This window comes from Beta vulgaris, chromosome 9 (assembly GCF_026745355.1).
Source record: "Beta vulgaris subsp. vulgaris cultivar EL10 chromosome 9, EL10.2, whole genome shotgun sequence".
Lineage (NCBI taxonomy): Eukaryota > Viridiplantae > Streptophyta > Magnoliopsida > Caryophyllales > Amaranthaceae > Beta > Beta vulgaris.
Window position 1 is genome coordinate 4,400,909 of NC_079210.1, and position 61,149 is coordinate 4,462,057.

Here is a 61,149-nt window from a genome sequence, read left to right on the forward strand (position 1 = left end):
TGTCTCATGCCTGCAAATAGACAACTTTAATCATTAATATAAATGAGACAACTTTAACCATTAATATAATTCATTCTCTTCCATATAGATTATAAAAAGTTGGTATTATGAAAAACATACATTATTAATATTAATCCATCATCATATTGCATATTAGTACCAACAGTACTTGGTCTAGACGTCTAGTGGTAAGGAGCACCCTTCCAACCTCAAGGTTGGGGGTTCGATCTCCCACTAGAGGCACTTTGAGGGTAGGGATTCCCCTTACTTTTCCCCCTTACTCTCAAGTGTCTGGCCCATTAGGACCCAAGCGGGATCCGGACCACTTCTTCTTACCAAAAATTAAAAAGAAATATTACATATTAGTATTTGTATTTTGTACTCCCTCCATTTCTTTTTAATGGTTACACTTTGAGGACATATATCTTTAGTTTTGTATTTGTAAAAATTATAAAAAGTATATATAATAAAATACATGTTATGATGAATCTAACAAGATCCTCCATGACTATATTTTGATCCGCTTATAAGTCACAAATGATGGTCAAAGTGAAATTTGTGAATAGTGTAAAATATCAAAGTGTAACAATTAAAATGAAACGGAGGGAGTATTAAGTAAAATATAGGATTTTTTGTCCATAACTGCCTTTATTTGGGACTTTTTTGTGAAAAACTGCCTTATGAATTTTTTTTTGCACACAACTGCCACTAAAGGGACTTCCTGTTGTTGACTACTGCCAAAAAAAGTTTTTAGGTGTTGACTTGTGATTTCCGGCAACTTAAAATCACGTGCTTGGCACGTGTTTCATTTTTTACGTTTTATGGACCCAAGACTCAAGTTCTTCACTCTTTGTCTGCTCTCTTCTCTTACTCTCTCTGCTCTCTTCTCTCACTCTCTTTATTCCCTCTCCTCCAATTTGGCAGTAGAATTGAAGCCTCCCAACATCGAATTCTCCTCTGATTCCTCGTATAATCTTTCGATCTTAGGTGTCTGTACCTTGTTTACTCATCCATTTTGTGGGGTTTTATATTTTGTTGCTGTTTTGCATAATTCCATCTATTTTGGTGGTTAATTCTAAAGAATTGGTCTTTGATGGATGTTTTTTTTTTAATTTGGTGCAAACAATGTCTACTGGGAGTGATATTGGTGAAGTAATTGAACCACGAACTGGAATGTGCTATTGTGGAATCAAAGTTGGTGAATTTGTATCTTGGACTGAGAAGAACCCTAAAAGGAGGTTCAAGAGGTGCAAATTATATTCTGGAAGAAGGGGGGATGGTTTGGGATGGAGGTATTGGAGATGGATTCATGAAGGAACTATTGATTTGCAAAGGAATGTGGCCAATCAACTCATTGCTGAGAATAAGGCGTTGAAGACAGAGCTTAGGGCATTGAAGGGCAAATTGGAAGAAGGGGATATTAGAGCAAAATCAACATCCCGAGTTGAGGAATTAAATGAGCTCAAAATCAAGTTGAAGAGAGTATTGGTTATTTACTAATATGTTCAACTTATTAGGTTTAGTTATTGGAGGAGAGAGAAGAAAGAGAGTGAGAGAAGAGAGAGAAAGAGTGAAGAACTTGAGTTTTGGGTCCAAAAAATGTAAAAAATGAAACACGTGCCAAGCACGTGATTTTAAGTTTCCGGAAATCACAAGTCAACGCCTGAAAACGTTTTTTGGCAGTAGTCAACAACCGGAAGTCCCTTTAGTGGCAGTTGTGTGCAAAAAAAATTTCATGAGGTAGTTTTTCACAAAAAAGTCCCAAATAAAGGCAGTTATGGACAAAAAATCCTAAAATATATTATCAAAGTTAATATTTAAGTAGCGCAAAAGTCAAAGTGTTACAAGTATTGAAAAACAAGAAAATTATTTTAATAGAAAATACTTCATATTAATATGCATATACATTACCATACTACGTAGTTAAAGCCTCAGGAGTCTGCGATGGGGTAATATATAGACTATAGTATCATGTGTGGTAGATCCCAGGGCGAAATAGGTGACTTAATTCACTTTCATTCGTCCCTAAGTTTGACTGTATGACTACAAATTGTTGAGATTAGATTTAGGAGACAGAAATGAAGAGGTAGAAGTAGGAATTCTAGGAACATGAATAATCCCGTGGTTACCCTAAAGAGAGACTGCACAAAGCACATTAGCACAAACCTCCAAACAGAGAATGATGGTAAGCTTTGTAAACACAAACAACACTACTTTAGCCTAATTCAGATCCAAATCAACCCTAACATATATAAGTAAGATAAGTTTTTGCAATTAACCATAGCTCTATAATTTAAATATAATTCTTTAAATAATATCAAGAAGATAATTATTAAAAAATAAATAATAACACCAAGTCGAGAATTATAAAAAAATAAATAATAATAATATCAAGTCGAGAATTTATAAATATTTAACTATTTTTCAATGTTCAGGGAGAATGGTAAATGGTAATAGTTCAAGGTTGCTAATCGAGTTAGTCTAGTGAAAATTAATATGTGCTTGACTCAACTCATATATAATTTGGATTCAATCTCTACTTGTTACTTGTCACTCGTTAGTTCTTTGAAGAGGAGTGAGCTAGAGTAAATGATTGTTATGCGGAAGCGTTTATTTAACAAGAACAAGAATGCACAACAACCAAGCACACACACAAGAAAACAAGAAAGCGAATAAAGAACACACAGATTAAACGAGGTTCAAAATCAATGCGATAGCTACGTCCTCAAGGCAGGGAAAAAGATTATTTCACTATTAACGATACGATTACAATTACAATAGGCAAGATTCAATTGAATGCAATTGAATCTCAAATACTCTCTATGATCTTCTCTATTGTGTTTAAGCTAATCTCTCTCTGATATTTGTGGTTATTCAATCTAGAAAATGAATTAACGTATTTATAGGAAGTCTAAAATACAAGCCCTAAAGTGTCGAGAAAACCTAACAAGGAAATCACCCTCACGCTCGCGAAAAACAGGCCTTGCTCGCGACTCGCGACAAGCTCGCGACACCCTCGCGACCCACGTCGCGACTCGCGACAAGTAGTCTGCCTCGAAGCTTAGAAACGCGTCTGTCGCGACTCGCGACCTCACCAGCATCGCGACCCGCGATGGTGGTCGCGACTCGCGACCCTCCCTCGTTGCCTTCCTTCGCGCAAGTCATTACTCACAAATCTCCACCTTGACTTGCATTTACCACATAACTCCATCTCGAAACGATCAACACAACATGTACCTCTTCAGCAGTATATGAGATACTCTTTTCCCCTCCTGCTCATGCATCTTTAACCCGATGCCGGGCTTGCCCTCATATGAGTCTCACCCAATCTCGCCAAGATCGTTGACCAATCATCATGACCGACCCGGTCTCATAGCCTATGAGACCCATGTTGCGCATTCACTTGAAGCCCAATTTATTACCCGTCGGGAATCAAATCGCCTTCACTGAACCGTAAACACACTAGCTCCACCTTAATCAAGACGAGCCAGTACCCTGCCAGTTGCTCCAACTAGAGCCATTTGTACTTATGTCTAAGTACCCAAAACAAATCACCCCTGGTGCAGGGAACTTCTGTCGGTGTTCTTCTATGCTCGCGCTGGAGCACTCCACTCCGTTTTCACTGGAACGCAGGCAACTCCTCCTGGAGTTCCAATCTAGCTACCTCTTGGTGACTTCTCGCATAACCACCTCTCAACCCAACACTCCCTGGCAAAGCCATGTCGCTTGAGACCCCATAGCTATAAGCTGGCGCACAAGTATCGATAGAACCGAACCTTATCATACCAGACCGCTGCTGAAAGACCCTTGGTTGTTCTTCTTGATGACTCGTAGTTTCAACCAGTTGTATAGTATGTAGTTCCCACAAACTCTACCTCAATGTTGACACTCTCATCCTCAACCCAAGTAGTACCCTTCAACCCGGTTGTTGAACTCATTCCCGTTGACTTTGACCCCTCAACCTGTGTAGAAGCTCCCATAAGCTCCACCTGACACTCAAGACCATCACTTTTCAACCCAGAATGCAGCTTCAACTCAGAATCATCTCTAGCCAGTGACGTACCCTGCAAATCATACAAGTTACCCATACCTGACTTCACGCCACGAAGTAACTCCCAAGAACCCTTCACCACAGCCAAACTCCACCCCTCCTTGGAATCGAAAACCCTTACGGTCTAACATCCCAAGAGATATAAGATTTCTTTAAGTGTGAACATGCCTCAGCCTCTAAGATCCTAACTCTCCCATCATGCATTCTAAACCTCACGAGCCACTCCAACCACCTCACACACCGTATTGTCACCCAAAGTAAACTACTCTTGCATAAGCTAAAGTCAAAAACATCTCCTTGTCAGAACACATATATGAAGAACATCCAATATCAAGAACCCATTTATCTTCTAAGCGTTTCTCCTCATGGACAATTAGAGCTAAATCCTCCTCAGAATCGTATTCAACTTTATTTTGTTTTGCAAAAGAAGCCGACCATCCTTCTTAGGACTTCACTCTTCCAATGACCCGGTTCTTTACAATAATGGCAAAGATCACTACTTTTAGGGCCCTTCGACCTAGGTTTTCTCCTATCCCTACTCGAATCTCCCTTATTTTTCTAGCATTTGCTACCAAACCTGCAGAATAATCACGATCCTCACCATATCACCAGTTGCTTTATGACGAATTCCCTAGTGTAAAGTGCCGACTTTACCTCCTCTAGGGACACAGTTCTTTTCCAACCACAAAAGACTCTACAAAATGTTCATAGCTACTTGACAATGAAACCAACAATATCAACGCAGCATCCTCATCCTCAATCTTAACATCTAAATTACGCAAGTCCAGTAAAATAGAATTCAAACGATCGAGATGTTTAGGGACATACCTTATCTCATGCTTAGGCCAAACAACCTTTGTTTCAATAGCAATTTGTTTGTGAGCGATTTGGTCATGTATAGACTCTCCAGTTTTAACCACAAACATGTAGTTGTGATTTCATCTGCAACCTCTGTGATGACATGTCCGCCAAGCATAGCAAGATAGTGGAGTGTGCTCTTTCCTCCATAGATTCCAACTCGACCTTAGTCAGACCAGTCAGATTCCCTTTTTGTTGTCGTTGTGAAACCCTTAATCAATGGTTTCCAGATACCTTGTTGTTTCAATAAATCTCTCATCTTTATTTGCCATAGACCAAAACTATTCCTTCCCGTAAACTTGTCGATCTTTAAGGTTGTTGTTGCCATGTCCCAGAAGCGATTAACCCCGGCTGGTGTTAATCTGTAGCTCTTGATACCACTTGTTATGCGGAAGCATTTATTTAACAAGAACAAGAATGCACAACAACCAAGTACACACAAAGGAAAACAAGAAAGCAAATAAAGAACACACAGATTTAACGAGGTTCAATATCAATGCGATAGCTACGTCCTCAAGGCGGGGAAAAAGATTGTTTCACTATGAACGAGACGATTACAATTACAATAGGCAAGATTCAATTGAATGCAATCGAATCTCAAAGACTCTCTCTAATCTTCTCTATTGTGTTTAAGCTAATCTCTCTCTGATATTTTGTGGTTATTCACTCTAGAAAATGAATTAACGTATTTATATGAAGTCTAAAATACAAGCCCTAAAGTGTCGAGAAAACCTAACAAGGAAATCGCCCTCGCGCTCGCGAAAAACAGGCCCAGCTCGCGACACCCTCGCGACCCACGTCGCGATTCGCGACAAGTAGTCTGCCTCGAAGCTCAGAAAAGCGCCTGTCGCACCTCGCGCCACAGGTCGCGACTCGCGACCTCACCAACATCACCACCCGCGATGGTGGTCGCGACTCGCGACCCTCCCTCGTTGCCTTCTTTCGCGCAAGTCACTACTCACAATGATTGTAATTGGAAACTAGATTGATAACAAGGTTTGGGGTCTTCTCGTATTCCCTTTGAAATATTCTTTTGGCCTTTTTTAGTTTTTTCTAATATTTAATTTTAGTAAGGTCCTCAAAATATGTAAACTTGGAATATAAATATTAAAAATCAAAATTTATCGAGTTGGTCATGAACCTATTTGGTCGAGTTATGGATTGCTCAACCTGACTTACTAGAAGGTCTTTACTCGAGTCAATTGGTATAGTATTTTGACAGACACGAGTTCTCGTTGCTTGTGAGCACACATACTCAATTAACACCACTAATTGCAATTGTAATATATTTACATCGATTATAAGATAAAGATTCATTCATGGTAATTGAACTTTCAACTCCGAATATATATTTTTATAAATCTGAAACCTGTATTGAGTGATAATAATGAAATTTTATACAAATATGTGATACAATCAATTAGTCAAATTAGTTAATACAAATATGCAATTAGCTACTTATTAATTAATACAATCAACTTTCCACTTTATCACCATATATTTGTGATATTACACTAAAAACTGTTATCACCTCCTAAACAGAACATTGGATTTAAATTAAACATTTTCCTACTCCATAAATGAACCTTGTGACATATTACGGTTATTTTTTTGACATACTCAAACTAGTAGCAGACATGCTAATTCTACCTGAAATTTTGTGCTAGCAATGCATTAAATCCCAAGATTATTCTCGTAAGCCCCCTAGACAACCTTCTATTGTGCTTTTGGTCCCACCTAACTCAACTTTCTAGATGCACTTCACCACTATAAATACTCTCTCCCATTGATCAATTTCCCATCACCTTTTGCAGCTTACTTCACTTACTTGCTTTCTTTTACCGCCCTTTTCCTTATTATCTCTCTTTCTCTAGTACCTTACTATTCCTTCAATATCCATGGCCACTGTTGAGGTAACAGAATTCAATCTCTTTATTATTCATTGTATTATCAACAAAAGCAGTGAATTAAGCAACAGAAGTTAGAGCAGTTGTTACTTCTATGTACCTCTTTTATCTGATTATCAAATTATGAGATTTTACATTTGAAAACACTTTTTAGAGTAAGGTTACATTTATCTTGATCTTATTATCATCTGTGGCAGGGGTTTACAGTTCTAGTCCTTTTATAATTGAATATTTTTAAGTTAACTCGTGCACAGGGAAGATTTAGAGAAAGTAACAGATGATCAGGGTTATTTGTGAATAGTGCATATTCACATATCATCTTTGATTATTTAGGACATGCTGGTTCATTTGACCCCAGTTGAAATTTGTTTTTTTTTTTTTTGAAAAGTTGATCATTTACTCACTAACGATATATAAAATTTTATCACGCACCCACTAATATATTGTTCTGGATCCGAATCTGCTCATGCTGCAGGTTGTGTCAGCTCAGAATGCACTGCAAGAGGAGAGAAGAGTGGAGGAAGTAGTGGTTCCTTCACTACCACAAGTGGAAGAGAAGGCACCAGTAGTAGCGGAGAAAGAGCAGCCTAAGGTGGAAGCTGTGGATGAGCAACCACCAGCGCCACCTGTAGCAGTAGAAGCTGAAAGCGCCCCAGTACAAGAGGAGGCCAAGGCTGTAGAAGAGCAAAAACCGGCAGCACCAGCAGCAGTCGAAGCTGAAAATACCCCAGTACAAGAGGAGGCAAAGGCTGAGGAAAAGGAAGAAGCAGCACCAGCAGCCGAAAATACCCCAGCACAAGAAGAGCCTAAAACTGATGAAGATCAGCAACCAACAGCAGAAGAACCTGCAGCAGAACACTCAGCAGCACCTGCAGAAGAACACTCAGCAGCACCTGCAGAAGAACACCAAGTTGCAGAACAACCAGCAGCACCTGTAGCAGAACACCCAGCAGCAGAACAACCAGCAGCACCTGCAGCAATTGATGGCGAAGATGCAGCCGTACTAAAGCAGGCTGAAACTAAGGATGACGACGATCAATCTGGAACCAAAGAGCTAGAGTTGGAGAACAAGAGTTCAGGTACTCCTGTGGAGGAGTCCTCGAAAGTCGCACCGGAGCCTGTGGTGGAGGAGACTGGAAAGGAAAGCAAGGAAGCAGAAGTCATCAAGGAGCCAAAGGAGGAAGTGATCGAAGAGGCTGAGGCTGGCAAAGTGAAAGTTGTCCCTACTGCTGCTGCTGCTGGACCTGCAGAACCAAAAGCAGAGGCTCAGGTTGCTGTTGTTGAGGCTGATGCTGCATGAGTGTGAAACTAATTTCCTAAGATCAAGCAATGCGTTATCTCTTTTGTTTACTTTGTCTGTTTATGTTGTGGAAGAATATGTTTAATTGGTCAGCTACATAGATCGGAGGCTGTGTTTTCAATGTGGTGTACTATCAGCTCATTTTGGTAGAATAAGGATGTAATGAATTACAACAGTATTAAGGCTTTTGTATGTTCGTCCAAGATGGGCAATGCTGGCTGCTAATAATAAGATATTTTATGTACTCTTATTGGTAATGGTGGGATCTTAAAATATTCGTATTAACATAAAAACTTTTATCAAAACGTAATTAGATAATTTGTGGTCAAAGACCATCTAAACTAGAGTTGGTAAATGGGTCATACCGTCGTCAACAAGTCGGCTCATTTAGAGTCGATAGGAAAATATTCCGATCAACTTTGTGTTTGGGTTGGGTTGGGTCGGGTCCATTTAGATTCCGATGTGTCCCGATTCCATGGAATTTCGGGTCGGGTACGGGTTTGATGACTCGGGTCAATATCGAGTTTGGTTAAAACATATCGGGTCAATTCAGGTGATATCGGCTTACTTTCGGTAACAAATAAATATAACACATACTAACTAGTATAAAGTAAGTCAAGTAACTAGTATAGTTCCATTTTCTTCAAAAAGTACCATTTTAAGTTCTTTTTACCTACGTTACTATTATGGATTGATGGCCTCACACAGACATGTGATATTTAGGCTTTGCTCTAAATAAAAAAGCTTTGAGGTTTCTCTATTTATTTCTATTTGGTTGTTTGAACTTAATTGTCAAGAAAGTTTAAGTTGAGTTTGTTAACGTCCGTGAACGATATTGCGTTGTTATTTTCGAGTTGGCTTTGGTCATATTTTCAGGTCACTTTGGGTCAGCTAGGTTTACTTTAGGTTTTTACGGATACAAGTTATATTCGGGTATATACTCATTTTCGTCAGGTTATTTAGGGTTTATGTTCAATATTGTTTTGTTGTTTTCGGGGGAAATATGAGTCTCGGGTCGGGTATGTTAAAGTCGAGTATCAATTGCGGGTCAATTTTGCCAATAAAGGTGGCAAACGGGTCGTACGGGTTGGGTGCGGGTATGATCATTTCGAGTCAAGTCATATTCTGGTCAACTTTGCGTCCGTGTTACGTTTGGTTTGGGTTGGGTCTGACTCGATCGATTCCATGAAATTTTGGGTCAGACACGGGTTTTTGCAGGTCAGCTTAAAAACAGGTTGGGTTGATTCGGTATGGTCAATTCGGGTAAAGTCGACTTACTTTTCATAACAAATAAACAACACACATACTAACCCGTATAAAGTAAGTTAAGTAACTAGAATTGTTCTAGTTTCTTTAAAAAAAAAAACCAAATTCAAGTTCTTTTATCTAAGTTAATATTTTGGAATGATGACATCAAATAGTTCTGTGATACTTAAACTTTGCTATAATCAAAAGCTTTTATGTTTTCTTCATTTATTTCTATTATTTGACTGTTGAACTTAATTGCGAGAAAGTTTAAGTTCAGTTTTTTAAATTTCCGCAAACAATATTTCATTGTTATTTTCGGGTCACTTCGAGTCGGGTAAATTTTGTTTGAGTTACTTTCATATACAGGTATTATTCGGTTCTAGATTATTGCAGGAGAAAATCAGGTAGCTCGATAGAGATGGGGCTTAGATCCCAAGTTTGGTGTTATTCGGTTCTAGATTATTGCAGGAGAAAATCAGGTAACTCTATAGAGATGGGGCTTAGATCCCAAGTTTGGTTAGACCATAGGTCACAAAGCCTAAGAGCATGTACAATGGGTTGGCTTTATGTTGGTCTAGCAAATAGTTTAACTAGTTTTACTTAGTTTTATCATTGGGGCACTTGACCATTTGGGTTAGTTGGTCTTGATTTCAGTTATCTCACTATCTCAACATTGAAAAATAATACTCCTCTACTTGCAACATAAATATAGGATACCAAAAGGAATAATAATATACAACAAACAATTGGTTACAATATTGACTAAAACGGTTAAGATGTGTTTTTTTTATCTATACGAGCCACGAAGGCATTACAAAGTACAAAGAAGGGGAGGGGTATTCGAACCTGTAACCTATCATTCACAACAAATCAATCTTAACCAATAAACCAAGACATCATTGGTAACAATTAAGATATGTAACTAGCTTACAAATGAAGTTTTACCCCTCTACTTCAATTCACAAACAAAAATGATTATGCAGACTGTAGAGCAACACGACTCACCAAAATTCATATACTTGAACATATCCTATATGTTTGACAACTGCAACGATAACATCAAAAATCTTTAAAATAAGATTAGAAAAAAAAGATAATCTTATTATCTTATATATGAACTTATTGATTTTTTTTTTTTGACAAGCGTGGAAAAAGTCTTAGTTGCTCTTTCTGGCTTTAGTAGCCATATCGTGCGCTTTAGAGACTTCATTTCTTTAACCATACGTACAACAAACAAAACCAAAACTATTAGCTATTGTTATGATGCTATCTGTAATATATTTAATCTCGAGGTCAGCTTTTCATCCATTCTTCAAGAACTTTAACTAGTTCTTGGCAGTCTGTTTTCATCGCAATTGATTTGGCTTTGTTTTCCCAGCTGTCAAGGCAATAAAGGATGGCATGAGCTTCAGTTTGGATGGGAGAAGTTGCAAGAGTTTTCATTGACTTGTGAACATTGGAGTTTCCTTCTTCAACCCAAGCTATCGCTACTCCCCAATCATTTTTATCTTTTGTCTTCTTCCAAGCTCCATCCACCTATACATAAATAAGTCTAGAATCTGTTACTGTGCCTTTGCTCCATGCTAAATCTTGTTCCGTTACAATTGTGTTCGTTTTCTTTCGATCAAAACTTCTGGCCTCCGCTCATCGAGAAAAACCTTCAAATCTTCACAACAGTACTCATAACTCTTTTTCGAAATGAATTTGATTTTTCTTTTTCCAAAATAAATATATAATCCATAACTGTAATCTTATATGCTTGATAGATAGGTAAAGATTGAGTGGAAATGTATTAAGGGGAAAATGATTAGCCAGTAATAGCTTATTAAATTGAGGAGAAATTGAAGCTAATTTTGCTATTGGTAGCTTCTTTTTTTTTTGACATCGAGAAAACGTGCATTGATGATAAAACAAAGTACAACCTATGACTAATACAACCACACAAAAAACAAAAGAAACCCTAAGGAGCTGTATGAGCACGTACACGTCCTAAAAAACATAAATAAGCAAAGCTGAAAATGAGTCGCCAATGAAGTAGTGCGCCGTTGGTCGATGAATGTGCTGGTGGAAGAAACACTCGGATGACTGATGGATGTGGTAGGAGAAGTAAATGTCGATCACGATATGGAAAATGAACCAATGGCAAGATTTGCATCTTGCCGCATGAGCTATCCCAACGAATTTCTAACACGTGGGATTCTGGGCTCATGAACTGTGGAAGAGTCACATTGCTAGGTGACTCATGACTCTCTCGCGAGAGTACGTCATGTTTCTCCTTAAAGTAGGAGAAACGGGGTGAGCTGAAAGCCACCAGAGGAAACAGGAGGGCCGCCTGCAGATTTTGATTTTTCAAGGCAAAGACCATGAAGATCATTGCCAAGCGAAAAGGAGAGCTAAACATGAAGAGCTCTCGAACACACCACCGGTTTGGAAAACCGAAAAAGTTAACGTGCAACCATGAATAACGAACATCGCCTCAACCATACTCACATTGCTCATCCATGTGATGTACTCAATCCTTCAAAAAACATTTCAAAGAAACTACATATGTAACTACTACAACCTTACACCACCATTCCTAATGCAACTGGCAAATAATTTTTAGAAGTCAGACCCAACAACAAACTAAATGCTGATCAAGACCTGACTAACACCAACTAAACTACTAAACATACAGACCGAGAAAAAAACCTCAAAAATTAAAACTAACACAACTAGGGGGGAAGGGGAAAGGGAAGCCCAACTACTGGGGGTAAGGGAAGGGGATTCCCGAACAAAACCAAACCACAACTAGGGAAGGGGGAGTCGACCGAAAACTTGAACAGGGGATGGGGTTACAGCGTGACTGAACCACGCGATCAGAAGGGGGGAAAGGGGAGGGGAAGCCCGACTAACTAAAATAGGGAAAGGGGAGGGGAGAACCGACGAAGGAGCAAGGCAGGGAGAAGAAACGACCGGCAAGGGAACAGCGGGAGGGCAACGCATACCTGATTGACGCGACTGGGGAGGGGGGAGGTGGAAGACCCTAACTGGCGGTGACATAGACCTACACACGGTGGCAACGAACCGATTATGCGAACGAAGGAAGCAAAAAACACGAGTGGGAAGAAGAAAAACCGGCGAGAAGGAAATTTGACGACGCTACTGACCTACGAAGATGAAGGCAACAAGCAGCAGGCTCACCGGCGACTTACAACCACCAGCGAGCCTGCTGCGGCGGATTTTGTGGAGGGAAAAGTTTCGTGGTTGGGGCAGAGAGAAGAGAGAGAGTTTTTAGGGTTTCGTGACAAGTTAGTTGTTTTATTCTTAAATGGGCGCCCAGTGGTAGCTTCTTAAGGATTGAGGAAAATTTATTTACAATGGCTATTAATTCAGAGAGGAAGGTGTGAAGGTGAACTAGAAACTTTGATTATTAGAGAAAATTAATTAGAAAATAAGATAATCAAGAATGAATATGAAAAGTTCCATTAATTTTATGGATTTCTAAGATAGCAATGGTAATTAGGATAATGGAAGATCAAAATTTCTAACTATGCAGCGTGAAAAACTTAACTGAAAAACAAGGAAAGTACAATAAATTTATTAAGAAAGAAAAAGAAAAAACAAGGGAGTTAATGAACAAGCCAATAGCAGGGCCCAAAAAAATTTGAATCCCTGTACTATGGGTCTATTTACACAGGTCCATAACCGGTCCTGAGAAGCATCATAAATAATAAAACTAAAATCTAGAAGTTTCAACCATCATAAAATAACAAATGCTAAAGTGACAATTTGACAAATATCATATCGTAATTATTTTATAGTCTTGAATTTCAAATGCAAAACAGACGATCAACATCCTGCTACTGGTTTTCGCCCCGTATTGAAACCAGGCTTTCCATGTAAGCGTAAACCCCCCGACAACAATGGTGCCTTGCAAATGAAAGATCCTTTAGTTCTGCTGCTTCAGGATCACATAACAGAAGTTTACCATCTGCACATTCTAATATAATCTTATTGTGCTTCCAATGACCAATTGCAATTCGAACATCTATATGAGTTTCGATAGTGAATTTCGCAGTCCAAAATCTTTCCTCGTTATTTAAAGTCCATACATCAAATGTTTTCGTTACATCATGAATTGTGAAAAATGCTAGGGAGTCATCATAAATCCCAAGGCTTACAGAGGCAGGATGTTCAAAGTTTGGTACACATAATTCTTGAAATGTATCAGTAGCCATGTCAAAAGATATGATTATGTAACTCTCATCGACATATGATCCCAACCAATAGTAGCATCCATTCACATATACATAACATGTATTCCATATAAGCTTGATATTTGGACCCAAATCACCACAAAATTTCCAAGAATCAGTCGCCAATGAGTAGACAAGGACTGATAAAGGATGTGGCATAATGTTACTATCCTCATCAGTTTCAACTATATTTTCTGGAAAACTTTTGATAACAATCGCCTTGAAATCATTTGTCACAGGATCTAATCCGAAACCATAAGCTGCATCGCGTTTAATGTAAGATGGGAAATTAGGTTTGGTTAATAGACAAGGTAAGACTTTGAGCTCATTAAGTGCAGGGTTCCACAGAGCACGTTCATCATTGTCATAATGATATAGGTAGTATATTCCATCACAAGGACCACATATATATGATCCATACATAGGCATCAAATAAAGTACTTCAGATGCCAAAACTTTTGGTGTAGTTTCATTTTCATCTAAAAACAACTCAAACAACTGAAGTTCGGCATGACTAACGTAATATTGAGTAAGAAGACAATGACGATGTTGATCACTGTTGTTTATATAGACGTAGTTTTTAAGATGCTTGGATATGAAAGCACGACTTAAAATAATAGCATACCAAGCTTTGCATACACACTTGTAATGCAACAAATCTGTCACTGGGAGCCAAGATAATATCTCAAATATCACACACTGAGGCAACTCGTGTCCATTCTCTACCGGAAACAATGACTTCTGTTTTGCTTTTATTTCTTCGGCTCTGGCGAATATAGGGAAAAAAATAACACAAGAATGCACACATAAGGTCACTTGATAGATGATCGTAAATGGCGGTAATGATCACGTAAACATAATTTTATGTAATTTGCAAAGAAACTTCCTTACTCATTATTATAGTAATGGAGTCAAACATGTGATTATTGGATAATATTATATGTAAAGGGATACTATTATAGTGTAAAGGGTAGAAGGGTACTTTCATAGTAATATGTCTGTATTATAAACGCTATATATATTGAATGTCAGGTTAACCTCAATTATTCCCACACTTGTACAGTGATCTTCTTCACAAATTTTCGATCACACTCAATACAACTAATTCTCATTACTATGAATAATGCCATGAGAGTTTTCTACAAAACTACGTAACATTCATTATATATCATCCCCGCAATTTATAATGACTTAACAATCTAGTCAAATGTTTTAAATTTGCAACTTTCACTATCTATATAAATTTGTCCATATTATAATATTAACATTAGGAATTAACAACTATCTAATTATTGAAAAAAAATCCCTCCATTCATTTGAAACTATATATGACACTTCCGTCTCGAATAAATTTTTATTTCAATAAATTTAATTATAAAATTAATATCAAATTGCACAAAAAATAACAACTTAAGTTTTAAATTCTGTTATGAGATCTACGTCATATCCTTAGCAATCACCAAATAAATGACTTCTTTTTATAGTGCTTGAGATAATCCATCCCAAACTTAGACTATGAAATTATTTTTTAAATTTTGTTGCCATGCAACATGCAAGTTTGGGTCGTAAATTTTTAAGCACACAAAATTTAAGAACATCAAGCCAAGGAAAAGAAATTACCTCTCTTCGTAAAGCCGACGGAAAGCCTGATTTGGGAAGTCCTTGTAACGTTGCAAGGAGAGGGCCATTGATGATTTGATATTATTGCGATGAAATAAAATTGCTTATTCAAAGTAAATAGAAATATAATTTTTATAACATCATGAAGGAAGAGTTGGAAAATATCGGCAGGAAAGCAGAACAAAGGTTGTGACTTGTGAGCAGAGGAAAGCACAAAAGCTGTGAGATTGAGATACCGAATCTTTATATTCTACATAGTTAATTCTATTTCATGTGCAATTCTACGTCAACCAAATGACTATCTAATAGTTTTAAATCTTATCTAAATCACATAATATAATCTAAATCTAAATTGATAAAAATACATCGATATAGTTTAGGATAAGAAGAAATATAGTCTGATTTACGATGAAAAACTTAAATATAGTAAATTGATTATAATTTTTAATATATATTTCGAAGTATAATTTTTGTACCATTAAAAAGTACTCTATATTAAAGTAATGCATAGAAGGAACATTAAATATGATATAACTTATTAAAGTAACTATTACAATTACAATCATGGATGTTTTCAACTCCAACTTTTCTACAAATCATGCTAGAATCAGAAAATATATGAGAAGTACCCATTTATAATAGATATGGGTAGCTATGCAAAACCAAATTTTAATCATGATCTTAGAAAATGTATGAGAAGTTGTCCAAACAAAAAAAGGAAGATGTATAAGAAGAAGTAAAAAACTTATATAGACCTGGTCACACTAAATTAGTGTGGACCAAATGCTAGTACATGTGATTTATGAAAAAAGTCATTATATATAAAAAAAATAGATATAAAAAAAGAGTAGATACAAATTGTAAAGGGTGATTATGTGAGAAAAAGGTTACTATGTCATAAAATGAGAATTTCATCATGGTAAACTAATGAAAAAAAGGGTGACTATATCCCAAAAAAATATTATCACTATGTTAGACAATAATAGATTACTAAACTTAAGATTTTAAAAGGTCACTATATAATAAAAGAGTCACTATGTTTTAAAGATGACTTTTGGTCTGCGATAAGATTAATGTGTAAAAAGTCCATGCAAGACTAACTCTAAGAAGGAATATCAACTATATATACTAATAAACTTAGAAAAGTTTGTGTACTTGTGAAACAGCTCGTATGAATACATGTGGTTATTTTTGTGAATAATTGGGATTACTCATATGATTAAATGAGGTTAAATGAGATTATCGGAATTAATAAATGAAGATTTATTTTTTATTTTTTGATCCATTTGAGTCACGAAGTTTTATTTATGATTAAATGGGATTACTCATAAGATTAAACTACGTAATGACACATATGATTATACGAGTTTACTCATAGGATTGACAAGGTTACTCTAAAAACTAAATAAGGTTACTCCAAATAATAAATGGGATTACTCATAAAATATTTTAAGGTTATGCATAACATTAAAAAGGGTTACACTTATAAACAAAATGGGTTACTTTTATAAACAAAGTGAAAATCTAATCAATTCACTCTTTTTTTTTTTTTTAAAGAAAATCAATTCACTCTTTATGAATGAACGACGATAATCATACGAATACAACAGTCACTTTTGTGAACAATTGAGAATACTCGTATGTTTAAATTATGTTACTAATATTAACAAATTAAATGAGGTTTTAAAGAATTTCTCAAAGACTCAAACTTGGTTTTCTGTGACAACCAATCAGTGTCACTATTTCTCTCTATTTATGTGTATATGTTTACAAGGTTTATCAACCTACCTTTCTTGATGCGGCATTGCACTATTAATTACATTAATATATATATATATATATATATATATATATATATATATATATATATATATATATATATATATATATATCGTAGGACACAAGAAATACCCTAGGATTATGTGTACAAAACTCACAAAATAAGGGACACCTATACAAATCAACCTAGGGACTATAAAACAGCTGTATAAAGCTGACTAGGCTATATATTAGAATGCTCGATATCCCCCTCTCAAGGTGGAGCAGTGGTCACAATGCCAACTTGAAGGCTAGGTGATTATGTTGTTGAGCACTTAGAGATTTAGTCATAAAGTCAGCAAGTTAGAGGAAGGACTTGATGTGCAGCACCTTTAACAAACCATCCTGAATGTGATCCCTGTCATAGTGACAGTCAACATTCAAGTGCTTATATAATTCGTTTATGAAAAATAGGATTATAGGCCACATGATTTGCAGACTTGTTGTCACAAAATAAATCGATGGGACTTGCTGTGTCAGAAGAAGAATAGCTATAATAATGATTCGGTATACTCTAAAGAAACCTTTGGTACTATATGGGTAATCCTAATCTTCAAGTATCCCATGGATCCAGACAATCTCACTTGTAGTTTGTGACATGCATCTATATTATGCTTCAGTAGATGACTTTGACACAATATTTTGCTTCTTTATTTTCCAAGAAACAAGAGAGTTTCCTAAAAGAATGCAATATCCTGTAAGTGATCTTGCACTAAATGCACAACTTCCCTAATTTGAATCACAAAAAGCTGTGAGAGTGAGAGAATCAGCAGGGTAATATAACCCTCAATCAAGGGTGCCAGCAAGGTATTTTACCACATGAATTGTTGCTTGCAAATGTGGCTTTCTAGGTGCATTCATGTATTGACTAAGCTGTCGGACACTATAAGGGATATCGAGCCTAGTAAGGTTTAAATAGAGAAGCTTTCCCACAATTCTTCTGTATATTTTTGGGTCTTCTAACAACTCTCCTTTCTCAATACAAAGCTTAATCCTTGGTAAAGAGAAATTTTGTGTGCTTGCATTCTTCCATACCAGTGGACTAAAGAATGTCCAAAATGAACTTTCTTTGATTGAGTAGGATCCCTGTCATACTCCTTGCACTTAGATCCCCAATAAATATAAGATCTCCCCAAGGTATTTCACACAAAATGCTTCATCTAGATCCCCAATAAATATAGTGTTATATACTGTTGGGGCTATATGATGTCAAATTCAACTAACGAAAGCTTCTTGATAAAGTATGTTATTCATCCCATTTAGATTATGTTTGATTTACTTGGTAAATAGTAGGGTCATGGTGAATGCAAATATCTAATTAGTTAGCCATCAATTATTGAAATAAGGTCATTAGGTACAATTTGTCAAAGTTGAAAGTCACTTTGTATAATATATTTTTTATCCTGCTACCATATAGAAAAATTGAGAGTTAGAGTCCACCATGTAAAATTTCCCAAAAATTTATATTTTTACACGCATCACGTGATAACTTTCTCATAATTTAATCTTGAAGATAAGCATCGATACTTAGGTGTTGTTTGGTTGGAAGCTATTTCCCTTGGAAATACAAATTCCTAGGAAATACATTATGGGTGTTGTGTTTGGTTGGAGGGAAATGGGAGAAGCATAGGAAATACAAATTCCAAGGAAAATAGAATTTACCATGAAACATGGGAAATCACTCACCAAGCCCCCCCTTGGTGAGTAATTTCCTAGGAAATGCAATTTCCTATGGTGTCAACCAAACAATTTTGTCTAATTCCTAGGAAATTAACAAGGGAAAGAATTTCCCATGAAATGAAAATTCCCATGGGAAATTACTTCCCATGTGAACCAAACGAGGCCTTTGGCTATGTTTAGTTCACCTGAAATTTTCTGATTTGAACTTATCTGATCTGATCTGAACTTATTTTTTCTGATCTGATCTGATCTGAACTTATTTTTTCTGAACTGATCTGATTACAAGATCTTATCTTTTTGATTTCTCTCAATATATAAGAAAAAATATAGTCATGTGGGGTCTTGTTTGATTCCTCTCAATGAGTACTTTATTAATATTCAATTATTATAATTTTTACTAATATATAATGAAATATATCTAATAGTAAAAATGAGTTTTAAAAACTGACTGATCTGATCTGATCTGATCTGAACTTATTTTTTCTGATCTGATCTGATCTGATCAGATTAGATCTGAAATAAGCAAAAATAAGGTGAACTGAACATAGCCTTATACTACTATATATTTTTTTTAGTTGGACTCATTTCTTATTGTTTGCCCCATTTTGCCTTCTCGGAGTCAAACTTTCGCAACTTTGGCCCTAAATTCACATAACATCATAACGCCATTAACCACGTAGCACCTGAACCTCAAATTCAGTCTATTCCACAAATCCACACCATGCCTGAGCTCAGACTCAGAGAGTGAATCCCGCAAAACCCTATTTCATTCACTAATTCCATTATTTTTGCCGATTCCGATTCCGATTTCATTTTTTTGTCTTCTTTACAAAGCTTCCCAAATTCTTCTGTGATTTCAGGTTTTACTTCTCATTCTGTAAATTTGATTTTTCTATTCAATTCTATCAGTTTCTTGTAATTACCACGTCTACTTGTTTGTATCAAGTAAATTCAATTGTGTTTTAATATCAATTAAACTCGTTGATTATTGCGTCACAGCTTGTAATTTTGAGAGGGTTTAATTGTTCATTTGAAATTTGGAGTTAGATTATACATTAATTAAATTACTTAGAATTAATAGTTGATGTTCTGAATGGGTGTCTCTTTGATGTCCGTTTATTTTACCCGTTTATTGTACTTTGTTTGCTTCTAGGGTTTAAGGAAAGGAACTTGTGTATACCATTAGGTTTCGACAACGGTGTCGTATCATAATTCCCAGAAATTATATGTTGTTCAATTAGTGTTTGGATTGATATCGTGACAAACTTCGTCATGTTAATATTAGATTGATATAATTTTTACGTGCCCGGAAAGTTGTTTTAGATTGACTAATGTTTGGGCTTAGTTTGGCGTAAAATCTTTGTTTCCAAATGCTTAGGTTCGGGTGTCTCTGTAATAAACCTCCCTTTCCCAGGGAAATGCTTAGGTTCGGGTGTCTCTGTAATAAACCGAGAGAGTTGTTGGCTGATTAGTGGCGGGAGATTGGAGAGCTATAATAATTTCAATTATTACTCCTTTTGGCCCTTAATCGAATTGTCGAGTTGGAAAAGAAAATTAGATGAGGAACTCTCTCGGTAGTAGTGTCTTTGTCGCTCCTCTTTTACGGACTTGTTGATTTCAGCTTGTTGTGTAACAATATTTTGATAGTTAACATGTCAAGAATGGGAACTTAGATATATGTTGCTGTCTCTGTCTATTATTATCCGGCTTGCATTTATACTATATGACTGGTTGAAGAAGATAATGTGGCATCCTCATAAAGTTGCTGGACCTAATGTGCCCCTAATGGATGATCACGGGAGACAACCTCTATGCTGATTGGAAAATTTGCTTAAGTCTCCTGTTTTTGTGGCAGATAGGAGCTGGTTGCTCTTTTAGAGGAACAAGTTTGATGTTTTGTTGTCATTCCATTTTTGCACTAGAATTGTCTTTTGGTATGTCTTTAGCTTATGTAACTATATTTGCAATTCTGTTTTCTGGTGGTGGTGGTGAATGGTGATGGTGCTGTGCCTTGAGAATTTATTGTTCATCAGAACAGCTAAGCATTAGTTCCTATAAATTTGGACTGGTTTAATTAGCAGAATGAAATTTTATTTTTTTTGTTGTTATAAAAAGTTGGTCTTTATGTCAGATTAGTTCTGAGTCTAAAAGTTTGATAGCACAGGAAAAATGCCGACTGAGAGAAGTCCCAACAGGCTTAATTCAGACAGTGGAGATAAGAAGGGAGATAAAAAGCATAGACAGCGACTTCAAGATGCTTTACCTCTTGAACTTCCACCAGCTTCTGATACTAAGCTAGAGATTAAAGATGCAAGCTACATGTTGGATGGCAAGACTAATGGCCAAGGTGAAACAATCAATCAATCTGATCCAACGGCAGTCCCTCATTCTGAAAATTTCTTTCAGGTTTTTTTGGTTACTTTTATTTTTTCTATTATCTACTTTTTGTTTGCTGTCGTTCATTTCTGCTATGATTTTATATGTATGAGTTTTATCTATATGGTCTATGCTTGGTTATCTCAAGCTTTCAGTTATTTACTTTCCAGTTTCCACTTGTCTACTGCCTTTATAGCTCTAAAGGCTAGACACCCATGTGTTTTATGATTAAAAAGTCATATGTCCATTCATCATGAAAAGGTTGAAATGCTTTCTTCCAAATCTCTATTATGTAAGGGAAAAGGAGAAGACTTGCTCACTCTAAATTACAAGTATATCCTGAAATAAAAAACAATCAAACTCATCTTTACCAATTTTTAACAAAACAAAAAAAAAAAAAAAACAAGGCCAAATTACACGATAGTTCTATTAAATCTCAAGACATTTTCTCAACTTCATAAACTTTTTTTTTTTTTTTGTCAAAAACAAGGATTTGGATAGATGTAATTATGCAGTTTGACTTTCTATTTGTATTTGCACGTAGCACGTGCATGTAAGACTAGTTATTATGATATTGAAAGAATGGTATCTGATTTCTTCATTGGACCATCAATAAGAATCTTCCTTCCTTATTCTTCTCCCTTCTGAAAAATTCTTACAATTATTTTTCTTTGATGTTAGCATTACCATGTTGGCATGTAATCAGGAATGGAACACTTTTCCTGCTGCTGAGGTCTAGAATGAGTCACCTTTCGTTTTAGTGAGATACTATGCTTGCAATCTTAGGGGTTCCTCGGGACTGAACTCTATGACTTGATGGTTTACAATAATAGTGGAGCTAACTTTTGGCCTCTTCCTTATGCCTCCTTTTACCTTCCTTTTATCTTTTGTGGTGAATGCCTTGGTTATAAGGTAAAGTTGGATGTATTTGTTGGTTTGCCAACTTAGTTTCTGTTTCGGTTAAGAAGGCTGTCACGTTCAGGGTGTGCCTGCCTCCAGGAAGGGAATGGATGTTTATTAGCATGATTGAGGAAGCAACTAGGCGGTACATATAAATTTTTGCAAGGGCTAATGAGTGGCAGAAATGGGGAGAATATATAAAGGTATGATGATTGTATATGAGCTTACTCCACTTTATGCTGGTTCTAGGTTGTTATAACGGACGTGAGAGAGAAACAAATATTGAATGCAAAAATAAAGAAAACAGACAACATATTTACGTAGTTCACCAATTTGGCTACGTCCACGGCAGAGAGAGAGAATATTTTATTGATATGAGGAAAAACAGATTACAGAGATAATAGAGTATTTTTCGTAGTCTAAAAACTAGGTAAAAATAACCTATTTATACTCAGCGGTCAAAACCGCGTTTTTCGCAAAAAACGCCGACCCGCCCGACCGGGCGGAATTGCGTTCCTCCAGATTGCTTATGCCCCCGACCGGGCGAGGTCCGCCCGACCTGCTCGGGCGATGCGCAACTCTTGCGTCTCTTACGCATTTTGTCGAACACCTTTCAAGCATAACTCGTTCAAGGCATATATTCTTACAAATATCCACCTTGACTTGAATCCTCTCACAATAACCAGAAAACCAGATGCATTGATCACAACTCCCAGAATCTTCCAACACCAGATTTGTCCCAAAAGACAACCAGAATAAATTAGTCCCAAAGGACCCCAGAATTGCCCGAGAGGGCAACTAACAATCACGAACATTGAGTAAGTCTAGACAATGCTGAAACTTACTCTGCGGAACCGGCTTGGTGAACATATCAGTAGGATTGTCAGCCGTTCCTACTTTCTTCACCTTAATCCTAGTCTCACTCCTCATAAAATGATATCTCACATCAATATGTTTAGTCCTCTCACGATAGACTTGATCCTTAGCTAAGCATATTGCACTCAGATTGTCACAATACACAGTAGCCTGATCGTGATGTAACCGGAGATCACTAAGTAGTTCCTTTAGCCATATTCCCTCGTTAGCAGCGGCTGTCAACGTCATGTACTCTGCTTCGGTAGTAGACAAAGTAACTGTAGCCTGTAAAGTTGCCTTCCAACTAACGACAGATCCACCAAGAGTAAAAACGTAATCAGTCATTGACCTCCTACTGTCAACATCTCCAACATAATTAGAATCAGAATAACCAGTGACTAAACACTGAGTATCATTCCCATAGATGAGATTAACGTCAGATGTACCTCTTAGGTACTGGAAAATCCTCTTGACTGCCTGCCAGTGCTCCTTACCAGGGTCATCCGTGAACCTACTAACATCACTAATTGCATGTGCAAGATCCGGCCTAGTGCAAACCATAACGTACATCAAACTTCCTACTGCACTAGCATAAGGAACCAGACTCATGTACTCCTTCTCCTCAGCAGTTTTGGGTGCAAAAGCAACAGACAAGTGATTATTGAAGCACTTGGAGTGTCTATAGGATTAGCTGTTGTCATGCCAAACCCTGACAGAATCTTTTGAATATAACCTTTTTTGTGACAAGAAAAGTTTCTTCTGACCTCTTTCCCTATAGATTTCTATCCCCAAAATATTCTTTGCAGCACGCAAATCTTTCATCTCAAACTCAGCACCGACAAGACCCTTCAACCTCTGAATATCAAACTTAGCCTTTGCACTTATAAGCATATCAATTACATACAAAACCAGATATATGAAAGAACCATCACCCAACTTACTATGGTACACACAACAATCATACTCACTTCTGTTGTAGCCCAACTCAATCATGTAGCTGCCAAACCTCTTATACCACTGCCTAGGAGACTGCTTTAGTCCATACAAGGACTTCTTCAATCTGCAAACGTAGTCTTCTTTTCCCGGAACTTGGAACCCATCTGGTTGTGTCATATAAATCTCCTCTTCCAACTCCCCATGTAGGATAGCTGTTTTTACATCTAGTTGCTCAAGTTCAAGATCTTGATGTGCAACTATTGCTAGTAGCACCCTGATGGAATATGTCTGACTACTGGTGAGAAAATCTCATTATAATCTACTCCTTTTTGTGTGAACCATCTTGCAACAACCTGAGCTTTATACTTGACCCCCTCAGTTGGTGAAGACCCTTCCTTCTTCTTGAAAACCCATTTACATGTTACAATTTTCCTCTTCTTAGGACGTTTGACCAACTCCCAGATTCTTATCTAGAGACTCCATCTTATCCCCCATTGCAGCAAGCCATAGAGTAGACTCACTTCCAGAAACAGCTTCTTTATAGTTGAATGGCTCATTATTTTCAACCTCCACCTCCTAAAGTGCATCGGCCAGACGGCCACCATGTCTTCAAAACCATACCTCTTTGGAGGCCCCACACAAACTCTTCAAGCTCTATCAAGTGCTATGCTTGGTTGATGTATTTCAGATGACTGATAGCTAGAAGACTCTTCTTGAGTGACACCATGTTGATCTTCTCCACCTTGGTGCTGTGATTCACTCTCAGCCTGAGTGCCTTGCAGCTCCACCTGTCTATCAACATCACTACTAACGGACACCACAAGAGACTTCACAGGAGAGTTAAACATAGAATTTTCATCGAATATTACATTTCTACTAAGTATGACACGATTTTCAGAAGGTGACCATACGCTATAACCCTTAACTCCACTCCCCAAACCCACAAATATACCCTTCTTAGCTCTAGGTTCTATTTTTCCCTCATTTACATGATAATAGACAATAGAACCAAAAACTCTAAACAGAGAATAATCTGCAGGCTTACCAGGCCACACCTCATAAGGTGTTTTACAGTCAATACCTGTATGGGGTCCACGGTTGATCAGATAGCAAGCTGTACTTACAGCTTCTGCCCAGAACCTCCTAGCCATCCCAACATTTGAGAGCATGCACCTTGCTCTCTCCAAAAGTGTCTGATTCATGTGTTCTGCAACTCCATTTTGTTGTGGCGTATTCCTAACAGTATGATGGCGAGCAATCCCTTCATTTTTGCAGAACTCATCGAACTCAGACCAACAAAACTCCATACCATTATCAATACGCAGCCTTTTGACCTTTCTTTCAACTTGATTTTCCACTAAAACCTTCCACTGTTTGAAATTCCTGAAAGCCTCACTTTTATGCTTCATCATAATCACCCAAGTCATTCTTGAATAATCATCGATCATTGACAAAATACCTGTGACCTCCAATGGATGCAACTCGAGAAGATCCCCAACAATCAGAATGGATATAATCAAGAAAACCTTTAGTTGTATGAACTGCCTTTGGAAACTTGCTGCGATGAAGCTTCCTAAACACACAATATTCACAAAACTCTAGATTCTGCACCTTTTGCCCACATAAAAGATCTGTCTTTGACAGAATTTGCATCCCTCTTTCACCCATGTGCCCAAGTCTCATATGCCACAACTTGGTCAACTCCTCCTTGTGAATCTCAGATGATGCAATAGCAGCAGAACCTGTCACAGTAGACCCCTGAAGAATATATAAGGTACAAACTTTAATACCTTTCAAACCACCTTTGAACTTTAGACGCTCATAACTCTACCTTCACCTTGAAAACTGAAACCCTTGCTATCTAGAAGACTCAAAGATATCAGATTCTTTGTCATTAATGGAACATGCCTAACTTCGTTCAAGGTACATAATGTACTATCATGGGTACTCACCCTGATAGAGCCTATTCCAACTACTTTGCGGGGAGCACTGTTGGTCATAGAAACATTGCCTCCATCTATCTGCTTGTAAGTCGAAAACCACTCCCTGCATGGACTAATATGATACGATGCCCGAATCAAGAACCAACATCCCTACAATGTGACTTGCTATTAACTACTAGGGCCAGATCTTCCTCAAAATCACCTCCAGTTTCTGCCAGAGCAGCAGAAATTTCATTTTTATCCTGCTGTTTCTTTTTCATAGGACATTCATTTTTCCAGTGTCCCTTCTCCTTACAGTAATTACAGATATCAGTAGTTTTAGGACCTTTCGAATTCGAATTTTTAAAGTTCGTCTTCTTTTTACCAGATTTCTTTTGTCCCTTTCCCCATGTAACTACTAATCCAGATGCCTGATTCTCTGTACTAGAACCAGAAGCCTGATGACGGACCTCTCTAGTATGGAGAGCATATCTCACTTCTTCTAACGACAGACGATATTTCCCAACAATAAAAGAATCCACAGAATTCTCATATGATACAGGTAAAGATACCAACAATATTAAAGCAGCATCCTCATCATCTATTTTTACATCATTATTTTGCAGATCTAGCAAGATAGTATTTAATTTATCGAAGTGATCTCTTAGAGACGTACCTTCTTGCATACGCAGGCTGAACAGACGTTGCTTCAAAAGCAACTTGTTGGTTAGAGATTTCGTCATGTATAAACTCTCTAACTTCAACCACAGACCAGCAACAGTTTCCTACTCTGCACCAGCAACAGTTTCCTACTCCGCAACTTCAGTAATTATTTCGTCAAACAGACACAACATAATTGTTGAATGCGCCTTTTCCTCCCGAATTTCCATATAAGCGATGTCTGAATCCGTTGCCTTCTTTGCCAACGGTGCCCACAACCCCTGTTGTTTCAGTAAAGCCCGCATCTTGATTTGCCACAGACTAAAACTATTCCTCCTAGTAAATTTATTAATTTTGACATTCATCCCAGACATCTTTCTCACACAGATCGAACACCAAATCTCTTGATACCAATTTGTTATAACTGACGTGAGAGAGAAACAAATACTGAATGCAAAAATAAAGAAAACAGACAACAGATTTACGTGGTTCACTAATTTCGCTACGTCCACGGCAGAGAGAGAGAGTATTTTATTGATATGAGGAAAAACAAATTACAGAGAGAATAGAGTATTTTTCGTAGTCTAAAAACTAGGTAAAAATAACCTATTTATACTCAGCGGTCAAAACCGCGTTTTCCGCAAAAAACGCCGACCCGTCCGATCGGGCGGAACTTAATTCTCCAGATGTGCTTGCGTGCCCGACCGGGCGGAATTGCGTTCCTCCATATTGCTTGCGCCCCCGACCGGGCGAGGTCCGCCCGACCTTCCCGGGCGAGGCGCAGCTCTTGCGTTTCTTACGCATTTTGTCGAACACCTTTCAAGCATAACTCATTCAAGGCATATTCTTACATAGGTGGATCAGGAGATGAAGTCTGCAATTATGATTGTATCTCATGGTGAAGTTACGGTTCACTAACATAGAGAGGGGTGATCTCTCAAGGATATTGAGTTCGGCAAATTACAAACGCTTTATGACATAAATTATAATCATAAATTTTGTCAGAATACAAGTCTGTTCTCCTTTCTTTACTTAGAAGGGTTGACCAATTTGCTTAAAACTCGTTTAGGTTCTATGTATTTAGGGACCTGAAAATGTTGGGAGACAAAAGAAAGGTAAATTGAGAGTTTTCAGGAGCAGATGCAATGTAAACATTGTGTATAATTGCCTTCATATTTTCTTTCGAGCACATTTAGCTTGTTCTGTCTAGAGCATGTGTTTGTGTCCTATCTCAGTAGTTTCTTGTGTAATTATACATATTATGTTTTTTCTTTCGCCGCCAACTAATGTGTTTTGACTATGTGCCTGCACTTGTTATAATCTTATCCAACCATAACTTTGCATGGAGAACAAAATGTCTGCCTTATTCTGAATGTGCTATTTGTTCAGATAGACATAACTTTGAATTTGACCTTTTGGTGGTTATTCAGTGTTTGCAAATCCATTTACTGGGCTGAACTAGCAGGATTCTGGTTCGTCCCATGACTTTGAGTGATCCTGTGTGAGTGTAACTATATTAGGCTTGCCTGTTCATGTCTTGTAACAGCATGATGACCGTCGAACTGCTGCCCGTGATGGCAGACGCTCTGGACGCAGATTGACTTCTGGTGTGTTTCTTTGTTTGTTTGTTTGTCTCTTTAACTTTTGGTTGCCGTTCCTGTTTATCTTTTAATTGCAGTTGCAATATTGATGCGTTTCCCTTTTAAATTTAGCTTGCCTTTGCAGATGCATGTATTTAAGCTTCACTGTGCTAATTGGTTTTCCATTGCATTGTGTTAAAGCTATGATGTGGCACTTTGACTAGGCTGCGATCATAACACTGGCATATCGTTTTCTATTTTATCCCTTTCCCCCTCTCCTTTTTGTTTAGACATTATTTCTAATGGCTTAATTACTCAGCAAATAGAATACAGAAATTTAGGAAGGAGTCGAGGGGTTTTGGTACAAATGAAGCTGTTTGTAAGTCAAAGTTGGACACTTACCCAATACAGTATCTAATAAGACGTATAGACATAGCATAAGCAGCTCGTTCAATCACAAACTAAGGGCTTGTTGAGGATCATCGTCAGTTTTTGATTTTATGAATGTAAATGGCATATGATATAAGAGGTATAATAAACTGAAAATTAGTCATATTTATATTAAACATGTGAATTATCTGACAAGAACAGGCTGCTATAGGCCCATTCAGAGCAGTTTTTGCAGTTTTTGATTGTATGAATGTAAAAGCTATATGATATAAGGGGGTATAATGAACTTAAAATTAGTCATATTTGTCCTAAATGGCTAAACATGTCAATTTCAAAATTGACGATAATAAACCAGAAATTATATTTTCTGGTTTCCATATTTTTGTTTTTAGTTTTTAATAAAAATGAAAACCAAAAACAAAAACAATAACAAACAAGACCTACATTTTCTTCTTTCCATCTTTTTGATTTTAGTTTCAAAAAAACTGAACGTTGGAAACAAAAAAGGATAATGAACAGGCCATAAAGGTCTAAACTGTTAACTTGGGAGAGTCATAATGGCAAATTGGCAATATACTGCTTCCTCTTATTCCATTGGTATGTTATTCTTTGTAAGCACGATAATGATTTGGTATCAGTAGGATCTACAGCTTATCAATTAGCATTGTCCTTTGCTTATAGGCAAGTTTTTCGTGTTTTTCTCACTAGACACCAATGAATTCGATGTCTGGAAACTCTTTATTTTTTCAGTGATACTTTAATGATTGTTATGCATTTAAATTTGTTATTAACTGAGCTTTTCCTTTATGATCTCTATTTTGCGCAGAACGTGGATTGTGGAAAGATTCCAAAGACGAAGAGCGTACAACACATAGAACAGCATATTCTGATCCCAAAGAGAGGGAGGAAAAATCCCGACGTCAAGGTGGTGATAATCATATCTGGCGACATGATAGATTCAATGACGCGGAGGCTGATGCACATCCACTGACTAAAAAGAGACGTCCCTTTAGAGAGGAGAAACTTCCTATGCAGTCTGAGAATGTGGAGAAGGCTGCTCCAGAACATAGTAAGGTAGCCCATCCTGCTAGCTCTACTGTGAGAACTGGAAGATGGGAAGAAAGAGCTCGTGATCATCGACCTCTGGAAAGAAATGAACAAGATAGATCACGTATAAGGGAGAGATCATTTTCAGTCCGGGGACGAGCAGAAAATTCTGGCTTTTCTTCCAGAGACAGGTTTAATGGTGCTGATAATGATGGAAAATACAAAGTGAGGGATAAATTTGGAGGAAGACAAGGGTATCGGCCGAATGGTACTGGTACCCGGGCTGAAAAGTGGAAGCATGACATGTTCGATGAGGCTAATAGAAGTCCAACCTCTAAAAACGACGAAGATCCAGTAGCAAAGGTGGAAGCTTTACTTGCTTTGTAGATTGGCAAAGATTTGGAAGCCTTGGAGTCTATTGTTGTTTGCTCTATTGTGAGGGTTTGTTGTGAATTTGCAAGATAATACGTCTGGGGACTGCTTCCAGTTCGTAATGGTAAACGTTAAAAACCTTTTAGGGAGCTGTTAGGACTTTGTTTGATTATTGAAGAGTCTGCAAGTAAAATGCTGGAGTATTGTTGATCTACCATTTCTCTCATTACAATGACGATTCTTAATTGAAAAAAAAATTATTTTCATCTGCACCATTGATCAAGCAATTTCGTTCTACTGCTTGCCCTTTTTCGAGCTAAGGGGAAGAAAGGCACACATAAAACAAGATTTTACTAGGAAACGCAAAGAGCATTAAAAATATTTTTTGCCTCATTGCTTAACCACGAAAATTCATTTCCTTTTTTTAAGGAAATTTCTTGTACATTTTAATTTTACTCCATTCTCATTTTTAAAATAGTTTATCGAAGCCCAAAAGTTAATAATTATTTAAATCTTCATTTTTCAATCACTTGCTCTCTTTTAAAAAAAACTCAAAATAGTGTTAAAAAAATAAAATAAGTTAATCTAGAAAAATCTTGAAAATGTCTAAGAATTAGAATTAAAATATCTTGTAGTAAGAAAGATCTAGATAGTAGAATTATCTAGAAGCAACAAATCTTAGAGTAAACTAGTACATGACATCTAGAAAGAACTAGCTAAATGTAATCAAATACTTCTAGGAAATTCTTAACCGACAATAGCACCTATAAATACATCTAAGTTCTATTGTGACATGGCATATGAAATACAACTCAAGCCAATTATTACAGTTTACAATAACCTTTCTCCTTTTGCCCACTATCTCCTACCATAGTAATAGTCACTAAGTTACAACAAATTAACCACCAAAACTTCCGCCTAAATAATTTCCAACAAATAGACCCCTTTGAATTTTTTTTCTCCTGATACATCAATTGAAATTTGAAAAAATTCACATATATAATTTCAACTTTGGCCATTATACCAATTTTAATCCCAACAACTTATTATCTTAATATCTTGATATAATCTTAACTATTATGTCTAATTCACAATATTAGTCCTTAAACCATACAATTTACTCAATTGAATCAAAATCAGAATTCATTGAGTCAATACATATTATAATTTGCCTTCCTGACAGAAAGTTGATCTACAATATATATTAAAGAAAAACAAGATACAATGAAACAAGGTTAAATCAAATTCGTCTTCGAAGAAACTACAATGAACCAGATCGAGCAATACATCGCAACCCCCTTGTATTTGCTTAATCAAGCAGCTATTGATGAGTAAGTCTATCATACTGGACTAGTTTAGAAAGAACATTCTTGATCGAGTCAGATTTACCACATCCGAGATTACAATACCTTTATGTAAGTCTCGAACTTCAACCAATGAGAACAATTTCTCATACCTAAAAAAAAAAAAAAAAAAAAAATCTTACTCACAACTCCATAGGAGAAAGGAGATCTCCACAACAGAGATTAAAAGAATATTATAAAGAGATATTGATTTATTCAACAAAATAAGAAAAAGAACTAAAAACTGAAAATAAAAAGGAAAAAAAGGGTTTAACATGGAGAAAAACATTCAGGGTATCCCCTAACTAATGAAGAAGGAGAGGGTTTTTGAAAGGGGTGGGTGGAGGGGTGGCCATTAACAAATATTACATAGATATACACGAAAGAGCCATAAATATAGAATAAGACTATAAGTATAAATCTACAATTTATTTATCGTGGAACAGTGGGGTGAATAGACTTTTTCTTAGAAGTAGAAAGACTATGAGCTGTGATTCGCGCATACCCGATATGGACACTGTTTGTCAATATCGTGGTAAAGTTGTAAATAAATACAACTTTTTCTTTTTTTTTGGGTTTTTTTTAATTTTTTTTTTTTGGGTTTTTTACTTACATACATTCATGATCTGATTCACATTAGAGTTGATCTGATTCACATTATAGTTGATCTGATTCATATAATAGTTGATCTGATTTCTATCCTTCATGATCGAAGTTGTCTAAATTGCCATTAAGTCAACTTTGTTTTGTCTTTTTCTGGCAAAATTACTAACATACCCCGTTATTGACACTGTTGGCCCATACCAGATATGCACCAATAATTTCTCGAAAGACTACTACTTAAGTTTGTGTTAAAACTAGAAGAAAGGGGGGAAATTCATTATTTCCCCTTCATATGGAGCCAGGTGATCGGCGATGCCGTTTCTTATTCCTTATGATTCTCTAAGCGCTCCAGCACATTTGTCTCTCCAGTTAACATCTCAGCCAGCCCTGGCAAGTTGATAAACATAAATAAGATTAATCCAGCAGTGTATGTATAGGCTCAGATCGAGGAATAAAATTGGGCCCCTTATTAGGAAAACATTATTAAAGGAAAAAAATTGAGAATATATATATATATATATATATATATTATATATATATTATATATATATATATATATATATATATATATATATGGCAATTTGAGAAAAGTAGGTTGCTGATTAGGAAAAAAAAATATATTGAAAATGTACAAATGATTAGAATAGGCGGTTTTATTTTTATATACAACTAATTTTTAACCCGTGCACGGGAGCCATATTTGTATGTGATATTATAAACTATTTATCAGACAAAAAGAGACATGTTATTAATGTCTTCAACATTTTTATTTAATGAGATTGATTGAATCAAATTGAATTGACAACACATTATGAAGAAAAAAAACAATTGCACTTTATCTAAATTGATAAATAAAAAATAAGATCAATTGCAACTCAATACACAATTCAAACATTTTGAAAAAATTCTCATAAACCACACTGGTTGTAACAGATGAGTTGCCACGATCTTTATTAAATGTTAAGATTTTCAAACACTGTTTGCTTCTAACACTTAAACATCATGTAATAGTCCGTGTCCGAATACATAACCCATGCTTAGAAATAAAATTGGGTAATTAACTTTCTACCGTAAAAGGGTCAATTTACTTATACAAAGCTGACTTGTTTAACGTTAAAAGTTTCTTTTATATAAAAGTGACCCATTTTAAACTAAAAAGTGACCCATTTGGACTTAAAAGTGACTTGTTTTGACCAAAAGTAAAATAGTTTGACATAAACTTATTATACACTGAATGCACATAATAGTAAATGAATATAAAACCTACTAATCCTAAAAATTTTATCATCCACCACTTCGTTATACATTCTCGTTCCTGTATTTTTTTCCCTCTTCTTCTTCCTCTTCCTCTATCTCTTTTCTCGTTCTCTATCTTTCCCTTGAAAATCGCCAAAGCAACATGAGTAACGTAGAAGTTATAGGTTTTTATTATTATGGTCTAATGAACTTATTCTCATAAATTTTCTAAGTTGTAGTACTTCCTATGTTCGATTTTAAATATTAAGTTGGTTTTACTACAAATTAAAATTGCAAAAAAAGAAGACTCCTCGTGTGTGAAAGTCTATGGATTGCATGCCAAAGGTGCATGATGTGATAATATATCCCGTTAGCAAGTGCGCAATTTCCTGGAGAAAAATCAATTGAGTACTTATGGTTGCATCCACATTATGATCGATCTTGGTAATGCCAAAAACCCCACCCATGGTTCTGTAGAATTGATGATTTAGAAGTTAAAAACAGAAACGATAAATTCATATTACTTTAGAAAGATAATTTCAAAATATTTTTTTATCTATATAAGCATATCCACCTACAAGGCTACAACTTTTGTAAAGCCTAAAAGGTTTAATTTGTGAATAGGAAATCAGCTATGAGGGTTTAATATACTCTAAGCTTTAGTTTCTTTTTTTGAAGTGGGGGTTTCAAATATTCAGCTAATAGGATAATACATCAGCTATTGGCATGTTCTATATTTTTTGATCATATATGATGGTATCTTTAAATATTAAAGGGAGATAAATTCATCCATATGCCCACCCGTCACCTGTGGCAAGTACACAATAAAAAACCATCTGTTTTCCACTACCCACTTCTATATCAGCACCTTATGATACCCAACCCACCACCTATCTTGTCCTCCAAAAGATTCACTTTACATGCTAAAACATCCACCCCATTTATGTTAATTAATTTTAAGTAAAAGTAACTATATATGTGTACTCCATTACTTTTGAGCAGCGTATATAATGTAGAAGTGTTATTAAAAAAATTCTATGGGGCATATAAATTATAAAGTGGAACCTGGCACATACAATTTCATATTATCTATTTAGCAAGTAATTTTGATTATAAGAAAATATTATAAATATAGATGATATGTTGTTTAACACAATTTCTATTTACAATGATAATAATACATTAAATTCATTTCAAATATATTGTTTTATACTTCCTCCGTTTCTTTTAACTTGCAACGGTTTTACTTTTACACTATTCATAAACTCTAATTAGTTTATCTTTGGTGATTTATAGTTAACGAAACATATTCATGTGTAATTTTGTTATGCTATGATTTGGCAAGCTCAAACATCTAATTGTATTCAAGAACTTTGGCGAGTAGATTTCGTGCATTCCCAAGTTGCCTTCTTCTTTAGAAATTGAATTTGAACTCATATAGACTTTTATTCTCCCCTGATTCAAATCCGCGCAATTTGCACGAAAAATTTTCTATTTCATAAATTTAAGATTTAAGATTTTTTTTCTATAATCATGGTATAGAGCTTGTGATTTGATATTTTTTAATTGTATATTAAATATAAATTAAAAATGGCTTATGACCCATGTGTTGAGCTGCTGATTTAGTTAATGCCATGGTGGATCAATGAACCACAATTTTTTTACAAAAAAGTTGATTAAAAAGTACGGATAAAATACTTCACAAAATCAGAATTTTACATTATCCACTTTGAAATATTAATTTTAGTTTATTTAATTAAAGGGAGGTAAAACTCTTTTTAATCTATTAACAATTTGGATAACAATCAAATAAACTCCTTTTCTTTTAGTTTGAAATTGAAGTATGGATTATGATAACATTAGTTAGGTTTCAACTTTTCATATTTATTAACTTTAATGAACTTGTAATGAGCCTTCAGTTTTAGACTACACTCATGACAATAATCAAAATATACAACGAATTTAATTATATTGTGCCTTACAAATTAACCCTACTTAGATGACTAAAATAACAAATCTAAAATATTACTTCTATGTCATTATTGATAGGGTGAGCAATATATAATCTCATGTATAAAGTTTGATGAAAATTAAAGAATTATCTCAATGCTATATGTTTTCCGCCATCTCTGTAAAAGCCTTTTTTGTCTGCCATCAAATAAGGCTAAAAGTTTGGGTAGAATGCGGCTTATTAATACCCGTAATTTATGGTATCTATATATATAAGGCCAAAATAATAGCGAAAAGTATAAGGATATATAAAAATTGATTTTGATTTTTAATTAAAGAATGCACATTTTTTAAGAATCCAAAATCAATTATCTGCCAAACATAAAAGAGATGCATTAATAGTAGCATAATACATGAAGTATATAGGATTCATTATCGAATTGAATTATGGATAAATCCATAAATCATGACGTATTTTTAGGGGCTGTGATTTGGGATGCAAAAATCAACTCTAATTATTGAATCTCAGCGGCTATCATGATTGAAGGAATTGGTAAAAAATTTGTTTTTACCGAATTTAGGAGATTTTAATTGATTGATCATCTTATTGAATGGAAAGTTTAAAAAGGACTATATGCCACACTTTTGGATTGAAGGGAAGAATGACACATCAAAATGTTCAACCATCATACGACACATGGCATTCAAAATTTTGGAGGAATTGATTAAAGATGACAAATAACGTTGATAGCCTAAACTGATGACAACTAAGCTTATTTTTCTAGGTATATATATATATATATATATATATATATATATATATATATATATATATATATATATATATATATATATATATATATATATATATATATGGATTAGACAAATTAAAACCTATAGTTTTCTAGCAAACTCGTTCCATCTCACTCTAACCTAACACTATACCTAGACATTTCGCACCAACCTAGTCATCTCTTCTATTCTCTTGCCTTTAGTTTCCTTTAAGTCTCGAACTGCATCAAACAATTTGAAAAGATAACTCGATAATCTTACTGAACAGATTAAATTAGTCACTAAATAAATTAAAAAATATGATTATTAATTAATGTTACTAAATAGATTAATCTGGTCACTAATGAATAGCTTAATCCGGTCACTAATAAATAGATTAAAAGCTTCACTTTATTTATTTGCAAATGTGGTTCGTTCTATTCTTAATATTATGTTTGGGCCGTTGTATAATTCAAATTTAAAGGAGGTCTCATACAAGACGAAGTATTAAAATTGTTGTCTTTGTTGGTGTAGCTATAATATGTAAGTAACTTATAATGATCATTAAAGATATTTTCCGTCTTGTATTGATCTTGTCATATATGGTTACTATCTTCTGTAATCTTTATAGTAGGAAACTTGTGAATTGTGATTATTCAATATTCTCCTAATTCTTAGAAGTGATTCTAGGCTAAACTACAAAATTCTGTATAACTATACTTTTATATTTAACTGAATATACATAATGAGAAAGTTATCTTTCCCATCATTCACATGGTACCAGAGCTATACAAAAGTTGTTGGTTAGCCTAGAACCACTCCTAAGAATTAGGAGAATATTGACTAATCATAAGTATCCCAATATAAAGATTACAGAAGATAGTAACCATATATGACAAGATCGATACAAGATGGAAAATGTCTTTAATGATTCTTAATAATAACCTTCTTCTTATTTACTTTTTGTTGTTCTAATAGAAAATCTGAGATGAAAAAGATGTCTTTGGAAATAATTTTTTCCTTAAGGACACATGATTTGAGTAATGAAAGGTAGAAGAAGGAATTGTAGGATCAGAAACGAGATCTTAGTTTTTGAAGCTCGACAAATGAGGATTTCGGTGGAATACATTGACAATGGTAAAGTAACATATTAGGAACAATTTATCTTGTGACTAGTATACACTATTTATATAACAATTGAACCGATAATAATAATACTTTCTCCGTTTTTGTTACTTGCAACACTTTTCTAAAAAGAAAATAATTAATTATTTGCAGCACTTTCTACTTTTCCTTTTTCTTTCTCTCTATCTCTCTCTAATCACATGGGCCTCTTTTTTTTTTTCCTCTCTACCTCTCTCCTACCCAAATTTTGCATTGGAGTTGATGAAAAAAAAAGTGTTGCAAGTTCAAAATTTGGAGAACGTATTTAATATCTTTATTAGTTTATATGTTGAGTCACTTAGTTTAGGTCTCCTCTTGAGGTAGACCTAGAGTGGTCCCCCTCCTGGCCATGGGGTAGGGTGGACCCTGAATTAAAAAAAGCAAAGGGATACTCCTATTCAGTTGCCTGTTTATAGAAATCTAACCAGAAATCATACTTTGATAGAGAGAGAAATAAACTCTAGAAATAGAGAGTTTATTACAGGAAAATTTTATTAATGTCTCACACTACAAGATAAGCAATACATGAGCCTTTTATACAGTTAGAAATAACTAACTTTGCTGACAAGGCTAACAAGATATATTTGGATAAATATAATTAACTAATACTCCCCCTTCAAGCTGGACTTGGGATATAAGACCAAACTTGCTACATATAGCCTGATGCTGAGCTGAAGGTAAAGCCTTTGTTAGCACATCTGCTAACTGAGAAGCACTGGAAACATGAGAAGTTGTTAGAAAGCCTGCTGTCACTTGCTCCCTTACATAGTGCATATCTCTTTTCAAGTGTTTTGTTTTCTCATGAAACACAGGGTTGTGTGCTAAATGTTCTGCTGATATATTGTCACAATTCAGCACAATAGGCAAATGAACATAAACTTGCAAATCTTCAAGAAGTCCATGCACCCAGACCAATTCACTAGCAGTGTTGGACATACTTCTATATTCAGCTTCTGCTGAAGATTTACTCACTGTTGCTTGCTTCTTTGTTTTCCAAGAAATGAGATTATTTCCCATAAATACAGCATATGAGCTCAATGATCTGCTACTAAACTGGCAACTGCTCCAATCTGAATCACTATAAGCACATAGATCAAGTGTAGAATCTTTTGTATATTGTAAACCATAGTCCATTGTACCTCTGAGATATTTAACCAAATGTAGAGCTGCTCGCAAATGTGGAACTCTAGGTTCATGCATAAATTGACTTAGGTGTTGAACTGCATATGACAAGTCTGGCCTAGTAATGCCAAGATAGAGTAACCTTCCAACAAGCCTTCTGTATACATCTGGTTCTTGCAAAACTTCACCAGAATATATGGACAATTTTAACCTAGCAGACAATGGAGCAGCAACACTTGCACAATCCTCCATACCAGTATCCACCAGAATATCCTTAATGTATTTCTTTTGAGACATAAAGGTTCCAACAGAAGATCTTGTAATTTCAACACCCAGAAAGTAATTTAAATCTCCCGGATCCTTTATAGTAAAAGCCAAATCTAAACCCTTCTTTACTTCTTGAATTTGCAACAAAGAAGTTCCTGTGACAAGCATATCATCTACATATACTAGAACAACCAAAAATTCACCATCAAGTTGTCTAGTAAACAAGGAATAGTCCTGTTTGGACTGAATAAAACCAATAGACACAAGGAATTTAGTAAGTTCTTTATTCCATTGTCTTGATGCTTGTTTTAACCCATATATAGACTTCTGCAATTTACAAACCTGTCCAGGTTTAGCCTTGAAATAACCAGCATGAGGAACCATGTATACCTCCTCATCTAAAAATCCATGCAAAAATGCATTATTTACATCCAACTGACATAAATTCCACTGTTTCACTGTTGCTAATGCAATCACCACTCTAACTGTTGCCAACTTAGCCACTGGAGAGAATGTTTGAGTAAAGTCCTGACCCTCAATTTGCTGATATCCTATTGCAACCAGCCTAGCTTTATGCCTCTCTATAGTACCATCAGGTTTTGATTTTGTTTTATAAACCCACTTGGACCCTGTAGCCCTTTTTCCTTTAGGTAGAGAAGTGAGAGTCCAAGTTTCATTGGCTTCTAAAGCCTGAATTTCTTTGTTCATAGCAAGGATCCAATCAGGATCATGTTTTGCTTGATTATAATATTTGGGTTCAACTATCTTACAAGAATTAACAGCAAAAGATTTTGACTCAGAAGTAGAAGAAGTTTGAGCAGTTTTGTGAGGAATGTATGTTGTAACAAAATCATTAAGTTTAGTAGAGGGAATTACAACCCTACTACTATGTCTAACAACTGGAAGAGAATCATGAGTATTAGATAAAACATCATGATGAGAAGAAGGAGAAGAAATAGAAGTTGCATTATTAAGAGAGCATGAATCCGAATGTGTGTTAGACTGTGTAAGAGAATTATTTTGTGGTGATATAGGTTCAAGGATAGGCATAGAATTAGAATTTTCAGGAGAAGAAGAAGAATTTTGAGACAAAGGCATAGAAGAAGAAACTAGAGGAGAGCTATCATTGTTCTGTTTAAGGATTCCATCAGCAAACTTCACTAATTCAGGTTTATATATTTCTGTGTTTGGCTTATTTGTAGAAAATGGAAAGCATTGTTCAAAGAAGACTACATCTCTAGAAATAAATGTAGTATGAGTATTAAGATCATACAGCTTATATGCTTTCTGCCCAGGGGGATAACCTATAAAAATACAGGTTCTAGATCTTGAATCAAACTTGTCTTTATGAACATTCATGTTGTAAGCATAACACAAGCAACCAAAATTCCTCAATCCACTGTATTCAGAAGGCTTACCAAACATCACTTCATATGGTGTTTTCCATGATAAAATCTTTGTAGGTAAATGATTTATCAAGTAAGTTGCTGTTAAAAGACAATCTCCCCAAAATTTCTTAGGTAAATGAGCTTGAAACCTAAGAGCTCTAGCTATTTCCAAGAGGTGTCTATGTTTCCTCTCAACCCTACCATTCTGTTGAGGAACATATGGCACACTCTTTTGCATTATGATTCTTTCAGACATAAACATGTGAATGCATTGTGTCTTCACTATTTCAGTCCCATTATCTGATCTTACAGCTTTTACATATTTTCCAAAATGAGTCTTCACCATTTTCAGAAAGTATTCAAGAGTTTTAACAACTTGAGACTTGTTATGTAATAAAAAAGTCCAAGTAACTCTACTATGATCATCTACCAAAGTTAAGAAATACTTTGCTCCATTTAATGCATTCACTCTGTATGGCCCCCATAGATCAACATGAAGTAAATCAAAACATTAATCAGCTCTACTCTTGCTAACAGGAAATGGAAGTTTATGTTGCTTTGAATTAAAACATATACCACAGTTGTATTCATTCATGTCTTTACAACTAACACCAGGAATATGTTTCATTTTGGATAATGATATATGTCCTAATCTGCTATGCATCAAATGTACATCATTAACAGTCTTAGATGTAATTTGTCTACCTACAACAGTTTTATTTGGCAACATACCAGTATTAGAAGATGTTTCCACAACATGACAAGATGAATTTGTACTCAACCCTTTATTTATATCACACACATTGCTGTGGTAGTAATATAAACCTCCTTGTTTCTTACCAATTCCAAGAACCTTGTGTTTATACAGGTCCTGAAAATAGCAATTATCCTTGGTGAAATGAACACAACTGTACTAACAGACAGTAAGTTATGTTTAAAACCTTCTACCAATAATACATCATCAATGCTTAAATGTTCATTAAGCACAACTGTACCAGTCTTATATACCATTCTAAAAGTCCCATCAGCCAATCCAACTTTAATCTCTTTGTTAAGCACCTTTTTACCAATCAACAATTGTTCATCATAAACCATGTGATCACATGCCCCTGAGTCCACAATCCATGTGCAACATTAATTATTTAAATGTATAGAGTAATATACATGACCTGCAAAACTTGCAAAAGACATGTTTCCAGCAGCAGCAGAGGTGTTTGGTTGTTCTTTTCCCTTCATCATTCTCATAACTTCTTGGCAAATGTTATTCATCATTTGAGAATTCATTTGCTTGTTCTCATTATAAGCTGAATCATCTTCATACTCCAGAGGAGAATCACAATGTCCACTGTAAACATGAACATTAGCAGCAAACTTCCTATTTCCTCCTATACCTCTTGTATTTCCTCCTTTTGCATTCTTCATAGCAGTGTACCACTCAGGATACCCAATCAGCTTAAAACATTGATCCATGGTATGACCTTTTCCTTTGCAATGGTCACATTTTTTATCAAATTTGTCTTTCTTCCCTTGAAACCTCTGTATAGCACTAGACATCCCTCCTTGATTATATTTTTGAACAGCCATAGCACTACTTTCACCAGCCTCTAATACATCTGCTATCTCCTTCTGTTTCTCAATTTATTGTGCTATAGAAAATGCTCTGTTTATAGTAGGTAAAGGTTCCATGGACAAAATATTTGTAATAGTGCTATCAAAGCCACTATTTAAGCCTAGCAAGAATTGCATTAGCTTATCCTCAGCTTCAATATCTGACAATCTTTTAAGAAATTGACATGTGCATTTGTTTAAAGCACCACAACAGCAAGTAGGAGAAATTCTTAAAGACTTAAGTTCATCCCACAGCCTTTTAATCTTTCCATAATATGCAATTATGGTTAGATTTTCTTGTCTTAAACTATCAATTTCCTTCTTTAATTGATAGATCAATGGACCATTGGATTGTCCAAATCTTTCGTTCAATTCTTGCCACAATTCAACTGAATTACTCACATATGCAAAATCATCTGCTATTTGTGGAGTCATTGAACTAAGAATCCAACTCATAACCATATAATCTGCTCTAGTCCATTTCACATATTCTTGACTAGATTCACTAGGTTTAGGTGTTAATCCAGTTATAAAACCATCCTTATTCTTCGCAATCAATGCTCGTCTAACATTCCTACTCCATCTAATGAAGTTTGTTCCAGAAAATACAGCAGAAACTAATGAAGAAGTAGGATTGTCAGAGTTAGCTATGAAAAGAGGAGCCAGATTACCTCCATTAACAATTACAGAATCATTGCGATTTGAATTTGCTTCAGATTCTGCCATTGAATATCAATTTTCTTCAGAAAACTCCAATTGCTTCAAGAATCACCAGAAATCTCCAATTACTTCGAGAATTCAACAATCGCAATTACGAATTTCAATCGAGAAACTCAATGTTTCTTTTAAAAAAAAACAATCTCTTCTTGAGATCTAGCTCTGATACCATATAGAAATCTAACCAGAAATCATACTTTGATAGAGAGAGAAATAAACTCTAGAAATAGAGAGTTTATTACAGGAAAATTTTATTAATGTCTCACACCACAAGATAAGCAATACATGAGCCTTTTATACAGTTAGAAATAACTAACTTTGCTGACAAGGCTAACAAGATATATTTGGATAAATATAATTAACTTATAATGTTACATCCAATTCGTGATTAATATATCTGTTGTTGATACTCCCTCAATCCCATAATATAGTTATTATTTCTTTTTTACACGGTCTCCAAGACATAACTTTGACCTTTGATATCTTTAATTTTGTATTAATAAAAGTATAAATAGTTGAGATTATGAAAGTACACATTGTGACAAATTTGAGAAGATCTCACTTGAGTATTACTGAGAATACTTTGTCAAAGGTTTTTAAAGTTTTACCCATCAAAAATGAAGTAGGCACTATATTATGGGATAGAAAAAGTAAAAACCTATTAGACTATTAAGTAATGTTTCATTATGTAGTTGTGAAAGTGGCTGAATATTCATTATATCACCTTATTATTCCTTTCATTCTTAGATATAATTATTCTATATATCGTTTATGATGGAATCTCTGTAATTGTCATGTTAACTTAAATAAGATATTATCCCATCCAATCTAGCCAATCTATATTATGTGATGAGCCTTCTAATATTGTACCTCTTTTGATTTCTCATGTAGTATGTGGCCCTTACTAACACCCTCTCTATGAATCCACTTTTTTCCCTCACCTTTTAGATTATTTATAAGAAATTTTATATTTTCTCAGCAACAGAAATAATACAACAATTGAGTATTATTTGTGAGGTATAAAAATATTTAGTTGTTGCATTCTTTCTGTCATGGAGGAAGTACTATACTATATAATTAGATGTGTGGCCAAATCTAAGAAGACGATGAAAAGGGTATGAAGGGCCTATCGAGTAAAATTTATGTATAATTTGGTGATCTTCTAACATATGGAGTTTCCGCGTAACTTGCTACTCTTCTACGAATTCAATTATTGATAGAGAAATACAAGAGTTTACCATTGGTGTAGTGACGACAATCATGTTCACCTACGCGTAAATCAGTAGGCCAACTGCAGTTGAACTTATAGGCTTCTTCAACGGCATTTGATGAATTGAATGAACCAATGCACCAACAATTTTTCCTAGGCATCTTGCTAATTTTCCGTACGTGAACAATTCCTAAGAAATCAAAACATTAGACAACACAACAAACAAGAGTTACATATTTGTTGGTGCAAAATCAGTTTGTTGACTTTGCAAACTAGTCAATGCACATCCAATAGTTTGATACTGAATGCCACAGGAGGCTTAGTCACTGGGGGTTACCGGTTTTAATTAGATAAAACCTTGCTAACGTACTTTATTGCAATTTAATTAATGATTAAACTGCAACGCCTATTAAATTCAGGCAAAACGCAATAAATAAAGCAAACAATAATTAATCTTTTAATTAAGGAAAAACATACCCATACATACCACAAACTTTAAGAAAGATTTTACAACACATATGAGGATAAGTCAGGCTGGAAAACTAAAAGGAAAGCACGAAGGATGTTACCTCCATGGTTTCTTGCTTCAATCGGAGAATTACATAACATGGCGCCAGGCCAAGTTCTAAATCTAATGGACTAAACTATAACCCCAAAAGAGGGTTGGCTAGACTAAGGCTAGACTATGCTAAGAAAAGAGTAAATGCAAGTTGTTACGTGATATTTGATTGTTGTCTTTTGTTTGATGATCCTTCTATTTATAAGCAATCGCGTTATGTAACTTCCATACTTTTTGGAGGGAAAACATTTGAATTATCTTTGATTCAAATCTCAACCATCTTCTAGCGCTGAATAATCGTAGCCTTGCATGTTCACCCTTACGTGGATCTGATTACTCTCTAACCACCTGTACTTTTCTATCCTTGTCTTTCATCTCCTGATGGTTCTGATGGCATTCTTCTATTTATTTTGACTTATGTTGACTTTGTTCAATAGGCTTTATGCTCTAGTTTGGCCTTCATATTTAGACAAAATTAAACCTTTTGAGGTCTAATACAACTTACCGTAATAAATGCTATCATACATCTAAAAATGGTGGTAACAATATTGCAAAGTGTATCTTATAATTAAAGATTCTTTTTGTGGGAAAGGACCAATTAAAATAGGATTTTTGTGGGGAAACACCACTTAATTTTTTTTTTGACGAAAGGACCAATTAAAATACTTTCCTTGGCAACTTAACACCACGTTATGATTTTCAGGCCAAATTGTCAACTTTCCGACGTTGACGATGTCTTTCCCTCCAAAACCTTGTTTTTTTGTTGTTTCTTATTTTCCCCCTTCTTACTATTTAAAAGCCCTAATTTTCCCACCTGCCCTCATTTTTTTGAAGGTAAATTTCTCATCCTCAACCTCAGAGCGGGTAGTAGTACTAGCTAGAGAACTCGAAGCAAATGCAATCGTCCGAGTTCGTAGAGGAAGCGGGTAAACCCAAATCGAAAATCAGGCTTGTTGTTAATAAACGAAAATCTAAAACAGTGTAAGTGAGTGAGGAGAGAGAGAGAGAGAGAGAGAGAGAGAGAGAGAGAGAGAGAGAGAGAGAGAGTGTGTGTGTGTTAATTAGTGAGAAGATGGAAAAGTGGGTAAGAAGGAGAAGAAGAAAATGACATGAAGATTTTAAAGAGGGAGAGAAAAAGATGGGGATCTTGTGAAATAAAGAGGAGAAAACAAAGAATGTGAGTTGACAAAACAAAAAAAATCGACATTTTGGTGGAAACCAATTGTCAACGCCGGAAACTTAACAATTTGGCTAGAAAATCGTAATGTGGTTTTTAGTTGACAACGAAAGTATTTTATTTGGTCCTTCCCTCAAAAAAAATTTTAACTAGCATTTCCTCACAAAAACCATATTTTAATTGGTCCTTCCCCACAAAAAATCCTATAATTAACGTTAAGTTTTTGTGGCCGGCGATATACCTCTTGTATAGGTATTACCCAAGTCTGCTACTGGACATTTATCATGACCGACAACACATGTCCAGGACGCGAACTCATGAGAAGGAAATCGATGCTCCTCAACTTGAGGCCGCGACGACAGTCTTGACCACTGAAGAGGACAAAATAATCTTCCCTCTGACAGATTCATTACAACCATACACGTGTCAAAGGATTACCTATCCTGTCAAGTGAATAGTACATCTATAAATGGCCAAGCAGTACTATTCCTTCAGGTACATTTTCTCTCATACTAAAATATCTTATCTCTCTCTCAAAACTTTCTCTCTCTCTATAATCCTTATTGGACACCAGCTGACTTGAGCGTCGGAGGGGAGTTTCCTCACAACCACCCCGAGGGTAGCTCAAGTTTGTTCTTGTGCAGATCACCACTCCCGGATAGCCTTCATTACTGACGGATAATTCTCAACTCTGCCACCGTTTCACAATCGAAACAACTTGGCGCTAGAAGGAGGGGCCTCTTATCCTTTTCGAGTAACAACCATGGGTGACGCAGATAACAACACTGGTCGCGATCCACAAGGATTTGATGTTGGTCAGACATCTTCTTAGCCTCCCATCACCGAGCCGATAGGAGCTCCGGAGTTCAACTTTCGGACGCTGGGAAATGGGGAGCAGACTCCGAACAACAATGTCACATACAGTTGGCTCAACTAAGTCAATTCTCCCCTGAGAAGCTCCAGGTCGTGCCATCTTTCATTCAGATGCTAGCGGGCACTCCTCAAACCAATCCACCCACTCAGCAAGCATAAGACGAGACCCGTAAGCTAGCGACCACTGGTCATGACCAATAGGAACGCGGACGACACCCCGCTCACGAAGATGCGTTCTCTTAACAAAGAAGGACGAGAGCTGGAGAGGCGGATTGATCAATCAGGGTATGAGGAACCAATACTAGAGACAGAAGAGCTCTATTATTTTGAAGAAGAAACTCAGGGTCACTCTCGTCGTGAGTACAGCACCAATGGTGCTAGTAACTATTCGACAGGGGGTCACCTGCTCATCAAACCAAAGCTCTCTCCATTCACTCCGGAGATATTGAATCATCCGATGCCCAGAATAAAAATGCCATCCTCCAAGTATGATGGTACATCTGATCCCGATGATCATGTGGCGGCCTATGAAAGTCATATGTTCTTATACACTCAGGTGGACGCCATCTGGTGTAAGGTTTTCCCATCCACTTTGACCGGGATAGCTCAAACATGGTTCAAAAATTTGAAATCAGGTAGCATTTCTAGTTTTTCTCAGTTGTCATCTACTTTAAGTACACACTTTGTGAGTAACAGGCGCCGTGAGCGCACAACTGGAGAATTACTATCTGTTAAGCAAGGCGAGAATGAAAGCTTGCGAGATTTTATCGACCGTTTCAATGTTGAAGCGGTCTCTATCCCAATATTGCAACAGGATGTGGCTGTGTTGGCCTTAATGACGGGACTGAAAGAGGGGTCGTCGTTCCGGAGTTATTTAGGTCGAAAGTCTTACACGTCTCTCAGACCAGTTCTGGGCAAGGCCAACGATTTCATAACCGGGGGGGGGGGGGGGGGGGAAGAATTTGATAGGGTCGTGAGCAATCGCGAGTCAGAAAAGAAAAGGGAAGACAAGCAGAGAAAAGACGAAGTCCGCGAAGGAGATCGCGGTAGAGATGAAAGAAGAGAATCAAACATGGTCAAAAGAGGAAATGACAGACGCTCTTTCTCTCTCTTTAAAATCTCTCGATGTGAATTCATCGTTGCCATGGCCAGAAATTCAAAGAGTCAGAAAGCGGCGGGGAAAGCTAAGGGTCCTAGCTTAGATTCAAATGCTAAGAAAACGCATAGACTATTCTCAACAATGGAGATAGAACCTGTTGTGCAATCGGATGAAGAAGATCTCAGGGATATCTAGAGGTCTCAGCAGACACATAGACTATTCTAGGAGTGGTTGTCAGCGATGCATAATTCTGGAAATGGATCTCAACAACATGAACGGGGTCAAAATCTAGCGGATCGTAGTGTTCGTGTAATTGATCCTGTACCTATTCTACAATTTTCAGAAGCCGAGGTGAGTTCTGTATCCGCTTATTCTGAAACAAGTCAAATTGTAGGAAATTGTGATAGGAATTTGGTGAAAATTGATATGGAGGATATCCAACCTGGAAATTGATTATTGGAGTTCATATGTAATCTGTTATGTTGTTGGTGCTAATCCACTAGGATATGTTATGCATGGTTTTATTAGGAGGATCTGGAAAAATTATGGGGTGGATAAGGTTGTGATGCTTAGAAAAGGAGTATTCATAGTTAGATTCAAAGCAATGGCCATGAGAGATCAAGTTTTGGCTGGGAATTTGGCTTTCTTTGATAAAAAAACCCCTGATTGTGAAAGCATGGGATGTGGATATGGATGTTCATAAGGAGATTTTGTGTCTCTTCCAACTTGGGTTCAACTGGAGATTGATTTTAAGTATTGGGGGAAAGGTATTTGAAGAAATTGGTGGAACATGTGGGTAAATTCCTGAAGGTTGATCAAGCAATTGCTAAGCGTGAGAAACTTCAATTACGCAAGGGTGTTAGTGGAGGTTAAAGTGAATCAGGAATTTCCTGATCATCTTGTTTTCATTATTGAAAAAGGTATTGAAACAGTTTGTAACCTGCATTATGAATGGAAACCGGAGTGTTGTTCTGTTTGCAAGAAGATGGGACACTCTAAGGAGGAATGTAGAAACAAGGGGCAGCACAAAATCTGAAGACCAGTAGTACAACAGCTTCACAAGACAATAAATGCAACAGAGGTAATCCTACCACAGGTGCAGAATGCTCAAGAGAAGGGTGGGATTGTGACAAATGATCAGTCAGATTTTAGACAGGTTAAACAAACTAATAGGAGGCAAGCAGCCTGGCCAGGTGACTACAATGAGCAATGCTTTTGAAGCTCTTGAAACCTTAAACAATGATGAAATTCTGATTGGTGAAATAAGGTGTGAAAGTGGAGATGATGGCAATGGAAGGAGAGGGGACTCTCCAGGGGAGCATGGATACTGTATGATGTTGGAATGTGCGAGGGATTTCTAGTATTAGGAAACAACTAGATGTGAAGAAGTTGCTCAGTACTAGAGCCCTTGGCATAGTTAGTCTCATAGAGACTAAAGTGAAGGTGAATAAACTTAGTCTAGTATACCAGAACTTATTTTCTGGTTGGTGTTTCTGCTTTAATTTTTCTTACCATCCGGGTGGAAGGATTTTGTTGGCCTGGAATGCTTTGATGTTTCACGTGGATGTAAGACTCATTGCAGATCAAATGATCCATTTTTGTTCAGGATTCAAGTGGGAAGAATGTGTTTTGGTGTACCTTTATCTATGCTCATAACTCAGCAAGTTTGAAGGAAGGCTTATGGAAGGATATGAGAGATCTTTCTTCTACCATCACTAATCCATGGATTGTGATGGGTGACTTTAATTGTGTTTTAAATAGGGATGAAAGAATTGGTGTTGTGGTTAGAGAGAGTGAGATGAGATCTTTTAGAAATTGTTTGAATGAATGTGGGTTGGAGGACTTGAAGTCTACTGGATGTTTTTTCACATGGAATAATAAGCAGTATGAAGATGGTCGTGTTTTTTGCAAGCTTGATAGAGTTTATGTAATGAAGCTTGGGGTGAAAACTATCCTAATTGTGAGGTCTGGTTTCTCCTAGAAGGCATTTTTGATCATTCTCCCATGGTGGTAAATTTTTTTCCTGATATCAGAAAGGGTAATGCTCCTTTTAGGTACTACAAAATGCTAAGTAGTGCTCCTAAGTTCCACATAAAAGTGCAAGAATGTTGGGATGCTGATATTCATGGATCCTTAATGTTTAAGGTGGTGCAAAAGCTAAAGAGAGTGAAGGCTGCCATGAAAAATTTACAGAGAGGGGTTTCATGAGATGCATGCTGCTGATGCTAAAGCATATGCTCATCTTTTAAGCTGCCAAGCTTAGAGGCAAGTTGATGGATCTGATGCAAATGAGCTGAATGCTGCAAATGAATATAAAAGAGTTCATGGTCTCTATATATCCTTTTTGCAATAGAAAGCTAAGATGAGTTGGATTTGTGATGGTGATGAAAACACTACTGTGTTTCATAAGGCAATAAAACAAAGAAGATGCTAGAATATAGTACATGGTATTCATAGTATGAATGGTGTGTGGAAAGAAGGTGAAGATGTAGAAAATGCTTTTATTGAATATTATGAAAGCCTTCTGGAGTCTGCAAGAGAAAGTAGAAGCCCAGTATGTTCTAAAATCATAGCTACTAGTCCTGTTTTGAGCTCTGCACAACAGGAGATCCTACTACTTCCTGTGACTAGGGAGGAGATTCAGCGGGCATTATTCTCCATTCCTGGGGATAAATCACCTGGACCTGATGGATTTGGCACTTTTTTCTTCAAGGATGCATGGTCTATTGTTGGAACTGATGTCATCAATGCTGTTATGGATTTCTTCAGCTCAGGTAAATTGCTTAAAGAGATTAATACTATTATGATTACTCTAATCCCTAAAATTAGATGTCCTAGTAATGTCTCTGAGTTTCGACCAATAGCATGTTGTAATGTTATTTATAAATGCATAACTGAGGTGATGTGTATGAGGTTGAGAGTTATTCTGCCTCATATCATATTTGAAAACCAGGATGCATTTATTCAAGGCAGATTTATTGGCCACAATATCATAATTTGTCAAGATTTGGTTAGACAATATGGCAAGAAGAATAATAGCCCTGGGTAGTGTATCATTAAAATGGATATGAAAAAAGCATATAATTCTATAGATTGGGGATTTCTTAAAGATATGCTTAAATGTTTGAACTTCCCTGATAGATTTCTAAAATTGATAATGGAGTGTGTTTGTCTCTCCTAGATTTACCTTATTGATTAATGGGAAGTGTTGTGGTTTTTTTGATGGAAAAAGAGGGTTAAGGCAGGGGGATCCATTTTCTCCTCTGCTTTTTGTGATCTGTATGGAGTATTTGAGCAGAACTTTGAAAGTGGTTGGTGAGAAGACTCAGTTCAAGTTTCATCCTCGATGTAGTGGTGTTAAACTCAATCATTTGTGCTTTGCTGATGATGTTATACTATGTAGTAGGGGTGATTTTGTTTCTGTGTATTCAATGCTCCAAGGTTTCAAGCATTTTTCTGAGGCTTTTGGGCTTGAGGTGAATGAGAACAAATCTAAAGTGTATACTTCAGGAATGTTAAATGAACAGGTTCTTAGAATCATCAATGCCTCGGGTTTTAAGCTTGGTAAACTACCATTTAAATACCTGGCCGGGGGTTTTGATTTGCTTTAAAAGAATTTCTGTTAGTGATTGCATGATTCCAGTTGAGAAGATGACTACAAGAATTAGGAGTTGGTGCAGTCGGCATCTATCCTATCAGGGTAGATTGATGTTAGTCAACTCGATTTTAATGAGTATTCATATCTATTGGGAAAAAGTATTTATTTGCAAAAGAGTTTTGGAAGAAGTTGAAATGATGTGTCGGGCTTTCCTTTGGACTGGAGAATATTATAGTGGAAAAGGAGGATACATTGCTTGGCCTAAGTTGTGTATTCCAAAGCAGGCTAGTGGGTTGGGAATCGAAAAAATTCAAGTGGAATATTGCTGCCATGGGCAGATATTCCTGGGCTATCAGTACAAAAAAAAGACTCCTTGTGGCTGAAATGGATTAATGAGGTGTCTATGAAGCATGAAAATTGAAGGGAGTATTATCCTCCTATGAGTAGTAGTTGGTATTGGAAAAAGGTTTATGAGGTGAAGATTCACATCATGCATTTCTTAGATGAAGAACAGCTGAAGCAGATGGATAAATATTCAATTAATCAGGTTTATCAGATGATGGTGGGAGGTGGAGAAAGTTCACTGGGATAACTTGGTATGGAACAGAATGCTGGTTCCTAAACATAGATTTGTATCTTGGTTGGTTATGCATCAGAGGTTGCAGACTACTTACAGATTGCACAAGATAGGGATTAGTGAGAATGCTACATGTCTTCTATGTGGGTTGGAGGAGGAAACTCAAGACCATCCAATGTTTAGATGCTGCTATAGTTCACACATTCTGGTGCAGGTAAAACATTGGCTGGAAATTGATCCAAGTTGTAACACTGCTACTGCTCTCTTCTACTGGTTGCTCAGATGCAGGAAAGGAAAGGAAAGTATCACAAGCAAATCTTAGTTGCTGATGTAGGATCTATGATATACCACGTCTGATGGGCTAGGAATCAGGTGTATTGGAATCATTGTGTAATTAATGTACAGAGCTTGATGAATAAAATTCAGCATAGTGTGATCAATAGAGTCTATAGTATAATGCCACAGAAAATGCCTAGGAAAACTAGGAATTGGGTTAGAAAATTGTCGTTGCAGATTAGTAATTAGGTGTTTCTTGCCTTGGCTCTGAGGGGGTCCAACCTAGTGGGTTTGCCTCATACTTGGTATGGTTTTTAGGTGTATCTGGTTTGAGCTTTCAATATTACTTACTGATGTAGAAAAAAAAGAGAGGAAATGATCGTGAAAGAAGTGACCGAGAAAAAACTGAACGAAAAGAAAGGTTCGATGAATATACCCAGCTTATGACGACTAGGGCATAAATTTATACTTTGAATAAAGATAGCAACAAATGGCAGCGTCCCAAGCAGATGTTCCATAAAAACCGGGACAAATCTAAGTTGTACGACTTCCATGGTGATCACGGTCACCTGACAAAAGATTGTAGGCACCTGAAGGATAATCTCGAGGATCTGATCAGAAGAGGTTATTTTACCCAGTACAAGGCCCAGACAAAGGATAGGGACCTGAAGAAGCCATCAAACCAGAATGTGCAATCACGGATTGGCGAGATTCACATCATTAGTGGCGGTCCCGGGTAAAAGCGAGTTTAAAAAAGTTCAGACATCAAGTGAACTTCAACGAAAGTCTTCCATGGAAGAAGCTGCCAGCAATGCCGGCAATGTCATTTATTTTGGAGGATGCTAGGCACGTTGTATATCCTCACGATGACCCGTTAGTGGTCACTCTGAAAGTATCAAACTGCTTGATCCACATAATCTTGGTGGACGAGGGCAGTTGTGCAAACATTCTCTATATGTCGACATTTGAAAAGCTGATGATTGGCTGGGAATATTTGAAGCCGGTCCGATACTCAGTATTTGGGTTTACAAGAGCATCGGTGGTACCGGAGGGGCTAATTACGTTCCCGGTGAGAGTTGGGGAAAACAAAACGGCCAGGGATGTCATGGCAGAGTTTCTAATAGTAGATGTCCTAGGGGCATATAACGTCATCATAGGGCGTCCTTTCATCCATGACGTCCAGGGGGTCGTCTCAACCTATCATCTAACAATGATGTATGTCTCCAATGAGGAAGTGAGGTCAAGGTTGAAGGGGAATCAAGAGATGGCGAGATCATGTTACATAACGGCTTTGAAGCAGCCCGCCAGAAGAGTCCCAGTAAAAAATCTTGACTCGCCATCAAGAAAGCAAAGAAGAGCCCAAAGAAAGGCACAAGCTGAGGAAAAAGAAGTTGAGAAAGAAATGGAGGTAGCCGGGAAAGAGGTTGAAGTGGTTTCAATGGAAGATCTTGAGTCTCTGCCAGAGGATGAGTCGAGACCAAAGCCGGACAGAGAAACTAGGCAAGAGATGTTAGCTGATGATCCAGCTAGAGCGATCGCTGTTGGAATGGACATGGACCCAGAGGTCAGAGTCAACCTGGTTTGAGTGGCAACAAAAAGTTTGAGTGGGGAACGGAGCAGAGCGAAGCCTTCTCGGCCGTCAAGGAACACTCGAAGAGCCTGCCAACGATATCAAGGCCCGAGACAGGAGATACGCTGCAATTATACACTCGGCCTCGCCTAAGACTGTCGCGACTGTATTGCTGGTAGAAAAAGAGAAGAAGCAGCACCCCATATATTTTGTTAGTCATAGCCTTAATGGCCCAAAAAGCTGCTATCAACTAATAGAAAAAATGGCCCTAGCAGTCGTCTTAGCGGCCAGGAAGCCGAGGCCCTATCTTGACTGTCATCCGATTCAAGTATTGACCAATCAGCAACTAGAGAAGGCTCTGCTGAAAATGGATACCTCGGGCCGTTTGCTGAAATGGGTCATCGAGTTGTCGGAGTATGATATCCAATATAGGTCGCGAACAGCCATCAAGGCGCAGGCATTGGCGGATTTCATAACAGAAGCTTATGAAGAAAAAGAAGATGACGATAAAGAAGCATGGCTGCTCGAGGTTGATGGATCTTCAGCAACGAATGGGGCTGGTGTGGGGATCGTGATGACTAGCTTGGAAAGGAACGTATACGAGTACACGATCAGGTTCGCATTCCCGGCATCAAATAATGAAATCAGAGTATGAAGCAGCTATTGTCGGACTGAAAATGTGCATAGCAGCAGGCACAAAATGCGTATCACTGAAAACGAACTCGCAGTTGGTATGTGGTCAGCTCAGAGGAAAGTTCGAGATCAGAGAAGTAAACATACAAAAGTATGTAGAAAAGCAAAAGAGGTAATTGCTCAACTGGAGAACTTTGAGGTTTATAAGCCATCCTCAAGGCCGAGAACACGAAATCAGCCGGGAGAGTGGTTCACGGAATTGATTGAGTACAAGCTAGGAGGAGTGCTCCCGGCAGATCGCATGTCCGCCAAGAAACTAAAGCGGCAAGCAAATTCCTATATAATATACCAAAACGATTTGTATAAGAAATCGTTCAGCCTACCACTGCTAAAATGTGCAACAACCATAGAGGCCATGAAAATAATGGAAGAAATACATGAAGGGATTTGCGGAAATCACGTAGGAGGAAAAGCTCTAGCATTAAAAGCATTGAGAGCTGGTTTTTACTGGCCAAGCATGTTGGCGGACGCTCAGAGCTATGTGAAAAGATGTGACAAATGTCATAAATTTGCTCCAGTGATAAACAGACTGGCAAACGATTTGCAACCCACTTTATGTCCGGTACCGTTCGCCCAATGGGAAATGCATATTCTGGGACCGTTCACGACCGCGACTGGAGGAAGGTATTTCCTTATCGTGGGAATTGATTATTTCACGAAATGGATAGAGGTCGAGCCGGCAGCGAACATAAAAGCAAATCAAATAAGAAAATTCATCTGGCAAAACATCATGACTAGGTTTGGCATCCCAATGGCCATCGTTTTTTACCATGGCGTACAGTTCGACTGCCGACCAATACAAGCTTTCCTCACATAATTCAGAGTCAAGTTCGCCTATTCAGCAGTATGCCATCCTCAGAGAAACGGCCAAGCTGAGGCCGGTAACAAACAAATACTGAACGCCCTAAAAAAGAAGCTAGATGAGTTCAAAGGCAGATGGGCTGAAATGGTACCGACAGTACTTTGGGCAAACAGGACAACAGAGAAGGAAGCAACAAGGGAGAGTCCGTTTAAGCTGGCTTTTGGTGCGGAGGTTGTGCTACTGGTAGAGGTAGGGCTACCATCTTACCGAATTAAGCATCAAGTCCTAGAGGAAAACGACCAAGCACTGAGGGAAAATTTGGATTTTCTCCCGGAGATAAGGCTAATAGCGGAATTAAAGGCAGCACTGTACAAAGACAGAATATGTAAAGCTTACAACAAAAAAGTTCTAGAAAGACCATTAGCTGTTGGGGACTTAGTGCTAAGAAGAACGACCGCCACGGGAAAAGCTCATGCTGAAGGCAAGTTGACAGCCAACTGGGAAGGTCCCTACACTATTGCCAAGAAGCTTGCTCCCGGTTCTTTCATTCTCAAAGGCATGGATGACAAAGAACTTAGAAACTATTGGAATGCTAGTGTTTTAAAGAAGTACTATGTTTGAGGGGTAGAATGTAATGGGCCAAGAGCCCCTTTTTATTACATGAATAATATAAACTTCTGCTAGCGTTCCATAAAAGTGTTTTATCATTTGTATATTAACGACCACATAACAGGCCTAAATACAGACAGGCAAATAATAGGCTCAAAGTACGACAACGGCCATATAACAGGCCCAGTACAGACAAGGCCAGATGACAGGCCCAAAAGCACAACAATGGCCATATAACAGGCCTAGTGCAAATAGCCATATAACAGGCTTTAAACATTAACGGCTACATAACAAGCCAAGGAAGCTAACAGCCACATAATAAGCCAAGGAAGCTAACGGCCATATGATAGGCCAAGGAAGCTAACTGCCATATAACAGGCCTCAGACAATAACAAGATAAATGCAGATGCTAAACGTCCTAAAACTACTAGCATGGCAGCCAACTACAGGCGAAAATGTGGGCAGCCATTCAAAAAGGCACTTATAAATTCATAATCAAAAACTTCAGTCAAGTGTTTACATGCCATCATAGGCTGAATCTTGAAAATTACAACTAAGTCAAAAACTATTAGAAGCTACAAAGGAGTCGGGAGATGACCGCCAAAATCTTCAAGAAGGGGGCGCTTCTTCATCTCCAATAACGGGAAGAACGTTGGCAATAACGTCCTCGAAGCAGATATAGGGCTCGCCATCAAGAGGGCGCAAATGAACCCCTTCAGCAAAATCGATCTCCATTTGCTCCCAGTCAAATGATGGGTTGGAATGACAGACACACATCGCTTCGCGGCCACCCATCCGCCGTCATATCTCTCTCCGAAAAGACCGACAAACTCCTCGGACTTCCTGAATTCTGCTAGAGCGAGACGACCGGCATCAACCTTTGCATTCTCCACAGCAACAACCGTCTCATCTTTGGCAGCCTTCAGTGCCAGCTCCAACTCCTCTTTCTTCTTCTCGGCCTCCTCCAGCTGCTTAGCTTTCAAGTGCAGGTCCGCCAACTCCTTGCCGGGCTCGGACTTGGCCGCCTTCTCAGCTGTTAAATCAGTTTGAAGCTAATAGTTGGCCTGAGAAACAGCAACATCGCAAGCAGCCTTCAGATCTTTTGCAACCAGCTCAGCTCTCTCGGCGACGCTGGTACTCAACATGCTGCGCTATCAGCTCCACAGCAAAGTTATTGGCCTCCAAAAGAAAAAATAAGAGATTTTTTTTAAAAAAAAGAGAAGCCACTTACCACTGCCAAGTCATGGGTCAGCTGAGCTGCGGGTAAAAATGTCGAAGTAAAACCAGAAAAACCCTCGAGCAAAACCTAGAAGAAAAGAACCGAAATTTGTGGAAATTCTTCGAAAGGAAAGAGGGAAATGCATAAAAATGACCTTTTTGAGGAAGTTCGAGGAGGAAAAAGTGTTCTCCAGTCGCAAAGCAACAACTTGAAACTCTAAGAAAAATGGAGAAACCAGAGGGAAAGGGTTGAAGAAGGACGAAGAAGTTGAATGAAAAATGAAAAAAAACGAAATTTCGCTTTTAAATACCAGAATAAACGGTGGCGATCAAAAAGACGCATCAACTGCTATCACGGATCAACGCCAAGTGTCACTTGCACAACACACTCTAGTAAAAAGAAAAAAAAACGAGCGGGATTCCAAAAGTGGTGATGATTACACCTTTTTGAAACTCACAACTCACCCCATGTCAACACATGGCAACATCAAGGGTCCGATCAAAAAGGCATGCAAAATTCGTCCACGTCATCAAAAGAAACACCGATAACGGTCACAACCGTCAACGATGCTGGGGGCTAGTTGTATTGGTATTACTCAAGTCTGCTGGCAGACATTTATCATGACCGACATCACATGTCCAGGACGCGAACTCATGAGAAGGAAATTGATGCTCCTCAAGTTGAGGCCGCGACGGCAGTCCCGACCACCGAAGAAGACAAAATAAAGGGAATCTTCCCTCTGACAAATTCATTACAGTCATACATGTGTCAAAGGATTACCTATCCTATCAGGTGAATAATAAATCTATAAATAGCCAAACAGTACTATTCCTGCAGGTACATTCTCTCTCATATTAAAAATAGCTTCTCTCTCTCTATAAACTTTCTCTCTCTATAATCCTTATCAGACATCAGCTGACTTGAGTGTCGGAGGGGGTTTCCTCACAACCACCCCGAGGGTAGCTCACATTTGTTCTTGTGTAGATCACCACTCTCGGATAGCCCTCATTATTGACAGACAATTCTCAAGTCCACCACCGTTTCAGAACCGAAACACCTATTATTAACGCTGTGGTAAGTCCATAACTCCACATATAAGCTTAATTATTGTACTTTAAAGTTACCTATCAATATACTAGGGGTTATCACTTATAATTTTTTTGGGTTACCTAATACTTTTTATATTACTTATGCAAATTGAAGAGATTACCTATGTTTTAATATAGTTAGTTTTTATTCTATATATGCGCTGCCGCATGGTGGTTGTAAATTACCATGCGGTTAGTCGCACAAATAACTTGATGTAGAATTAATTAAAGTTTGTATTAGGGAATTAACTCATAAATGCAGCTGAGACATACTTCAAAAAATTCAAGGGAAATAGAGGAAATTGAAGCATCAACAGTAGGCTCACCTTTCAACCAGTGTACAAAAAAAAAAAAAAAAAAAAAAAAAAAAAAAAAAAAAGAACAGTAGGCTCACCTGGGACAGCTCTACCAGACAAAGCAGCCAAAGCCACATATATGTTTTCAGGATCCTGAGGCTGAAAATCAAACACTAAAGCCTGCAAACAAAGGTACTATTCCCACATTATATGAGCAAAATCAATGGTCTCAAAGTCTCAACTTCTCTTAATCTAGACCATGTACATAATTAATTACATATAATTAATTACATACAATAATCTTTATGCTTGTCTATGCATTTCTAAATTTCTCTCATCACTTAATTCAAGTACATATACAGGAAGAATGTCAAAGCTTTCTTTCCCATAACTCGGACGCGGTTGCATGATTTGAGATTTTAACTATAGTAATCGTCCAGTTCCCTTGATTTGATTAATTCATAATTTTATTTGCATAAATGAGTTAAGAAGGAAAAGAGAGAGAAATAAAATGACCTGGGAGTTGCTGGAGAGAGGAGAGATAGAAGTAGTTGAAGGTTTAATGATGAGCATGAAATGCCGAAGATGCCATAAGTTGAGAGAATAGGCAGCACTCATGAGTAACTGAGCAGGTCCTTTGGTTGCCCTCAGCGGCATTGTCGCCACATATATTTCATCTTTGCCTCTTCCCATGCCCATTAATGTGGGATCGCTTCCAAGAGTGCGCGTCATTTCTGATTCGATGTATTGATAAACGCTATAGGAATTTCTTCTTATCTCGAATATAGAAAGCTGTCTTTATACATAATGGCATTCCTCTGTTTAAAAAAATCTGAACACTCCTTGGAATATATAAGTAGTTTAAGGTGTAAGATATAATCTGATTATTAAATATTAGCAATATCATTATCTAAAGCAAAATGACAAATTTTACGTGTCAAGCTCACAATTACCGAGCAATTCTAGAGCATTTGGGGAGTAAAACGCTCATCTAGGCGATCCACGTAGGATTGCCTACGTGGCATCCGAAAATTTTAAAATTTTCGGAAATTTTAAATCTTAATTAGGGGTGATTTGAGGTAATTATTGATGATTGGCGTAAATTGTGGAATAAAAAAGGCAAGGTCGGATTTTAAAATCTCTATTTATGTTACTAATTGTCCGAAATTTATTATTTCCAATGTTATGTACATCCGATTACGCCATCTAATTCATATATGGTAATGAAATCAAAATATCAATCAAGGATGATTTATGTTAATTGTCAATCAACATTAATTTCGGCCAATCAACTATTCAAATTTTAAAAGAATGCCGAAATTAATTACATTTTAGAAAGCTCCCTTTTAGTATAATTAGAACCGAATTTTCATTCATCAACACTACCCATTTCCGTGTTTTCAATTTGCATTGTCATGCCAACTTCCTCCGCCACCTCAAAACCAATACCATGTCCTCCACAAAATATTATACAATTCCATATTCGAAAGGAAAAATGGCCCACTAAAATTGACTATTCGAACTTTTTGGATGTGGAATCTATGATTTTAACACTATTTCATGGATGGCATCTATATTTCCACGATGTGTCGAGTATGTTCACGTTTCATATCAATAGAAGTAATGAAGTTTGAGCTTATGTTGAAGATGTCAATACAACAATAGATGGTTATCGTCCATATTTTGATTTTTGGAATATGACGTTATATGATCTACAATGTCATCCTCATAGAGCTTACAAAGTTGATGATGAGTATTTTGAAGACATTGATTTAAACAATACGATTGTTGTCGTATTAGTAATAAAGTTTTGCTCGATTATATTTGTAATGAAACGAATAATGTAGATTTGAACAATACTAATTTTTAGTGTTCTTTGTTATTGTTTTTCTTTTTATGCTATTCAAGCTCCCAATAATGTCCAATTATGGAATGATATTGAAGTAATGGTCTCTACCATTTACCATTTTATTTTAAGAAATAGCATGTTCACCAACAATTGTATTCATCACTTTCAAATCAATTATAGTTCCATGTATTGATACTTTGTCCACCTTTGACTATATTATTGCTTGGTCCAAATTCAATACCTAACAATGTACCTACCATACTTAATTGCATTGCCTTACCTAATTGCAATAAATATAATCTAGCAAAAGCAGTTATATTTGGGTCTATATAAAGATCTATTTGGTCTTTCTATGTTCATTCCATCACCTCCCAAAAAACGATTTTCTTCATTCTTAAAAAAAACTCCTTATTTCATTTAACATTTCATTTTTAGAAGTTTAAGATACACAAAGTATCATCTTTTAATGGATCCGAAATGTATCAATGATGTGAAAGAAATTAACAATGTTATGTTGGAATTCTTGGACCAGTGGTCCATGGTTGATGATAAACTAAATACATGTCTTCAAAATGTAAATAAAATAGAAGAAGAAGAAGGCGATGAAGTTATGGGTTACATTGCTATGATAATCTCATTTCGTAATTCTATTGAACTTGCTACCAAAGAAGCAAAGTGTACCGTTGAGTATTTGGATTCTCTTATTAAGAAGTGAAGTATGAAGAACTATTTGTTAGATAATACTAAATTATCTTGCAAAAAATATTAAATTTTGTTTGTATTATTCGTAGTTGTTTACAATGTTAGTTTCTTATTTTCAATGTACTAATCTATTAAGTTCAATTAGTTATTATGATATATGTATTGTTCGATTATGGTAAAATGTTTGTATTATTTGTAGTTGTTTACAATGTTAGTTTCTTAGTTCCAATCTACTAATGTATTAAGTTCAATGAGTTATTATGATATATGTATTTTTCGGTTATGGTAAAATAGTATTTATATTTTGCTATTTATTTTATTGTATATTTGACAAATCGAATTGTTAAATTGTTTTTTTTTATGCAAAAATGGTCATATAATGTTTGAATGACATAATATAAGTAGTTTATTTCGTTTATAATATGCATATAATAACTTGACAAAATATAAATAGTGATAATAACATGTTTTCATAATGATATATATATAGTCATTTTTTTTTTCTCGTAATTATCTTTGATTATTAAATTATGGTGAAAACAATTAATTCGTTTAATATGGAAAATATCAATTAATCTTAATTGATTTAAGATTTATTAATTAATCGAGTTCAATTTCATAACATCTATCAGAATCATTCCTAAATTAGTTAACGTGATTTTGGGGGATTGACTCAATCTATATTTAATACGGAAATTATTTTTTACTCTCATATTCGTTTAATATGGACAATATCTTATTTAATCATGTTCAATTTCATAACATATATCAAAATCATTCCTAATTTAGATAACGTGATTTTGGGTATTGACTCAATATATATTTAGTACGAAATTATTTTTTACTCTCATATTCGTTTAATATGGAAAATATCAATTAATCTTATTTAAACTTTGAATTAATTTAATTGTTTAATCATGTTCAATTTCATAACATATATCAAAATAATTCCTAGGCCAAAGGAATGGAGGCAAGTATCAACAGCAAAAGGGTGGAAATGGTCATAATAAGGGAACCAAAGGAGA

At 36.5% G+C, this 61,149-nt stretch overlaps 4 protein-coding genes across 9 annotated transcripts; 2 read left to right on the plus strand and 2 right to left on the minus strand.

Moving 5' to 3' along the window:
• The first annotated feature begins 6,666 nt into the window (after positions 1-6,666).
• On the plus strand, positions 6,667-8,369 carry LOC104902760 (induced stolen tip protein TUB8). Of its 2 annotated transcripts, XM_057391926.1 has the most exons (3): positions 6,667-6,822; positions 7,292-7,661; positions 7,779-8,369. In XM_057391926.1, exons 1-3 carry the CDS (start codon positions 6,808-6,810, stop codon positions 8,114-8,116), a joined length of 723 nt encoding a protein of 240 aa, XP_057247909.1. In that variant the 5' UTR covers positions 6,667-6,807; the 3' UTR covers positions 8,117-8,369. The 2 variants fall into 2 exon arrangements, with proteins under 2 accessions (XP_057247909.1, XP_010688964.2); XM_010690662.3 differs by having other exon boundaries at positions 7,292-8,369.
• Positions 8,370-12,586: 4,217 nt separating this feature from the next.
• Positions 12,587-14,445, minus strand: LOC104902761 (probable F-box protein At3g22720; the record flags this gene model as incomplete). The annotated part of the gene is made up of 1 exon (XM_010690664.4): positions 12,587-14,445. A coding segment is annotated over one exon (1,239 nt), but the record flags the coding sequence as incomplete, so codon positions are not given.
• Positions 14,446-19,307: 4,862 nt separating this feature from the next.
• Positions 19,308-30,030, plus strand: LOC104902762 (hypothetical protein). 2 transcript variants are annotated; one of them, XM_010690666.4, is made up of 4 exons: positions 19,308-19,580; positions 20,880-21,126; positions 27,916-27,976; positions 29,166-30,030. In XM_010690666.4, exons 2-4 carry the CDS (start codon positions 20,890-20,892, stop codon positions 29,771-29,773), a joined length of 906 nt encoding a protein of 301 aa, XP_010688968.2. In that variant the 5' UTR covers positions 19,308-19,580; positions 20,880-20,889; the 3' UTR covers positions 29,774-30,030. The 2 variants fall into 2 exon arrangements, with proteins under 2 accessions (XP_010688968.2, XP_010688967.2); XM_010690665.4 differs by having other exon boundaries at positions 20,885-21,126.
• Positions 30,031-31,284: 1,254 nt separating this feature from the next.
• LOC104885428 (uncharacterized) lies at positions 31,285-58,413 on the minus strand. 4 transcript variants are annotated; one of them, XM_048636288.2, is made up of 4 exons: positions 58,090-58,413; positions 57,672-57,753; positions 43,166-43,327; positions 31,285-32,091 (listed from the first exon to the last, which is right to left on the minus strand). In XM_048636288.2, exons 1-4 carry the CDS (start codon positions 58,303-58,305, stop codon positions 32,027-32,029), a joined length of 525 nt encoding a protein of 174 aa, XP_048492245.1. In that variant the 5' UTR covers positions 58,306-58,413; the 3' UTR covers positions 31,285-32,026. The 4 variants fall into 4 exon arrangements, with proteins under 4 accessions (XP_048492245.1, XP_048492247.1, XP_048492246.1 ...); XM_048636290.2 differs by lacking the exon at positions 31,285-32,091 and adding an exon at positions 32,633-33,082; XM_048636289.2 differs by lacking the exon at positions 31,285-32,091 and adding an exon at positions 33,275-33,411.
• Between the last annotated feature and the right edge of the window lie 2,736 nt (positions 58,414-61,149).

Coding starts and splice junctions, on each gene's coding strand:
- LOC104902762 (XM_010690666.4), top strand. CDS start 20,890: ATGCCGACTGAGAGAAGTCCCAACAGGCTTAATTCAGACAGTGGAGAT. Junction 21,127..27,915: donor ATTCTGAAAATTTCTTTCAG/GTTTTTTTGGTT, acceptor GTCTTGTAACAG/CATGATGACCGTCGAACTGC. Junction 27,977..29,165: donor TGGACGCAGATTGACTTCTG/GTGTGTTTCTTT, acceptor TATTTTGCGCAG/AACGTGGATTGTGGAAAGAT.
- LOC104885428 (XM_048636288.2), bottom strand. CDS start 58,305: ATGACGCGCACTCTTGGAAGCGATCCCACATTAATGGGCATGGGAAGA. Junction 43,328..57,671: donor GTCTGGTAGAGCTGTCCCAG/GTGAGCCTACTG, acceptor TTGATTTCTTAG/GAATTGTTCACGTACGGAAA. Junction 32,092..43,165: donor TTGTCGTCACTACACCAATG/GTAAACTCTTGT, acceptor TCAACTTGCCAG/GGCTGGCTGAGATGTTAACT.